Source organism: Canis aureus, chromosome 9 (genome assembly GCF_053574225.1).
Source record: "Canis aureus isolate CA01 chromosome 9, VMU_Caureus_v.1.0, whole genome shotgun sequence".
NCBI lineage: Eukaryota > Metazoa > Chordata > Mammalia > Carnivora > Canidae > Canis > Canis aureus.
In genome coordinates this window covers 5,855,362-5,927,450 of record NC_135619.1, presented here as the reverse complement: position 1 = coordinate 5,927,450, position 72,089 = coordinate 5,855,362, and the positions used below count along the sequence as shown (strand labels likewise).

Here is a 72,089-nt window from a genome sequence, read left to right as displayed (position 1 = left end):
TTATTTTTTAATTTTTATTTTATTAAGAATACCTGACTTAGGGGGGCCCTGAGTGGTTACTTGGTTGAGTGGCTGACTCTTGGTTTCGGCTCAGGTCATGATCTCAGGGTCCTGGGATTGAGCCCCACATTGGGCTCCATGCTCAGAGGGGAATCTGCTTGGGATTCTCTCTTTCCCTCTCCCTCTGTCCCTTCCTGCCCTCCTCACCCCCCATGCACGTGTGGGCTCTCTCTTTCTCTCTCTGTAAAATAAATAAATAAATCTTAAAAAAAAAAAAAAGAATACCTGGGCTTAGGTGGTGTTAAGGAGCTGTACAACTCTACAATACCGGTGGCAAATGTTCCCAAAGGATTTTTGTATACATGGCTTGTGTGAATGAAGAATCAGAACAGTTGGTATACAACTTATTTGGGAACACTCTGTGTTACACACTTGACAGTCATGTCATTTTTCCTCATGCATGCATTCTTCTCTGAGGAGGCAACTGACCAAAAATGAAAAGTCATGATGCAAGGAGCCACTCATTAGCATTAGTTTTTACTTCCTTTTGAGTTTTTTTCAACCAATCTTAGAAAAGGCCATCTCCATGGTCCAGCTTTATGTAAACTTTTCCTCTGCATAAAAGGAGAGGAGAAAAATATAAGGTAAAAGCTATCTTGCTGTATAGGGAATGGTGGCCTTAACTCCCTCAATCTATTTATTATTTCCACCTGGGAAATGTGGTGAACATTAGGCATTTGGCCACAGACACCACTCTTAACTTCAGAAAAACCTCTTTTTTTTTTTTAAGATTTTATTTATTTATTTGAGAGGGAGATAAAGTGAGCATGAGCAGGGAGGAGAGGCAGAGGGAGAAAAAAAGGGAGAAGCAGACTCTCTCTGCTGAGCAGAGAGCCTGATGTGGGGGTCAGACTGCAGGCCCCTGGGATCATGACCTAAGTTGAAGGCAGATGCTTAACTGACTGAGCCACCCAAGGGCCCCCAGAAAACTTCTTAAAGTACAGTCTGGTGAATTGCTGTAGATGCCCAGTTCTTCCCCCTGGTGATTAAATTTCTGGCATGGGGCAGCCCGGGTGGCTCAGCGGTTTAGTGCCACATTCGGCCCAGGGTGTGGTCCTGGAGACCCAGGATCGAGTCCCACATCGGGCTCCCTGCATAGAATGGAGCCTGCTTCTCCCTCTGCCTGTGTCTCTGGCTCTCTCTCTCTCTCTGTCTGTCTCTCATGAATAAATAAAATCTGAAAAAAAAAATAAATTTCTGGCATGCCCACCATTTTCTAGGATCACACAACATTGGAAAAAATGTGAATATATTACAGTTTCTCCCTTCTTCTCTTCAGTCTTTTTAGAAAAGTCTAGATGGTAGACTGTTTTATCTCTCCATGTCAGTCCCATTGAAGCTATGAATTCACAAATGAGGCTCTCAGGAAGGAATGTTTTCTACCTCTTGCCTGCATTCACTGTGCACATACGATGTTTGGCGATCCCAAACCAGAGGGCCTATCTTGCTGTGTTTTGATATTTTCCTGCTCCTCTGGTCTTGCCAATCAGAATTTTAGTATCTTCTATCCATCATCTGGTGAGTCCCTAGCTGCCACAACTGATCTGGTTGTTGAATTCTGAGGATTCAATAAGATAATGTATAAGCAAGAATTTTCAAGTGGGCAAATATGAGCTTGGGCAGAAAGCCACTTTTCTTTCTTTCTTTCTTTCTTTCTTTCTTTCTTTCTTTCTTTCTTTCTTTCTTTCTTTTTTCTTTCTTTCTTTCTTTTCTTTTGATATTATGTTCAGATGATCCTTGTTTTTGTTTTGGGGATTTTTGTTTGTTTTAGGTAAGAACAATTATTTGGCTGGGTCATTTAAGAAACCTAAAGAAGGTGGTGAGCAAAGCCAGATTATAGAATATTAAACAGAAAGGAAGGGTGAAGAGAACAGAAGAAGAGGTTAAAAAATAAGAAGCAGTGCCCCATCCAGGCAGTCTGAGAAGGTCTACTGTGCTTCCTCAGGATACCAACAGTATTTGGAAATTACTGTCACGGATATCTCACAAGAGTCAGCTAATTAGACAATAAAAAGTAAGAACTAGGAGGAAAAACATGTGGACAACACATGCCTACTCCCATGTTGTCATAGGGTAACTTCTGGAGGCAGAAACTAAGGCATATCAACAATTAATGGCCCAAGTGGGAGAAGCTGCTCCAGACATCAAGACACTCCCTCTTGGTTGGGTGGCTCTTGGCTGAAGAACACTGAGGGTCTCAGCCCCAGTCACCTCCGACATCTCATGTTTAGTGTTCTCATGACCTCTCTTCCTTATTTGAAAATACTGTGAGCAAAAAACTTCTAAAAATTTTTTAAAAAGTTTTATATCTATTTATTATATTCATTTATAATTTTCTCTTGTCAGAGATGATAATGGGACTATTTACTAGGTCCTGAGTTGTGGTCCCAACGCAAGGATAAGGCCCAGTGCACTTGAGTGCTCTCTGGGGACCGTGGGCTTCCTTTGGTACAGAGGAGGGTGACTGAGCCTCTCGAGTGGACCGTCTGGATATGCAGGGAGCAGTGGAGCTGGGACTAGCATAGGAGGAGGCTGCTACTCATCCTCTGTGCACCCAAGTCCTATTTAACCAGAACAAAAACCAAGGCACCAGATTATTATAGATGCTTTCCATACTTACATCTGTGGTTCTGAGATACTGTGCAAATAATTATGGTAAATAATAAAATTCTTTTCTCCTTTGATGGTCCCTTTTAGGAAGAACTTTTTTCTTTTTTTCATTTGACGGTTAATTTTCTTAAAAGTAAACATTCAAGAGTGGATTTAAACATTCATTTGTTCTTTGAGTCCCTTCTAAAAAGATAGAGACTAGTTCTTGGAAACCTCTGGATCCTTTGGGTTCCTGATAAATTCTCGCAGCTCAGGTCCCATCTGAAGCCATCAGATCATGACAGTGGCTTCTAGAAGCTTTTTTATGCTTTGGCCTTCATAAAACCATGGAGGACTTGATTGCAGAATGTGGAAATCTGACCTAGACTCTTCAGATAAAAAAGGTTTGAAAAAAAAAAAAAGAAAGGTTTGTTCTCAGTTTTGTTTTTGTTTTTCTTTTGTATGCGTGAGGAACTTAGATGCTGGAACATGACACAGGTTTTTGCAAATAACTGCTGTCAACGAATGCAAGTAGTGCCCTCTCCAGGCCAAAGAAATAATAACAGAGGCAATGCCTACGATTTATTCCTCTACACAGAAAGAATTTGGTTTAGTCAAGAAATCTGCTCTGGACCTAATCTGTTTATATAAATTTCAGAATTCTGTTTACACTCAGTGAACAGAACTTTATATTTAGAATGTACTTTATTTTTCCTTTATCACTGCCTTTAAAAATCATACCTTTTATCTTGTCTTGCCTTTTCAAATAAGCCTTCTGTGACTAGGTTAGAACGTACTGGTTTTTCCCTTTAATATTTTGTCATGATTATATGATAATTATGAAATACATTCTAAGAATGATACTTGGCTTTACTTAACTCTTACCATGTGCCTGGCATTGTGCCAAGAGCACCGAGGAATGCTGAAGTATACAGGGCAAAATTCTGTCCTCATAGAGACTATGACATATTTGGGAGAAGAAAGATTGGTACCTTGAAACAATAGCAAACACTTTAAGAAGGTGAGTCACTAAGAGTCAAATTGTTTGCTTCAGATTCAAGGTCGAATTGTATGATATTAGAAAGAATTCGAGGATTCTCTGTTAGAGATGACCCTTGGAGGAGATAGAGTCCTAATGTGTGCTTATATAGGAATACTATGATTTGGCCAGCTTGAGATATACATAAAAGGGAAATTAGGATGGGTGAAACAAGCAGAAAAGAAATTCAAGAGCTTTTAAGTGTTTATGGTTCAGTAAGGAGGATAGACAGACTGGAATAAAGCTACATTTGGGGAAGAAGTAAGAATGAGGTTTAAATAGTATAGGGTAAGCAGACACAGGGAAGGTGATAATAATATGAGAATTTAGATTTGGTGCATAAAGGTTTTGTGCAACGAAAAGTCATGATAACACATCTGCAGTGATTGTAGTTTCATGAATGTGATCTGTTTCACCATTTTTTGAAAAAATAAGGTTGACATCTTCTGTGTTTCCAATTAATCACTCAAGTACCCACCTGCTGTTATTAGCAATCAGCCCAGTAAAATTTACTTTGAACTCTCTTCTGTTCTTTCTCTATTAAATTTTCAAAGTGTATGTTAATTTTGTCTTTCCCCAAAATAGAGCCTGAAGCAAGGACTTGGGTGAAGGAAGGTAATTTATTTAGAAAGAGATCTGAGGCAGCAGGAGTGAGAAGATTGGTAGCATAAGATTGGGGCTTGATTCTGCCAAGTTCTTCTGGGAAGCATACAGGATGCCTCTTGGGGACCTGGAAAGCAAGAAGCTAGAGCATGCCTAGGGCTTCTCTCCATACTGGTTGGGCCTTGCCAGCAGGGGCGGTAGTTCTCCTATACTTTCAGGCTGTGCTTGTGGATAGCCCAAGTGAGCTCCTGAGGAGTCAGAGAAGGCTCTGGGGTAGGAAGTAAAAAAAGAAATACACAGTGCATGTGTGATGTTGGGTGCTATCAACTTAAGATGAGTCCAAGTGTCCAGAGAATTATCTACATACCTACTGATAAAATCAGAGCTGGGCATTTGAACATGACCACAAAGCACATGAGATCTTTGTTACAATGCTTTCTTTGCACTACTCAGATGGGTGCTTGCCCTGTATTATTTTCACTATGTCACTGAGTCTTCAAGGTTGTGGCTGGCTGAAATCTATATAAAACACTTGCATGACATGACTTTCAGGCCCTACTTCTTTAACTGATACCAAGGCTATAATTGAAAGTCTTCTCCCTTCTCCACTAATTTCTCTAGATTTCCCTGCCATTGGACAGTACTTTAGTGGACTTAGATTTCTGCCTGATAGGGTGACCCAGACCTTCATTGTTGAGGGATCTCAGTTCTTGATCACTTTGTCCTTTTCAGGCCACAACCACCACCTGCTGTTATTGAATATGAAATACCCCCTGAGAAACCCTGATTCCAGACATATCCCTCCTTGCCCTCATTGGGTAATAACAACCAGATGCTTCATGATAATCAGGGTCAATTGGCCCTCCTTTCTTTGCCTGCTGTCCCATTGACCAAGGAATTAAAAATGGCCTAGCCAGTAGTCACAGCTACAGGTTTAGTGCAACACTTACTGAATCCTCTGGTGGAAGCATTCTTTCCCGGAGTCCTGGGACTTCTAATCCAGCAGGGCCTAGGGCTGTGGGAAAGGGACTCAAAAATTCTGGAAATGAGTTACAGGGAATGATAGCAGAAGAGTCTAGTCTACTTCCATCTCTTCATTTCTAAATTTGTATATTTTAGCTAGGGTGTCACAGCACCATATATCAGCCATTGGTTTAATGAATATTATCACTTCCGGAATATACATTCCAACCATTAAGGGTGATGCCATTGAACTGGCTTCTTAACTGACCCTTTAATAGACCATTCTATCATGGCTCTAAGGTCATCTGATCTAGGTACCATGAGTCTAGGTCATCTTTTTGGTCTGTGGTAAGACCAGTGGATCCCTTTCCTGGTTATGCCTTCAACTGTCACACCCTTTGTGTTCTAAAATGGGTACCTTGCATGCCTAGGTGGCTCAGTCGGTTAAGCATCTGCCTTTGGCTCAGGTCATGATCCCAGGAGTCTGGGACTGAGTCCAAGATTAGGCTCCCTACTCATCGGGGAGTTTGCTTCTCTCTCTATCCGTCTCCTCTTGCTTGCAGTCTCTCTCTCAAATGAATAAATAAAATCTTTAAAAAAATGGATACCTTATTCAGAGAGATTCGGTTTTGGACATGGATGGACAATTAAAAGAACAAGCAACAACCAGCAAAATGGAAAAGGTTAAGAATTTTAGAGGTATGTGCTCCTAGGCAAATTATAAATGTTTACTGGACAAAGAACTTGTCTGATCTGTAATGTATACTATACAAAGTGATGAGGGTTACATGTGACAGAATGCATGAAGATACTTCATAAAACTGGAAAGCACTGTACATATTATTTTTACTCTTATCTTAAGGATTATAGTTTGCAGACATCCATATCTGTGTGTTTCTTTTATTCAGATATAAGGAGGTTTTATTCCAAGAGAAGTAAATGATTTCTATGTTTCTGGTATCCTAGTCGCCCCCCAACCAACCTCTGCACGGACACTGAGGTCTGAGGTTTCTGTAAGTCTCTCCCTGCTGCTCTTGTCATTGTGCTCCTGCAAGAACACAGAAATACGTTGCAGCATCCTCCAGCCGAGAGTCTGAGATCCTGAGACTGAAGGATTTATTTCCTTTTTGGAAGTTCACAGAGAAGCGATTATTTGTTGCATTCTCTTGTCTATAAGCTTCTTGGCGAATAATGAGAATCATCTCCCTGCTGGGAGGCTGTTTGTACCAGAACAAATAATTACTGTCACTAGTGTCATACATGCAGTTCAGGGTCACAGTCTCTGTGTCCCGCACAGATATGTCTGGTTGAGTCTGAGTGACTTTCTGGGCCATGCTGGATCCTGTGGGAAAGAGGAGAGGGCATGACACCCGACAGATAAGACAGGCAGACTCACAAGCTGATCGCATCCCCAACTATCCTTCACCTTATCCAAACCCCAGGCACCACATATCAGCCTCTCCATAGCTGGGGTCTGTGGTGATGCAGTTCCTGCACTACGACTCTCTCCTTCTCAGCCCCTTTAGATAACAATACATGAGAAGACCTATGCCTCCCTTACCATGACAGGTGGACACGACGACTGCCCACAGCAGGCTGACAAGCGGCATGCTGACAGCTCTGCCCTGTAGGGTGAAGAAGAATCTCTTGCTCTGATCTGGGCTCTCTTCTGTGCTCCGCAGACTTCAGAGCAGGAAGTGATATGACAGGTGGGTGGTTGATTTTATCTCACTGCGGAAAGTTTTCCATACTTTTTGGTTTCCTTTTCAGAAAATAGGCCTTTGGTTCTATCGTTCCAAAGGAAAATGTAAAACATTTCCTGAGTTCTTGTATTCTGGGAGAGGGGAGCTGTCAAATTTATTTCTGATATGTTCCAAAATTGGAGAGGAGAGTGGGACCTGGAGTGGTGGGCAGATGTGGCAGGGTTTCCTTTGCAACCATGGCAAACTCTGTAATTTTTCTTTCTTTTCTTAAAAAACAAAAATGACAGAACAAGTATGATAAATATGAACAATTAGTTATGAGTGATAAGAAGATACCTGTTATAGTAATGTATTCATTACATTCAGAATGTAATATTCAGAAATATTACATATTTCTACAACTTCTTCACCTAAAGAATGAGAAAAAGATTGATGTTTGTAACAGAAAAAAAGCACTGACTAGACGTGGAAGTGGAACATGTTGTGTCTAGCTGTGCTCATATTTTCTATGGATTCTTAAAAAAATAAGCCCTTGTTTGTGGTGCACCAGGAAACTCTACAACAACGACTGTAGGAGTTCTTATGGCACTGAGTTGCCTCACACAACTCATATGAAGAATTGTTCTCCTCACTCTTATTCCATTCTCATTAAAAAGCTATACTGTGATTCCTTAGAATTTTGCTTTTACAGAGGGAGTGACAGAGATTCTCATGTAATGCCAGTGTTGGAGTCCTCAAGGTGGGAATGTGGATGGGATCCTGTCACAGGATCCTGTCACAGAGGAGGCAGTGTCCGAGGAGCACAGGTTCTTTATGACACAGAGGTAGGTGGCTGAGTCTCTTCACTTAAATGTGTAGGGGTTGTGACAATTGGAATCAGCCCTGAATGAGGCTGCGAAAATCTCTTGTGCCCCCAAACCCAGTTTGATAACAGTAGAAGTATTTCTACTATATCATCTCTATCCTTGTACCCTGATTTGAATTCCTGTATTTTGGTTTTTGGATCCCCAAAAGTCAGCTCCAATACAAGGATTTGTGTATAAGCAGATTATTTGCTGGTCATTCCAGGAAATGTTGGTAGGAAGCAAATCAGGGAAGGGAAGGAAGCCAATACAGGATGTTGTCAACAAGCCAATTATTGCTATCGGCAGTTGGAGCTTAATCTAGCTGGAAACTCTGGAAGACGGCATAGCACACCCTTTGGAGTTATTCCAAGTGAGGCATGAAGGAACTGGAGAATTCATCCATAAACTCATTGTCCATCACTGAGTGAGGGATGCTTTGGGGGCATTAACTGTCCAGCACATCTGGCTAGCCCTGCACACTGGCCACATGTATTCCCATGGCCAGAAAATAGCTCCTGAGAGTTGCTGGGTTTTTCAGTGTGTAGAGGTGACAGTCAAGGGGATATGAGTAGAACACCAACAGATCTGTACAGCCCATCCCTTGCACTGTTGAGATCCACTTATGCTCTATGTCAAATCCACTCAGATCACCAGTTCTTTAAAAACAGATTAACAAAAGGATTAGTGAGGCAAATTGTAATTGCAATGGTTGATTTCATGATTGTAATTCATATTTATTATCTATCTGCCTTTTATACCATTCTTGATCCTCCCAACCTTTGGCTAATACATCGATTGGTCTAAGTTTCTATCTCAGATAGATAATCAAGATATTTATCCCCAAGGGGTCCAAGTCCCTTATTATTCTTCCCTTGTCAGATAATAGTTGCTACAATTGCATTTTTATAGTAATCACTGCCACAAAAGCACTAAAAGTCATCCCAGGGAGTCCCCTGAGATTTAGCCATATTTCTCCAGCTCCCACTAGATAGCAACCATCCTATATCTTCGTGATAATCAAAATTGATTACCATTGCCAGTGTAGTAACTCCTTTCTTGTCCTTCTGGTCTTCTGGTGTGAGGACCTCCAAATGATCAAGTGGTATATATAACTTTAGATTAGGTGAAAACTTCTGTGTTTCCCTGATAGTAGTATCCTCCTTTCCTTTTCATTCAAAGGGAAACAGGACCTCTCGTCCAGAACAGTGTGAGAACAGGAAGCATCAACATCCAAATGAGTTGATGGGGAGATAGTCCCACTTCTACTTCTTGGCTCCCAGGTCCATGTATGTTTATCTAATAGAAATATAGCATCATAAAGAATAGCTCTCCAAGCTCTCAGAGCACTATCCCTAACTGGGGCTTTACCTGACCTTTAAGTGATCATTCCAATGTGGTTTGTGGATCAGTGGCATCAGTATACCCAATGGTCACATGTCCATTGTCATACCTCTTTGCTATTAAGTAGATTTGTTGATGCAAAGGGATGTGAAATCTGATAATCATCCTGATAATCAATCAACCAGCCACTCTGAGCTCTCAGTTCATGCTGCTGTGCATGGCAGTTTGGAGGGAAGGCAGGTCATGCCCAGAGTATGTATTAACCCAATAAGAAAAGATTTCTGCTACCTCCAGAGTGGAAGTGATCCAGTGCAATCAACATGGCAACCAGTGGCTACTTGGTCTGCTTGAGAGGTGATTGCATATTGCAAGCTCAGTGTTGTGTCTGCTGCTGACAGGTTGGATATTTGGCCGGAAAATAGCTAAATCCAATGTAGTGAGAGAATACCCACGCTTCTGGGTTCATGGAGAACTTCTGTCACCTTTGCTAATTTGTTCACAAGCTTACAGGCTGGTGTGGATGGATCATCTTGCCTATGTGCTCATTGAGCACTTTCTTGTAGTGGATGCTCTGTGGTGGATATTGATGTGAGGCATAATGATGCCAATGCTGCCTACACTCATTGCCCCTCAGTTCGCAGTCATACCAAATGTGACTTACCCTCCTCCCATTCACCTGCTCAGGGTTCTGACCCTAGAGAAGAGCAGATGCTGGACCCTTTTCAAAGACCTCCAGCTTACAACTTCTGGTTATTCCCTCTTTGACTCTTCCCTAGCCAGCCAGTTGAAATTTACCCTCTTTTTGGGAGGAACCAGATTTTCAGTCATGCTGTATGTTATGTTTACTCTCTGTCCTCTATAAACTTTATACCATTTCCCCTCAGCTTTTGGTACTTGATCTTCTAAGTCAGTCTTTTCAGAGTGTCAAAATATATTTTCTTTTATTACTGGAATTTGATGGTCACGGCTTTTAAGATTTTGTATTTTCATTATATTTGTAAAAGTGTACAAAGGAGCTCAAGGGTAAAAATTTTATTCTGTTCTTTTGTTCTTTAGTGTTTTCTCCTTTCTTACATTGAGCCTCAGGAGTTTGGACTAGTTTTAACAGAGTAAAGGCTTCACATTGAGAAACAAAATACATTAGATGGTATTTGAAAACATTATCCCTCTGCCCATGGTCTTCAAGTGAAATATTTGACATCAGATCATAAAAAGTCCCTCACACCTCCCTTTGCTCAAAGTTAAAGTCAGTGCCCTGAGCCCTTGTAGAAAAAGATGCAGGGCTGAGGAGGGTTTGGGTGCTGGGCCTGGGTGCCTGAGCAGCACTGTGCTGTTCGCTGCACACAGGAATGTGGTTGAGTCATGGAGGTGAGAATCTTCCATGTGCAGGGAAAAGTACTGATCCTCCCTGTTAAGACTGGCTGTGAATCTTCCACTGATCTTCTCTTTCTTGTTTGATTGCATTTGTATCAGAACGTGGAGGCTTTCCCCAGGACCCTGCCTAAACCATTGGAAGAAAGCTGAAGTGTTGCCTCTGTAACTGCAGTTCATTGTGAAGCTCTTGCCTTCTTGGACTTTCAGGTAGGGCTCTATTCCATTAGTGGTTGTCCATTTGACCCTGTTCAGGAGGAATGAGAAGACTTTCATGTATGAGAAAATGTTTATGTTTTCTTTTAATTATTTTCCATTCCTTAGAATAAACCACAGAGGGACCCCTGGGATCCTTGTTGACTTCATTTCCAGAGTTGTACCATATCCTTTGCTTGGCCCTTCCCCTCCCCTTCACTCACAGTTTAGCTCACAGGAGCATCAGTAATGCCCTCTGAAAATCGCAATTCCTGCTTTTTCCTGGAGGCTCTGAGGATTCAGTTGGAAGCCTGGAACTGACCATGTCCAGTGGGAGTGGTTCACTGTTTTAGATTCTTCCACTTCTTTTGGTTTGCAAGCTTGAGTGATCTTCATTCTGTTTTCACAACTAATCAAAATCTGAATTGTCACGTCAGACTCATCACTGAATATCCTCTTTCCTGCTTCTCCCATCACACAGTTCTAGTTGCCAGTCAATCACTTCTGCCGATGGAAGCACTGCACCAATGTGGTCTGAACTTCCTTATCAAAACAATTTTTTTTTCATTTTTTCCTCAATACAATGTGACTCATTATGGTAGATCAAAGGAAAACAACATACAAAGAGGCAAAAGCAAACAAAAAAGAAAGAAAACAAAACATAGTGTTAAAATATTCTCCAGTGACTGTCTGAATATTCTTAGCACCTGGAACTTTTCCTCCCGCTCCTTATCTTTAACGGAAATCTACAAAATTCTTTGCCTGGATGACTCCTGACAACATTCTGAGGGATTTAAATCAAGGGTGGAGAAAAGGCCTGATCCTTTTCCCTCAGTTGGTTAGGGTCTGCCATGGCTTCATTATATCTTTCAATCTGAACAGGTTTAAATCAGCTGAAACAGTTAGACCTTTTCCAAATTCTTGGAAATATATTCTGAATATATTATGAAAATATAAAGGAGGGAAATATAATATCTTTTCTTTTAATATATTCTCAGATGTGAGAAAGCAACCTGGTATTTGGCTAACACTGAAAATGCTCCTGTGTGTCCTGCTAACCTGTCAGTGAGAGGGAGGGGAAGGGCCAAGGCAGGTATATGTGCAGCTTTGGAAATGAAATCTACAGGGATTCTAGGGGTCCCTCAGGGTTTTATTGCAAGGAATATAAAGTATATATGGAAAATTCTTTTTTTCCCCCAAAGATTTTATGCATTCATTTGAGAGAGAGAAAGAGCATAAGCAGGAGGGAGGGGCAGAGGCAGAGGGAGAAGTAGACTCCTTGCTGAGCAGGAGTCTTGGCTCCTTGGTCTAAGGCTCCCAGAATCATGACCTGAGCCAAAGGCAGACACTTAACCAACTGAACCACCCAAGTGCCCAATAAGGAAATCTTTTAAAAAAAATGTGCTTTTGCAAAAATCTGAGTGTTTCTTATATCTCAATTTGGGCACCCATGCAAATTCCAGTAATTTCTTATATTAGTTTTTGCATATTAGTTATGAAACCCTGTTTTATGGTTTCCCATATTTGCAGAAAGGATTAGGGACTAGAAGAAAAGAGATTAAGGAAGAAAGTTTTCTTCTATTCTTTGCATCCAATCCTCATTCTGGTGATTCTAGGTACCTCCTCAGCTACATTCCCTGGACAAAGCCCTGGCCCTAGTACATCAACCTCCATCCTTCCCAACTTCCTTCTTTCACTTCTTACTCTGGCCTGAGGTAAGTGGCTGGGAGTTGGTAATGAGTACAGAGCTGTGATCTTCTTTGATGTTAATTGTGGATATTAGTTTTCTATTCTTCATATACGAAATTACATACCCCTTCTTCCAGTATTTTTCCTGAAATGTAGTGTAATTGTAACTCAGGTTGAAGTTAGCTCCTTCTCAGAGATGCAGTCAGAGCTAAGCTGTGCTCTACCTTCCCCTGTCCTCTGGTTTCTGCTTATGAAACAAAAAACAGACACGTGGGGGTGGTCACTGGATGATCTGGTTATTTGTAAGTTGGTACAACTTCCTGAGTACATGGTGGTTCTTTTTCCCAATCAGAACACTGTCAAATCTCATTCAACCTGGAACCACAGAAATGCTAGCAAAATTTCTAGGTGTCTTCCTTAAGATTTTCTCTCTACTGATAAGGATACTTACCAGGAACATTCTCAAAGGTGGGAATTTAGTCTGGGAAGAATAGAAGGAATCATTTCAGTTGTTTGGAAGAAGTAACAATGATATGAGAGTTTCTCTTGGAATTTTTTTTTCTTTCCTGTCTCAAGTATGATGATTTCAACATTGCAGGTAGGTACTAATGGGAATGTGTCTAGTTAAAGGTGGATTGACAATTTTCCCAAGCAATGATAGGCATAGATTGTAGTAGGTCAACTGTTGAGCGCCTGCTACCAGAAGTTCATTTGACTTAACCTGGTGGGGATGTTTAATAAAATGTTATAAAATAGAATATTTGAATTACACAGTTAAGGAGACTGGAAAAACACATATAAAGTTAACTAACTCTAGAGGGCAGTGTGATATAGGCATCAGCACTTAACACTATAAGCAAAGTACAGGAGCAAAGTATTTGCAGTTACTAATGAGTAGCTTAGTAACTGGCATAAGATCTAGGAAGAAAAATCATATGAATATCTTCATTGATGCAGAAAAGGCATGTGACAAAATACAACACACATTCATGTTAAAAACACTGAAAAAGGAATTACTAACGAGTCTCTTAATATAAAAAAATATATACGTATGCCCAAACCAGCACTTACTTATGGGGAAATGCTAGAAACTTCTTATGAAAGTTAGGAGAAGGACAAAATCTGCTATCTTAACCACTATTTAACATTGTGTTGGAGCTACTAGATAATATGGCCATCTCAGAGAAAAAGTATTAGAAGCATAAGAATTGGAAAGAAAGAGGTAAAATGTAATCTGAATATCTGCAGATGAAATGAGTGTATGCCAGAACACTTAGAAGAAAAAAACCACTACCAAAAGACAGGTTATAATATAAACAACAACTTAAATACAGCCTTCACACACAAAACTAAAAAAAAAAACAGTTAAAGGAACATGTGGAAGAAAAAGAGCACGTATTCTATTGCATAAAAGTAAAAAGAAAGAGAAAGGAAGGAAAATTCTTAAGTGCAAACTAAGAGGAAATAGATGGATCAATTAAATGGAATGGCAGGTAAATAAATAGGCCCCATTGTATATGGATACTTAGTGTATGATAGCATCTCAAATCAGTGTGTGTGGTTGTGGGAGGGGGGAATGACTCCTCCATATGTTGTAATAACTTGTATCTCTTCTAGATACTTCTATTAGATTGTGACAGTGTCCTATTTTAGGCCAGTAGTCTTCAAACTGGGGTTTGTGTACTTTCAGAGTTGTGTGAAGACTTCCCATGGGTTATACAGACATAGATAATTCTAAAGGAATCCAACTGTATATATGACTTTCTTAAAACTGGTCTGCCGTAGAACATGCTTGAGATCCAGATGTCATGCTGTTGTGTGTATTCCCATTTCCCTTTCTACTCTACCCTTCAGTTAAAAAAAACAAACGTATATATCTCAACCATCCTGAACTTTACTATGGTGTATTATTCCTCTAGAGTGCCAAAATCTCTAAGGTACCACACAAGGAGATAATTCATTGGCTTTTCAGAGAAAGAGTTCTTAACAGCTAAGTAAGAACAATAACAAGACATGGATATATTTCAAATAGGCAGCAACCTCGACAAGATTCCTTGTATCTATCTGTTTATCTGTCTATCTATCTATCTATCTATCTATCATCTATTTATCTATCTATTGTCTCTCAGTCGTCTTAGAATTAGCATTTAGAAATGAAATGGTCATGGCAGGGGAAAGGGAAACCTTTCCTTTCTTCCCTTCTAGGTTTTTTCACTTGTCTAATAATTAAATTGACATAAGACAGATTAACAGAAGAAAAGCATTTATTTGTACACATAGGAGCTCAAAGATATATGGGTTTCAAAGAAGTGAACAAAGTAAGTGGCTTTTCCATCTTTTATCCAAAGAAACAATACATTTGTCAAGAATTGACAAAACAAAGGGGTTTGGGATGGAAGTAGTACATTAATAAAGAAGTAGTAAGTTTTGTTTAGAAAGCCTTCCAGGCCTTAAATTCCCTCTCTCCAGCAGTCAGGATAGTTTTTACTGTCCAGGTGCAGGAAGGATACCCCTTCACATGGAGAGTTTATTTCCTGCTTTCAGGGGGACAGAGAGGGTCAGAGTATCCTCCTTGCCCTGGCTGTCTCTTAAGTCTCTTTAATTCAAAATAATCAATATGCCATGGTGGCATAATTTGGGGTGGCCTGCCCTGAGCCCATTATTGCCACAGGAATGCCAGCATGTTACATCATTATTTGAACTGAAAAATGAAATCGGACTTTTTCTAACAGGAAATAAATCTTGTGTGGCTGGTTTGTGTGATAGTGTGGGGTATGAAGAGAATTATAGAAGACTCCAAGGTATGTATTTGGCTCTAAATAAGTAGGTATATTATACTGCCTTTTTTTTTTTTTTTTTTTTAGATGGAGAAGAGCAAAGGAAGAGCCCTTGGGAGGGAATGAGGTATATTGTTTCGGATATGTTAAATATTAGATGCCAGTTAGACATTCAGTATAGATGTTATAAATATTACAGTATGTATGAACCTGGCTTTCAATGGAGAGGGCTGGGTTGGACATGTAAATTTGTGAGTCATCAACAGCTAAGTCTGTGGTAATTAAAGCCATATTCCTAAATGAGATGGTAGGGGAGGTAGAGCTCTACTCTTAGGGTCTCCAGCTGGACCTGAAAATTAAGTTGACATAAACAGATTAATAGGGGGAAAAGCAGGTTTAATAATGTGTACGTGTACAGGGAAGCCTTCATGGAAAAATAGGGACTCCACGAAATAGACAGGCCTGAATGCTTATATGCTGAGTTGAACAGAATGGCAACTATGGATGAGGAGCTAGAGCACATGGGTAGAGTAAAGGGGAAGAGAAGAGTGATTTCAACAAGGTCTGCTTGCACAGATTTCCCATCTCTTGTGTTATGAATACTTCTTTTCTGGGATAGGAAGGATGTCTTTCATACAGGAGTTTCACCTCCTGCTATCGGGAAGAAAAAGAGGTGTCAAGGGGTTGCCGGAGAGCTCTTCCTGCTCCTGCTGTTTTCCAAGTGCCTTCAGTTCAAAATAACCAATATGTCAAAGTGGCATATTGGAGGGGCATGTCCTGAACCCCTTAAAATTATTTAAAAAGAGGATAAGCGTAGATAGAGAATATGTTTGAGAACTGAACCCTGAGACAATGCAACATGTAGAGGCCAGTCCAAGAGGAGATGTCTAGAAAAGGAGACTGGGCAGGATTGGTTTGGGAGGTGGAAAATGAACCAGGAGAACATGGAGTCCCAGAATTTGGGCAAGATAGGTTTCGAAGAGAGAAAGAGAGTAGCTGTAATGTCCCATTCTTCTGAGATTCAGTAACATAAGGAATTGTAATGGATCATTGGAGTTATTGATCAGAAACTCATTTGGGACCTTAGCAAGAATAATTTCAGTGGAATGGTAGGAATGAAAATCTGACTGGAAGGGGTTCAAGTATAAAGGGGGTAGGGTGTAGAGATCATAAATTTAGAAAACTTTTTTTTTTTTTAATGATAGTCACACAGAGAGAGAGAGAGAGGCAGAGACATAGGCAGAGGGAGAAGCAGGTTCCATGCACCAGGAGCCCGACGTGGGATTCGATCCCGGCTCTCCAGGATCACGTCCTGGGCCAAAGGCAGGCGCCAAACCGCTGCGCCACCCAGGGATCCCTAGAAAACTTTTTATTTTATTTTTTTTAAATTTTTTATTTATTTATGATAGTCACAGAGAGAGAGAGAGAGAGAGAGAGGCAGAGACACAGGCAGAGGGAGAAGCAGGCTCCATGCACCGGGAGCCTGACGTGGGATTCGATCCCGGGTCTCCAGGATCGCGCCCTGGGCCAAAGGCAGGCGCCAAACCGCTGCGCCACCCAGGGATTCCCCTAGAAAACTTTTTAAAGTAATTTTGTTATTAAGAAAGACAAGGAACAGGGAATCCCTGGGTGGCTCAGGGGTTTAGCACCTGCCTTTGGCCCAAGGCGCGATCCTGGAGTCCTGGGATCGAGTCCCGGGTCGGGCTCCTGGCATGGAGCCTGCTTCTCCCTCCTCTTGTGTCTCTGCCTCTCTCTCTCTCTATGTCTATCATAAATAATAAATAAATAAATATTTTAAAAAAAGAAAGACAAGGAACAAAAAGGGTGTAAACTATTTTTACCCATGGAGCCACTAATTCCAGTTCTAGGATGCTGTCCTAATGAAATGATGAAAAATGTAAATTAATATTTAGATTTAAGGGGCACCTAGCTGTCTTGGTTGGTGAAGCATGTGACTCTTGATCTCCGGGTTGTGAGTTGATCCCCACATTGAGTGTAGAGATTGCTTAATAAGTAAATGAATGAATGAATAAGTAAATAAGGAAGTAAATAAATAAATAAATAAATAAATAAATAAATAAATAAAATTTAGGTTTAAGATGGTTACCATAATGCTATTTAAAATTATTTAAAATTGGAAATAAAGAATAAAAATATCCTCAAACAGGAAAATTATAAAGTTAAGTGTGGTATACCTATGACGTAGAGTAGGAGATCATCCATCAGCTTCCTCTATGAATGTGAGGTTTTAAATGGCAAAAGTGTGTGACTGTTAAAAAAAAATCATGAAATTGTTCCTATAAATATGATGTAATGATGTGCAAAAGAGTGAAAGAGAAACAAGTAAAAATGGGTGCTTATCTGTGTGGCAGAGCTGTGAATGCTTTTAGTATTTTTCCAAATTTTTCCAATCAGAAATTTGTAAACATAGTCAGGATTAACATGACTCGTATTCACTATAATGAAGGTAATCTAGTAGTTATCTGCCTTTATATAATTCTAATTATTTTGACTAGAAAATGCTTCTATGCACCATAAATTCAGTTCATAAAATAGTGCAAAGTTTCTCCCCACCTTTGGCTGTATTAATTATGGATCTTTTGGTTGTAAATGGTAGGCTCTCGACCCTTGCTGGCTTATTCTCCAGAGGCCCATTCTCCCCTAGTAGCTCTAGGCGGAGCTGGATCTATGGGCTCAGATGCTGCTCTCAGAAATCTTTGTCCATATCTCAGCACTGTCATTCTCTGTCTCTTAGACTAAGATGTGAATGATGCTCCCAAATGTACTTTGAATAACTTGTACAACTCACAAAAATATGGAGACTCTACTGGAAAGAAAAAACATGAAAGCCACAGATGTCCACTTCAAGAAATCTGTCTGCAAAGCAGTTATACTAATTTATTTCTTGCATCTTTGTGTTTACTCTCTTTTCCATTCTGGTTTCCAGTTTTGAGATGCTGTAAGCCTATTCTAATAATGAATCTTGAGTGTGCCCTTTTGGACAAATGTCTTTCCATGGCCCATCCTGTTTCTCCTCTCTTTCTTCTGAATTGTTCTTGGTCTTTTCCAGTGTTCAAGATCCTACATGAGTCTATTTTAGCATCGCCTGACAATCTGCACCAAGAAAATCTTCCCTTGACAGGAACAGAGGTTCCCAAGTGAGAGGGATTTTTCTGATACTATTGATTGCTTTCCCAGGATGGATTGTAGATATTTGTTGAAGATAAATGATTTGTGCAAACTTTGACTGAAGTGTATATATAGAAAGCCTTCTATTTGATAACATAGATTTCTCTTTCTCACTGTTGACAGTTTCTAATTTTAAAGAATGCCCTTCTTCTCTGAATGATGTGGAAATAAGATGGAATAACCAAAAGGCAGAACCACCATTTCACTATAGTGTTGATGTCTACTTTTTAAAGTGTTTGCTTGTTTCTCAAAATCTGCACAAGTAGTGGAAAAACAGAGCTACAACATCCCTAAAAATGTAGCATATTGCTGCCTGAAGAACCATTATGTTTTATGTACACCAAAACATATTTTTCTAAGAGTAAACCAAATTAGACACCAAACATGTTTGTGATGATAAAAGAAAGACACAGGGGGGTGAAATTAGAGTTTAGCCTTAACGTCTGAGGACTTTCTGCCTGGTTTATCTTTATGGCAATTCAATCCCCTGAACAGCAAGAAAGTAGACAGGAACATTAGCTGAACCACGTCGGCACAGGTAAAATCTCATGTGAATTCAGGAGTTACTTTCAACGAAAATCACACAAGGATTTTTGCAGCCAGACAAGGAAGAAAGCAAAATATAAAGAGAAGCAGAATGTAGCTATGGTTTCTGTGTTTGGTCTGTATTATTTGATTTAAAAGTTTGTTCTTTATGAGGTTAATGATAGAGAGAAGGGTTAATCTCCTCCCTTCCCATAAATAAAACTCAGGTTGGAAAGTGATTATAAAACTCATAAAACTGAAACACATTTGGGAAGCATTTAGGTTTTTCCTTTTCTCCAATATAGGCTATTAGTTGGTGGTTAATTGCCCAGGGAAAAGGAAGTTTATCTGTTCCTTGAATTGATTATTATGGAAGTCTAGTATTTCCACACACTTAGAAATGTGCCAAAAAGATAAATCTTTGATGCTATTTAACAATTTAAATGTAGATGAGCTGCTCATTCTGAAAAACAATTTCAAGTTATTCTTTATTTTGTTTATCATAAAGACAGATAATCTCATGATTTCTCTTTGTCTGAAAGGAACCCCAGTTCTGGGTGGCATGTGGTCTCTTGGATTTACAGCTGCCTCAAGCTAACATTTCATATTATCTCACAGTATTAGCCAATAAAAATGATCCCTTTTAGTAATATTAAAACTAAACTCTTCTTGCTTATTATTTCTTGACCTCTGTCCTGAATAAGTTTACCCTACCTAGAATGCCCCTCAGAATTTAAAAATTCCTATAAATTCCTTATAAATTCCTATATATACTTCAAGTACAAATTCCAAATTCGGTTTCCATGAATCTGGAAGTGATTTTTTTTTTTGGTGGTGAATTTTATAAGCATTTTAGTTGTTCTGTTCTCCTATGGTATTTTCTCCATTCAGAACTTAAAATTCTTAATTTTGCACAAACTCATATCATATTATAGTTCTTTCTGTAACATCACTGGAAAATGAGCATTCCATTTCTCTTTGAATATTTTCAGTAACGAGGAATATTTTGTATATCCAATGTTTTTGTTTTGTTTTGAAAAAACGATGGTTGAAATTTGTCACCATATAAATTCTAACCATGTATAAAGGCTATAAATATGCCTTTACACATGGGTCATTCATTCAATCAACTGTCATCAAGTGAATGCTTATGGGTAAGAAAAAAAATTGATGTCTTCACAAAGCTTAAATCTAGTGAGATAGTTTCATGTCTATTAGATGGTAAGCTCTTTGTGTATAGGTATTATGCCTAAAATATTTTATATTGTCTAACAAAGTGTATAGAAAGGAGGAAACAGAAAAGCCTTAGATATGAATTATGAGAAACATCATTTTGTGCTGATTGGTAGTGGAAGTCAGTGGCCTTCTTTTTTTTTTTTAAGATTTTATTTATTCATGAGAGACACAGAGAGAGAGGCAGAGACATAGGCAGAGGGAAATGCAGGCTTCCTGCCAGGAGCCTGATGTGGGACTCGATCCCGGGACTCCAGGATCACACCCTGAGCTGAAGGCAGATGCTCAACCACTGAGCCACCCAGACGTCCCAATCAGTGGCCTTCTTGTGGGGTTGTGTGCACACTGAAGGTGCTGGGCTCCTCATGATCATAGGGCAGAACTACGTGGCTGTGTCTATGACTTGCAGAGAGCCATGTGCTTCTTACTGGTTGGGGCTCTTACCCTTGCTTTCTGCTCGAACTCTTTTTTTTTTTTTTTTTAAATTTTTATTTATTTATGATAGTCACAGAGAGAGAGAGAGAGGCAGAGACATAGGCAGAGGGAGAAGCAGGCTCCATGCACCGGGAGCCTGACGTGGGATTCGATCCCGGGTCTCCAGGATCGCGCCCTGGGCCAAAGGCAGGCGCCAAACCGCTGCGCCACCCAGGGATCCCTCGAACTCTTGAAATAATGAAAGCTGTAAGGACAAAATCTTTCCTAGTATTGTTTCTGGAACATAAAGACCAATAGTCTTGTATAACTGCCATTAAAAAAGGGATCCTCTCTCTCCAAGGTACTTGTGGGCTGGACATTCTGCTCCACTTTCTGTTGGCTGTCTGCCCTCCTCAGAGAAAGAAACAGACACAGAAACCTAGACATCAGCTCTCCACTTTTTTAGTGATTTATTTCATTTTCCCAACTTTGCCAGAAACAAACAAGCAGAATTTGTTTGACTTTTAAAGGGAGGGCTAAAATAAGATCTAAATAAATAGGCATATAACATTTCTGTATGGGAAGACGTAATGTCCTAAAATGTCATAGTTTCCAATGAGATTCCAATCAGAATCCCATTGTTAGAACAAACAAAATGAATAGAATAGAACAAATATCCTGGGATTGTGAACTACACTTGAAAAGGAATATTAAAACTGAATTTTCTTATTTATTACATCAAAACTTACTCTAAACGATATGATATGATATAGCACAGGATTAAGCCAGTAAGCAGAATATGGTAAAATCCAGAAGAGATTCAAATATTGCTGGTTTGATGAGAGCTTTTCAAGTCATGGGATTAAAACAGGAAATGGTTTTAATTTTTCTTGGCATTTGCTAATACTTTGCTTTATCAATCTTTTTTTTTCCACTAGGAAACTGGTTATCCTCCCTTTTTCTCTCTCTTAGCATGCTAGTTTTACTCCAACTATTCATGTGTTCATTTTGAACCTTAATTACCATTTTAGAGTCAAAACTGTGCCTTCCTCTCCACCCAGGAAGCTCTTCCAGCACCAAATTCTGCTGTGATTCTTAGACTTTTCTGTAATGTTTGGAAGTGAGTAAAGTTTTCAATGAGGACATATACCATTTGGTTACACATGCATATGTATATAGTAAAGTAAGATATGACAAAGACATTGCAATTGTGGAAAATAAGACTGTATAAATAAGGATAGCTTCCATATGGCTGAAAGATTTTATTATATAAATCAAAATAAGACTATTGGCTAACAATCTAAGCATATTTGTACATATGGATTATGGGAGGTATTGTAAGTTAGGGTGATGTTGGCTCAAAACCTTGGAGTTTCCCAAGTGAAATCTAAAACTGGCCCTGATACATAGGGGTGAGGAAAGACGGAAGAAAGAGGCAGAACCCTCCAGATTAGTAGGTGGTAGTTTTAATAAGCAAAGGGACTTACATCCAGGGTTTGTCTTGAGTGGCCTCAGGGTGAGTAGATCTCTGCCTTGCTCCCCTGAGTCATAAGGTTTTTTTAGTCTTAAGTTTAATAGAGGACTTAGCTGGGTTCAGTCATGTATTCAGTACAGATGATCTCAACAACACACTGCTATCTTTTTGTTTTTTTGTTTTTGTTTTTTTTTATCTTTTTGTTTTTTAAGATTTTATTTATTTATTCATGACAGACACACACACAGAGAGAGAGAGAGAGAGAGAGGCAGAGACACAGGCAGAGGGAGAAGCTGGCTCCATGCAGGGATCCCGACGTGGGACTCGATTCCGGGTCTCCAGGATCATACCCCGGGGCTGAAGGTGGCGCCAACAACACACTGGGGCTGCCCAAGAACACACTGCTATCTTAGGCTGCATCCTTATGTGGCTGCTAGTGTGGGAATGGTGCATAGGATGTACATTCCAAGGATAAGGAAGGGAGTGAAAAGCCTACAATTGGAGTCCAACTTGAAGGTCAATCAGCATTCATATTGCTTGATGACCTCCTCCAACAGCTGGAAATCAGAAGCTATAAAGAAAACAAACATTTCGTGGATGGAACTGGAGGGTATTATGCTGAGTGAAGTAAGTCAATCAGAGAAGGACAAACAGTGTATGTTCTCATTCATTTGGGGAATATAAATAATAGTGAAAGGGAATAGAAGGGAAGGGAGAAGAAATGTGTGGGAAATATCAGAAAGGGAGACAGAACATAAAGACTCCTAACTCTGGGAAACGAACTAGGGGTGGTGGAAGGGGAGGAGGGCGGGGGGTGGGGGTGAATGGGTGACGGGCACTGAGGGGGGCACTTGACGGGATGAGCACTGGGTGTTATTCTGTATGTTGGTAAATTGAACACCAATAAAAATTTAACTTATTAAAAAAAGAAAACAAACATTTGACCATATGAAATTTAGAGTATATTCAAAGGCAAATATACATGCCATGTACTGTAAACAAAGTTAGAAAACAAATACACTGAGGAAATGACAGAAAATTTTGATATTCCTAGCATATATTTTATTAATGAGAAGTAAATAACCTAAAAGAAGAATGGACAAAGACACAAAAGGCTATTCACAGAAGAGAAAACCAATTGGCTGTAAACTTTTGATTTCACTGGTAATCAGAGAATTGCAAATTAGAACAACAATGCGTTAAGTTTTGGCCTATAATATTCGTAAAATTGAAGCACTTCATATTCTCTAAAACTAGCAAGAACAAAGGGAAAATTGACACAAATTGCTAGAGTGTGACATGCTTCAACTTTATTTGAAAGTAGTCCAAAAAGCCTGTTAAAAATAAAGATATTCTTTGATTCAGTATTCTAATTTTTAGACATCTATCTCAAAGATATAAACTGAAAATATAGATATAGTTATTTATCATGGCAGGAGCCCTAAACAGACAAAATTGGACATCTATCAATAAAGAAATGCTTGAGAAGACTATGGCACATCTATGCTGTGGACAATTAGACATTTGTTAAAATGATGAGCGCTGAATAATGTGAGGAATTGTCAAATCATATTGTACACCTGAAACTAATACTGCACGTTAAAAAATACTTCAGTAAAAAATAAAAGTAAATTTTAAAAAATGAATGAGTTAGAATAATATCTACTGACCTGTAAGGATGCCTATGATTATACTATGTGAAGACTAAAACAAGTTTATTATACATAATGTATGTAACATATAGGATATTATATATATAATACACACATACGCACTTATCAATAAAAACAAATCAACAAGGCAATAAGCATAAAAACCAAACAACCGTTATATACATATATATGCATATATTTATATAAACAGGGAGATACGTGTTTTTATGTATTTATATTTACATAAACATGGAGAATGGTGGGGAGGATACTCACCAGGTTGTTAAAATTATTTACCTCATAGGAATGAGAGAGAAGGAGTAAGTGAGGATTAACTTTTTCTTTATATTTGCCTTTTTTCATTTATTACAATAAGCGGTACTGCTTTTATAATTTGAAATATATCAAAAGCTTACAGAAAAAAGAAAATGATTACATTAAAGGAAAATATTGTTTGTTTTTTTAATCTGCTAGGATTTGAAGATCAGAGTCCATTCTAGGCCTGCAGAATTAAGACTTGTGGACTGAACATAGTGACAGTTTTTCCTTTAACCCGGCTACCTGTTTCCTTTCCATGCCTCAGTTATGCTGCCCAGTTTCTGATCTTTTCAGCTTAGGGTCTGTGGGTGTCCAGGTCTCGGGAGCAGGTGAGTGCAGGCTACAAGCTCTGAGGTTTTGGCCTTACAGTTTTTATTGTTCTTCCTGCCCCGGGCATCCTAAGTACACAGAAATACTCCCCAAGTCTCCTGGCCTCACAGCCAGGATGGTGAGAATGCTGGTCTTTGCTGCTTTCAGCCAGCTCACAGAAAATCATCCATTCCTGGAGGTACCTGAACTTTGAAAAAAAAAAAAATCACTTGAAATATCTCCCCACAGAGATGGTGTCCAAACTAAGAAAGAACCTAAGTGGGATTTCTTGCAACATATTTGCAGTTCAGAGCCACAAACTCCCCTTCTTGTGTAAATATCTGGGGTTGAGACTTGATAACTCTCTGGGTGCTACTGCGTTTTGTAGAGGAAGTGACAATGACCAAGAACAGGGCAGGTTGGATCTGTGAGCCACAGTGAGATGGTCCTGAACAGAACATTTAGAACACCCTCCTCTGAAGAAGATTGCCGTGACAGTAGCAGAAAGCACAGGCTGGCTTTGGTCACTCCTTTCTCTCCCTGGCCCTAAGGCATCTTGCACTGTTCCCGGGTGTCCATCCTCTGACCTGAAGCCCTGAGGGTGGCTCAGTCCTGGCCGAAGAGGGAGGATGGAGCCACAAGTGCTTATGGCAGGCTGGGCAGCACAGGTGTGCAGGTCTGCCCTTGGCCATGAGCTCAGGAATGAATGTCTCTGGGTCCTTTTGTCGTCTAACGGTTGCATTTGCTGAGCGTGCCACAATGACCAGGGATGGGATGGGTCCTGGATGTGTGCTTTTAGGGTTAGTATTGTCAGTGCAGCATAAGAGAGATTGTCAGATATTGAAAGGCCTTGGAGGCCAAAGTCATTATTGAGAAAGAGAAAAAAGGTATCTATCATTTGTTGTGCATCCAAGACATGCCAGGCACTTGACCCACGTTGTTAAGGCCACATCTTATAGCAGCTTATAAAATAATTATTTCTGATTTCAGGAAACAGAAATTCCAAAGGCTTAAGCTATTTGCCTACAATTAAATAGCTATTATATAGTTAGAACAGACTTTTCCCGAGCTGGTATCTCCTAATTCCCATCTTATAAAAACTATTGGTATGCTTAGGTGTGCTATGACCTCCCTCCTCCTGTGCACCGATGTTCTTGTACAGCTGCCCTATGTGATGTTCTTTTTGTGCGATTCTCTCAGAGCATGGTAAGACAGGGCAGTGTCTGCAGGCACCAGATTTCTGATGTACAAATGTGTTGCACTTGCTGTATTCTTTGAATAAAACCTTCTTATAGCAAAACTGGTGTCTCCTTTTCCAGAATACCCCCACCCTCTGTAGAGAAGATATTTTGGTGCTTGATTTGGATACTGTCGAAGTCAGTAGAGATCAACAAGGTGTGAAGATGAAGCACCCTAAATACAAAAGAAGTCTATAGTCTTCCCCCTCTGTTACAGCCACTTCTGCCTCTTGGGATCTGAGCCAGCCTGTTATCTCAGGCCCTGCAACATAAAACACACATCAGCCAAGGGCCATTCTAGCTGTCTTATCCATGAGTGAGGCTCAGGTGGGGGATGGGACTCAGTTACCTAGGAAGGCCAGTGCTGGCAGTGAGGTGAAAGTAAACTTGGTATCTGCTCTTCCTCCTGGATTGGCCATTCATGAAGCTCCATTTTCCAGGGGATGCTTCAAACTGATGATGTCTCATAATCAATGCACTGGGAAGGGATTTCTGGAGCATTCTCACCATGACTCAGGTCAGAAATGGGAGACGCTCAACTTAACTATATCAAGACTTTTTTTTTTTGTTTGTTTGCTAAGAAGCAGAAACTCCTTGCAGTGACTTTGAGAAACACCTGTTCTTTGAAAAAATGTGAATTCCCCACAACTCTCTAGATTAATTTTTTTGTGTCGGAGAACACAGGTGAGAAGGAAAGTATCAATGCTAAATAGTTAACAGTGGTAATTTCTGTAGGTTGGAGTTATAAATGTTCCCTTAATTTGTTGGCTTTTCTTTTGCAAGGAATACATTTTTGTCTTGAACTTAGAGTGTTATTTTGTGGAAGTTTACTCATTTGACATGTAAATTCTGTTTGGTTCTTGTTATAGCAGGCAACAGGAAAGAGTGAAAAAGAAACTGCCCCCCCTTCCAGCTGCATTGGCCCCCTCCAGGACAGCTAAGTCTCTGGTCTGACTTGTAAATGCTTCACATACCTGAGCCAGATTGGACCAGCTGCAGGAGGACTAACAGCTTCTCTGTATCTCAGGGGTCCTCTTATAAAAAAACAGACAAACAAGCTAGCAAACAGAAAAGTCTGCCACCAGTGTTTTTTTCTTTTTTTTGAAAGTAAAAACAGACACATCAAAGTGGAAAAAGAAAAAAAGAAAAAGAAAAAAAGGACAGGAGATCATAATTTGGATCACAGCTTCCTCGAGTCCAGAAGGGGGAGCGGGCCACTTTTTTGGTTTGACTTGGTCTGACTTAGTCTGACTGGCTTTAAGTGGATCTGTTGCTCACGGAGACTTGTTTAAATGATGTCAATGCCTGGAATAGCATTTCTGGAAAGATCCCATTAGGTACAACATAGTTACTGTAATAAAATAAAGTGATCCTAAGTAGACTCATTGAACACCTACTATGTGCAGGATGGCTAGGAATGGGTCTCAGAAGGCTTTCCTTTCAGTGTCATCACTTGGGAGTCTTGACCCAGATCCCACTCTGGCATCTCAGGAATTGGCTTCTCATCTTCCTGAATTAGGCAATATCCGGATTTGTAAGTGCCCCCCTCGTGCAGCTCTGAACCAGTGCAGGGCAGAGTGTTCACATCCTCCAAAGGAGGTTTTGGTCGTGAGTGATGCCGTTCTATCAAGGTGCCAGACACATAGGTTTTTTTTGTTTTTGGTTTTGTTTTGTTTTGTTTTGAGACAGAGAGAGAGAAAGAGTGAGCATGAGTCTGGGGGAGGGGCAGAAGGAGAAGTAGACTCACTGCTGAGCAGGGAGCTCGATCCCAAGAACCAATCCCAAAATCATGACCTGAGCTGAAGGCAGACGCTTCACTGGGTCACCCAGGCACCCCCAGACACATGGGTTTTGAGGTATAAGTTCAAGGTCTTGGAAGCTTATAAAAATATGCACTTTTATTTATTTTTTGAGTATATCTCCTAAAGGACTTTCAGGTGATATTATGAAGACATACGGGTGTCCTAAGCAAGTACAAAAAGAAGAAGGTGGTGAAAAGAACCTTAAAAACCTTGTTGAATAAGAAACAATTATTAAGGCAGAAGCTTAAAGAAACAACAAGTGGATTTAGTGGGTGTGAGAGTGAGAACGCTTGAGGAATGGGGTAATGGAATTGTTAGTATTGTTCTATAAACACTTCCTATTTCACTTTATGATTTTTATATTTTACAAGTTTTCTTTTTTTAAAATACACTCCAACAAGTTGATGGCTCAGTCTTATGGCTGAATATTTACGTCATTGTAAAATTTGGGAGACAATATCTTGAATTTTATGTTTCTTGTTGTGGTGGTGGTTGTTATCTTAGCAGATTTCCTCGTTAGGAAAAATGCAGTGGGATTCATGGGTCAACACTCATGGGCCATTTACACAGCCATCTGCTAAGGGAGAAAACGACCCACTTTTACCCTTGGGAGTTGTAGCCAAGAATGCTAGTGAACTTAGCTGGGTAAAAAGCTCACTCACAGTGTGTCATGCATTCAACCTTACGTGAGAAGTCTCGTAAGACCCGTACCATACATGAAACAAACATTATGAAACATTATGAAATATTTTAAATAGAATGAAAATCGGATAAAATAATTTAATAGACTTCCTTTACATGCTATATGAATTTATTAAATGTTAAAATTTTGTTATAATTTATAACAAGCCATAAGGGATACACTTATATCTGTCTTAAACACACTGGACACTGAATCTCTAACAGTACCATGTACAGGAGAACTTGAGGGCAGTCACACTATTAACTGCTAAGGGAAGGTTGATTTTTGCAGTGAGTAATTAGAGTTGATACTGTGATCCTTTTTATTTTTCAATTCTGGCTCTGTACAAATCTCAGGGTAAAGGAGGATGATAAGATAAAAAATCCAGTTTATTTTTATTTTTATTTTTTTAAAAAATCCAGTTTATACACCCCTTTTTTTTTTTTAATTAAAAAACTTTCACTTTATTAGACCCCATTTAACCCATTCAGCCATGTATACACAAACAGATATTTCCAGTAATTTTCATTATCAAGAGCAAGGTAATGGATACGTACAAGACTGAACAATGTAAGTTACTGTAATTCTTTTTTTTTTTTTAATTACCTGTGGATTTTATTTTATTTTATTTTTTTTTTATTTATTTTTTATTGGTGTTCAATTTACTAACATACAGAATAACACCCAGTGCCCGTCACCCATTCACTCCCACCCCCCGCCCCCCTCCCCTTCTACCACCCCTAGTTCGTTTCCCAGAGTTAGCAGTCTTTACGTTCTGTCTCCCTTTCTGATATTTCCCACACATTTCTTCTCCCTTCCCTTATTTTCCCTTTCACTATTATTTATATTCCCCAAATGAATGAGAACATATAATGTTTGTCCTTCTCCGACTGACTTACTTCACTCAGCATAATACCCTCCAGTTCCATCCACGTTGAAGCAAATTATACACCCCTTTTGAAGAACACACCTAGTGCATTAAGGATGGCCTCCTATGTAGTGATTATTAATGACTGGTAAATCTGGGATCCCTGGGTGGCGCAGCGGTTGGGCGCCTGCCTTTGGCCCAGGGCGCGATCCTGGAGACCCGGAATCGAATCCCACGTCGGGCTCCCGGTGCATGGAGCCTGCTTCTCCCTCTGCCTGTGTCTCTGCCTCTCTCTCTTTCTCTCTCTGTGACTATCATAAATAAATAAAAATTTAAAAAAAAATTAAAAAAAATTACTGGTAAATCTAAATCTTTTCTTCTAAATCTTTTCTTTCTGGGTCTTCAAATGAAGAAAAAAACCAACAAAATATTCTTCTTGTTGTTGTGTTTCACTCTCTGATATTTGCCTCAGAAAAGCTGGGGAGACTTACACAGGATTTCCACTTTTATCCTGTAACCTCACATAAAGGAAAGCTGGATTCTGCCCCCATCTCTACTTCCTGATTTCTGGCTCTTGGTGTAGACCGAAAAGGAGGGAAGGAAAGAAAATGAGCAGAGGCAGTTTCAGACTGAAAATTGACAGGTACGTTGTAGGAATCTGTACCCGATTTCTTCTTCTCCTCCCTGAATAACTATCTGCCCTTTCCCTGTACTATCTCCTCATTTCCTGGACAGTGAACCCTAATCTGCTCTCAACTGCAATGCATTTCTTAACAAACTTGTGAATCCCAGATGCCTTTACTGCCTTCCCTCACCTACGGTGATAGGGTCAGTCAGAGAAAAACACATACCAAGTGATTTTACTCATATGTAGAATTTAAGCAACTGTAAAACAGATTAACATAGGGAAGGGAGGAAAAAAAAAGAGAGGGAAACAAACCATAAGAGACTCTTAACAATAGAGAACAAGCTGAGGGTTGACTGGGGGGGGGGACTGATGAGCTAGACAAGTGATGGGTATTAAGGAGGGCACCTGTTGTGGTGAGCACTGGGTGTTGTATGTCAGTGATAAATTACTAAATTCTACTCCTGAAACCAATATTACTTTCTATATTAACTAGAATTTAAAACTTTAAAAAGAAAAAAGATTATTCAAGTGCAAAATAAAACAGAAAATTATAAATTAATTTATTTAACAAATATAATATTGACCCAAAATCTGAAAAACCTACAACAAAAAAAGAAAATCAGGGAGCTATCTTATTAAAATAATCAATGCAAAACATTTACTAAAATATTAGCAAAAATAATTACAAGAGAATATTGAGAAATACTGTTATAATCACTTGAATTGTATTCCAGAAATTCAAGAGAGTTAAATTTTAGAAATCATAATATATCACGTAATAGTAATAGAGCTAAGAAGAAAAATTATTGATCATTTACACAGATGCAGAAAAGACAAAAGCTGTTTAGATTTGATATTTTACTTTGCACTTCAAATCATTCACTTTTATTTATTAATCTGATCCTGCTTAATTTTGATTTGTTGTATTTTTCTTTCACTAGCATTTATTATTTGATAATTATATATATGAATTTTTTTTGAGATTTTATTTATTTATTTGAGAGAGAGGAAGAGAGAGAGAGAAAAAGAGGGTGTGAGCTAGAGGAGGAGCAGAGATAGAGGGACAAGCAGACTCCGAGCCAAGCACAGAGCCCTATTAACACAGGGCTTGATCCCAGGACCCTGAGATCCTGACCTGAGCTGAAACTGAGAGTCAGATGCTTAAACAACTAAGCCACCCAGGTACACTGATAAGTATGTTGATACAAATGTCTTATGCTATAAATATTCCTCTGGTACTGATTTCTCTGAATTACTTAGCATGTCCCTTGTTACTTTTATATTACCATTATATTTAAGAAATTTAAAAATTTTACCTAATTTTTTCTTTGTTTTTTTTTTTTTGTTAATTTTTTCTTTGAAGCAAGGTTTACCTTAAGAACATTTTTATTGTTATTCGTTTTTTAATGTTTTGCATAAAGTAGCTTTTTGGTTAATCCGTCCTACTATTTCCTTTTAATCCCCAGATTTATTTAGGTGTTATGGACAAATAAAAACAGTATAGAGGTGCCTGGTGGCTCAGTTGGTTAAAGTGTCCTACTCTTGATTTCAGCTTAAGTCACGATCTCGGGGTCACCAGCCCCAAGTTGGGGACTCTCTTTCTCCCCCCTTCTCTTGTGCACTCTATCTCTATCTCTCTAAAAAAACAAAACCAAAACAAACACTTTATATATTTACTATGTACAAAAAATTAAAATAAAATAAAGCATATTGGATTTTTTTTTCTGTTTGTGAAATAAAGTATCGAGCTCTTACTAGGCAGTTTGAAAAATAAAGAATATTATAAATGGGAAATAAAAAGCATTAAGCCCAGTACTCAAAAAGCACTGACACGGTTTCAGACATTTTGGTGTTATTGTAAACATGTTATTTTATTCACATGGCAAACACATCTTATTCCAGTGTTTCATATACGTTTTTGGTATCTGACTGTGGTCATACCGTGGGTAATTTTTTTTTCTCCTGTAATATTTAACATAGGGCATGTAATGGAGAAAGCATAGCCTTTGGAGTCATATTTGATTTCAAATTCTATCAGTTATAGAAAGGGAGAAGGCAACTTTTTAATCTTTCTGAATTTGCATTTCCTAATCTATTAATGGAGGAATAAGAACAATGACCCATCAGAGTTGTTTTGAAAGTTTAATGATGTGATGTTTGCAAAGTTCAAGGCCCATAGTATTTACTCTCAAAAAACAGTAGTTTCCATTGCAAACTCTGTAAATACACTATGTATGAGTACATAGCATTTCATTGAAAAATTATCCCGTAACAGAACTAGGCTAAGTTTATGTTAGCTATGCATAGTTTAGCAAGTCCCTTTCTTTTGGGAGACTGCTTCAAGTTCCAACTGTTCAAATTAACATGTAACATCTTGAGAAAGCCCGACCACTACTTTCATGAAGCACCCAGGAAAGCAGCAAAGCTGAGAGGAGTAAGTAAGAATACTGCAAGTGGCGCAGAAACGCTTTTGTTTGAATAAAGTAACGCTTTTTATTTTCCACTTTATAATATTCTTTATTTTTCAAACTGCTTTCTGGTTCCTGCTCTTTGTTCTTTGTTAATAGGTCCAGCAAGAAAAGTCACAGGCAGAACTCTACCTATAAATGTGTCTCTTAAAAAAAAAAATAAATAAAAAATAAATAAATAAGTCTCTTCCAGGTGGGAAGAGGAGAAGAAAAATAAACTGGACTTTCTATCCATCATGCTGTCAGACAGAGTCCATGATGGCTGGTTACCCATCACATACCAGTTGTTGGTGCAATCCGGTAAAAAGGTTCTCTTTCTCCCCACAGGGCATAACGGTATGGTCATGGAGTTGGTATCATATGAGTGACCCTCTAAAAATAAGCTGTGCTGACGCCCACAGAAAAGCACAGAGAAGGGGGTGAATGCAGTGACAGGACTCAGTGAAAACCATACCAGGAATTGTCAAAACGGGCATGAGGATCTTGGCTAATAGTTGCTTTTACTTATGGCTTATTTTCAAGGTCGTGCCTGAGTTAGCAAGTTCCCCATCTAACTGTGGCGGGAGCCTCAGCTGGAGCATTTGGGTACAGGCTGCAGCTGACAAGATGACACTGTGCCCCCACTGTACACAAGTAGGTGGCTGAGTCTCCAGACTGGGTGGCTGTGATGTTCAGGGTGCCAAGAGGTTCTTTCTTATCTAATGTGGCTTTTAACCTTCCTGACTTCTCAGTCCCACTTGCAATTAGTCTAAGCAGAAAGGCAGGGTTATTGTCTTCTTGCTCAAACCAAAGTAGGGCTTGAAAGTTGGTTACTTTGTCGCTGCAGTAGAGAGCTGTACTGTCTCCCTCGTGGACAACTAGAGATGGGGTCTCTGTATCACCTTGTCTTCGCTACTCACCCCTGTTCAGAAAACAGTAACAAGCAAATCAGTCAGAGAAAGAGTGATCTCAGATCAAGTCTTCTCAGAGATCATAATTATCATAATTATTCTCCATTGGAACCATAGGTGCTCCCAGATAAGTCAGAATCCATTCCACTCCCTCCCCACCTTAGTTTTCTGAGAAAAGGGTCCCCAACCCTTCGTAATAATGCTACTCAGAGCTCAGTTGAAGCCAGAAGATGGCTAGTGAAGCTGGTGGCCACTTCTCCATCCTTTAACTCTTGGGTTTGTTTTCTTGGGCAAGATATGATTTAGTGCCCTGAGGGTTTCTTTTTCGATTTTTTTGAACCAACACCCTTTTCCCTCAGGACAGACGCACACAAACGGACACACACAACATGAAAGGGAAATAGCAATTTGGCTCTTCAGCCAACCAGAAAACTATCATTTGGCCCTAATTAAAATTCAAATCCTTCCCACTCAGACACTCAGGGAGTCATTCAAACAGAGCACTTCTTAGCTGGCACAGAATAGCTGAAAACTTGTATCCACGTGTTTTACCAATGATAATAGATTCTTTTTTTTAATTTTTTTATTTTTTTTTATTTTTATTTTTTATTTATTTATTTTTTTGTTTTTTTTTTTTTTTTATTGGTGTTCCAAAATTGTCTCACAGATGAAGGACAGACTATCCGAAGCTACCCACAGCTCTGATAGTCTGGGGTTCTACAGCTCAGTAAAGGCAGAGAGGAACGGTACCCCGGGAAGAAGGAAAGTGCAGAACTAACATTCAGGTGGGGACCTACCCTGTGAGGTGAAGGACATGGCACTCTGGGAGGTGGTGGAGAGCGTGGAGAAAGAGGCAAAGATCCTTCCAAAATCTCTTTCAAGGTTCACTATTGATCTCACCCTGGAACACATATTTAGAAAGCAGTATTTCTGATAAACAGCGGAATCTCAGATAATTCATAGGTATATTTGGGTGAAATGCAGATGTCAAAGTGCTCTTTCCTGTTTCATCATGATTTGGTCTAAACAACTACCAAGACATCACCCCGATAATCTCACTTCTAAATCCACTGAAACTCTTACCTCCTACAAATACGTTTTCCACCCAGAAATCCATTGTTCATTCCATTCACCCATTCAATAGACTTCTATTTATTTTCTCTAAATTCCTACACTAAATACACTTTCTTTCCAGACCATGACAACACAACACTGGGAACACATTTTGTACCGGGTGTATCGTCCATGTATTTTTGGCTAAGTCTTCCTACCTAAAATTGTGATGTGAGTCTCTCCTCATTTTTTTGGGGGGGAGGGAGGGGTGCAGAGGGAGAGAATCTTAAGCAGGCTCATGCCTAGAGCAGGCTTGATCTCTCATAACCCTGAGATCATGACCTGAGCCAAAATCAAGAGTCAGACATTTAAGCAACTGAGGCACCTGGGGGCCACTATCTCCTCTTTTTAAGCTTAAAAAAAAAAGATCAATTTCTACTTATTCTTTGCAAATATATTATTTATGATTATTGAAGAAACATGATAGAACATTTGGGAGCTACAGGGAAATGCCAAGAAGAAAGATCCCTGTCATTCTAACCCCTTCCTTCAGCATGTCACCATCCAGAACCATTTTCTTTTTTGTTTATAAAATATGTTAATAAAAAATCAACAATTTTGAAAAATTGTTCAAAATAAAGTTTCTTTTCTCATTTTCTAGAATTTTCTAAAGCATCGTAGACTTTGGGCAGTGGTGAGGGGGTTAGCAAGACAGAATGTGTGCTGGACATTTAGAAATACAGTGGCCCCTCCCCTCACTGTCCCAGCTCAGGAAGATCTAATGTTCTCCCTGCCTTCCCACCCAGGTGCATGGTTGCTAGAGAACCTCCTAACCATCCTGCTAAGTGTCTACGACACGATTTGGCCTTGAGTTGTTCTAAAGGCACTGCAAGGTGATGTATTCAAGCTTGGCTGAGGGCCAAAAGGGTTCTTGCTGCAGAGAGAGACAAGTGGTCACTTGCATGAAGTCTGGAAATTTACCTGGAATGGGCTTTCTAGGCCACCAGCCTTCTGGAGACTCCTGGAAATAGGGCTAAAGGGCAGTGAAGGCCATGAACTAGTGTGGCTCTTGGGCAGTCCTTAGCAGCTGCTGCTTCTTGCCTCTTGCCCATTCTTCATTCCTTTCTTGCATCAAGGGCCTTGATGTTGCCTGCGCCCCTCCTCCCAACTCTCCAGCACCTCCTGACTTTCCTTAAAAATCCTCCTTATCCTTTCACATCAATAGTCTAATTACCTTCTTTTTTATTGATTTGTTTCTCCTTAGAAGAGTCTCTGCACTTCATTCAACCAGAACTTTATGCTGTAAGAACAGAAAATATGGAGTCTGTTTTCTTTAGTTCTGAGGAAGATGAGATACTTACAATCATTATCAGGCAAGGTGACTTGTCATGATGCAACCCATAATGGGCTAAATGAGAGTAAAAGAAGATAAAATGGCTAATTTTTTAGATCAAGGGAACATGCATTTTAAAGAAAATAAATTTATATTATTTGATAACTTATTTTTCATTTGAACAGTTTATCTTAAATGTATTTCCATTTTATTAAATGAAGGTCTACTTCATTTTTTTTTCTTTAATGACTGGATAGTGTTCTGTAGTATAGAGATATAATTATTTAGTCATTTACTGAGTGCTAAACACATAACCCCTAGTTTCTCTGCTATTATGTTTGTTGTATGTTTTCAGCTGATAATTTTATTAGATTTAGGGCTCTTCTAATTTTTTTTTTTTTTTGTAATGCATTGTGACTGTGAGGGCAGGATTCTTAGCACAACATTACAATTTAGTTTGAGATCCCTTCAATTCTCACATCTCTCTGGATACTTAGCTAGATGGGCTGCGTGACTAATTTCCATTCTTCAGCCAGTTGCATCTATAAATTCTTAAATTTTGGGCTTTGTTAAAAAAAAAAGACCACAACCAATTCTAACATAACATGGCAGAGTAAGTTCATAGTAGCTCCTAAAAGACTCTCATTTATATTCTAGTAAATTGCATTGGGATGTTTACCAGGAGTATGTTTGCAATCAACACTAGTTTAAATATCACAAAAAAAGAGAGAAGGAATGAACTGTATTCACCTGTTCTTAATCTTTTATTTCTGAATGGATGACTACACAGGTTATTTGTATAAACAGCCAAGTTTTAGAAATACTGCCAAGTTAAAGAGAAGATTTTCAAAGCAGTCAGAAAATAAAACAGGTTAATGACAAAGGAATGGCAATAACTCCAAGAGCAGATCTCTCAAAATCAGAAGCATGATACACTGGAAAATACCTTCAAAAGGCTGACAGAAGATGGCTATTAAACTAGAATTGTAAGGAAACTACCTTTCAAGGATGAAGTTGAAACTAATGCTATAGAAGTTTATCCCCAACAGACCTTCAATTCTAAAGGATGTACCCCAGGAAGGAGCAAAACAATCTCAGAAGGAAGGTCAAGAGGCAAGAAGAGATAGTAAGCAAAGGGATTGGTAACACATGGGCAATCCAGGGGTGCCCTGGGTGGCTAAGTTGGTTAAGTGTCTGCCTTTGGCTGAGGTCATGATCCCAGGGTCCTAGGATCAAGCCTTGCATGGGGCTCTCTGCTCAGTGGGGATCCTGCTTTTCCCTCTCCCTATGCCTGCCACTCTGCCTACTTGTGCTCTCTCTCTGTCAAATAAATTAAAAAATATATTTTTAAAAAATATAAATAAATAAATATAAAAAAATATAAATAAATCTTGGCAGTAAGCAGCCAATAATAGCAAGAGTATTAATAATGTCCTTTCCTTTTAAAGTCAGTATCTAAAACTTTGGCTAATGATAGCATGTAAGCCAGTAAAGTTTGATCTAAGTTACAATATTGTAATGTTTTTAAATTTTTCAGAAAGATGGTTAAGCCATAGATTAACCTCAGATTTAAAGTATGCATGGTAAAATTTCAAAGGTAAATACTACAGAATTATTTTTAAAAGGAGCATGTAACTTCCAAACCAATGGAAGGGAATATAGAATAAGAAAAAAACAAAACAACAAAAAAGAAGACACAAATTGAATCACCTTTCCCCACATACGAAAGTGGGGAAAAAGGAGAAAACAAATATAAAGTACACATTGAGATGGCAGAGTCAAGTCCTAATTCTAAAATATTATAAAAAATGTAAATGAAACTAACTCACTGATTAAAAAGCAGAGACTGTAAGATTGATACAAAGCCAGAATCCAGTCACATGTTTTTTTTGAAGAGACCAATTTAAACATGAGAGTCAAAGAAGTTTGAAAGTTAAGGATGGAAAAATATGTGGAGGAAAATCCTAACCAAAGATACTGTATGAATCTATGTTAAAACTGAAAAAAAGAGACTTTAAGGCAAGAAGCTTTTAGGGATAAAGAAGGGACACCTTAGGGACACCTGGGTGACTCAGTCAATTAAATTTTTGCCTTCAGCTCAGATCATGACCCTGGGGTCCTGGGATTGAGCCCTGTATCAGGCTTCCTGCTCAACTTCCTTCTCCCTCTGCTGCTCCCTTTACTTATGCTCTCTTGCTCTGTCAAATAAATAAATAAAATCTTTAAAAAATAATCAAAAAGGCTTTAAACCATAATAAAAGTTTTAATTAATTCCAGTATGATAAAATGATTCTGAACTTCCATGCATTTAACATTAAACGCATAAAGCAAGGATTGATAAAATGATAGAAATTGAACAATTCACTCCTGTAGTGATATTTCAATATATCTTTATCAATTATTGACAGGTCAAGGAGACAAAATATTACTTAATATATAGAAGATGCAAACAAAGTTGATTTAATTGACATATATAGAAATCTGTACCAAAAAACAAGAGAATATTTCTTTGCAAGCCCACATAGATAATAAAAAGTTAATCAAATATTGAGGTGCCTGGGTGGCTCAGTTGGTTAGAGTATCTGCCTTTGGCTCAGGCCATGATCTGGGGATCCTGGGATTGAGCAGGGAGCCTGTTTCTTCCTCTCCCTTTGCCCCTCCTCACTGCTTGTTTGTCTCTCAGATACATAAATAAAGTCTTTAAAAAAATTAACCAAATATTAGGCCTAACGCATATTTGCACAAATCCCAAGGAATTAGTATAATCAAGGTGTTATTCTTGGAGAAACAAACAAATAGTACTCTTACATATTTTAGCTATGATCATGTACTTCTGGCTATGTTAAAAATATACCTATCCTAGAGATGTATTTTGAATTATTTATGGATGGAATGACTAATGTTTAGAATTTGCTTTAAGTGTGAGAGAGGAGGAATATGGATGAAAAACTTTGGTTACATAGTGGTAATTTGTCATTGTTTGAATTCAGGTGATGAGTACATATTTTTGATATTATTCCTTCTTTTGTGCACACTTGAAAATATCCATTATAAAACATTAATTTATTTTTTAAATTTTTAAAAAAGATTTTATTTATTTATTCATGAGAGACTCACAGAGACAGGCAGAGACATAGGCGGAGGGAGCCTGATGTGAGACTCGATCCCAGACCCCAGGATCATGCCCTGAGCTGAAGGCAGACACTCAACTACTGAGCCACCCAGGTGTGCCTAAAACATTAATTTAAAAATACTATCTACTGAGATAGTCTTGCCATTTTTCACCTTTAATCTGCTAATGTTGGAATTACAGGAATAGATTTTTCTAATATTAAGCTTTCCACACATTTCTAAGATAAATTCTAATGACTCATATTATCATACGTTACATATTTATTATCTGTTTATATTTGTCAATACTTTTAATTTGTATTTTTTCCAGTTATTTTCATGAATGAAATTTCTCTTTAATTTCCCTTTCTTAACTGGTTAATTATTATTTTTAATTTTATTTTATGTTTTTAAAATTTTAATTCCATTGTAATTAACACACAATGTTATATTAGTTTCGGGTGTACAATATAGTGATTCAATAAGTCTATGTATTACTCAGTGCTCATCATGATAAGTGTACTCTTAATCTTCACTTATTTCACCCATCCACCTCCTCTCAGGTGACCATCAGTTTGTTCTCTAAGGTAAGAGTTTGCTTTTTGGTTTGTCTCTTGTTTTTTGTTTGTTTTGTTTCTCTTAAATTCCACATATGAGAGAAATCATAGGGTATTTGTCTTTCTCTGACTTATTTCACTTAGCATTATACCCTCTAGCTCCATCCATGTTGTTGCAAATGGCAATATTTTATTCTTTTTTATGGCTGAAAAATGCTCCGTTATGTGCAAATCCCTTGACCATTTTTAAATTAGTATTACTCTTTTTATTGTTGAATTGTAACTTATTTTTAATATATTCTCAATGCTATCTCTTTTTTGGATAAATTATATATTTATGGTATATATATCATAATATAATAAGATAATATTATACATAATATTACATAATATATGATATTATATTATAATATCATAATATATCATAATATGATAATATACATAATATATATCACATATATATATTCCATTCTGTGGTTGTCTTTTCCATTTCATTTGTGGAAAACTTTGTGGTCTTTGAAAAAGGTTTTGGTATTGATAAAGTCCAATTTATTTTTTTCTTTGATTGCTGTGCTTTTGGTATGATCTCGAAGAAACAGTTGCATAGTCCAAGATCACCAAAATTTTGCTCATATTTTCTAAGAGTTTATAGTTTTAGCTTTTACACTTAGGTCTTTGATCCATTTGAGTTAGTATTTTAATATGTGCATATTCTTTTGCATGTGGCTATCCAGTGGTCCTAGCACTATGCTGCCATTGGATGGTCTTAGTATTATTGTTGAAAATCAATTGCCCATGGATGTCTGGGTTTTTTTGCCTGAACTCTCAGTTCTATTTCATTGATATCCATCCATTTTTAAAGAAATCTGTGTTAAATCTTCTAATGTGATTTTGTACTGATCATTTCTCTTTATATACTGACAAAATAATATATATTAAAATGGGATTGTGTTCATTAATCAAAGAGTACAACCTGTGGCTGATAAAGCCTTGAATGCATGAGAATTTGCAGCAGTGGGAAAGAGGGGACATAGGTGGTGTGCATGATCATATTTATTGCCAAGAGGAGCAGCAGCTGGAGGCAGCATAGTGACTGGGGTCCCAGCTGTAAGTTGAGTGCAGGCTGCAGGTGCTCAGGGAACACTGTGTTGCCACTGCAGAAGTAGGTGCCTGAATGTTCAGTCTCAGAGGCTGAAATGGTCAAGAAGCTGTCCGTTCTTGTTCCACTGAACTGAGCAGTCAGTTTTCCATCTCGGGTCAATTCCCCAGCCTTATATAAGGCTATCACGAGGACAAGGCCCTCCACAGGATCCTGCTTGAACCATTGAAAAGTGTTGAGTATACTCGAGGAATTGCAGCTCATGGAGACATCCTCTCCTTCCTGAATGGACACAGACCTAGGATTCTGATTCAGCTGCTGGCCACTCACCCCTGTTTAGAAAGACAAAAGAAGGTATTCAAAATCATTTTTAGATCACCTTTGTCAGAACCATGATAGACACTAACTCCCCAGACCTACTGCTGTGCTTTTTCTTTTCCTCTCTCTCTCTCAGTAGCTTTTCTCCTTCTGTTTCTTTCTTTTCATGGACCTAGATAAGACCTCACATCTTGCCCTCACAGAATTTCCACCCCTTTAGAATTCTCTGAGACTCAGAAACCCCTAAGACTCACATGTCAGCTGCATGCACAGGAATATTAATAAACCTTCAAGGAGCATGGTCATCACAAGTCCTTCAGCAAAAAATTATTTCCTAAAAGGATTTTTGCTTCAAGAAACTCCTCTTAGCTTAGAGTAACACTATAAATACCACCGTGATGTGAAAATATCTGTTCTGTGTATCAGCCAATCTGATCTCTAACTGGAGGTTTCTCTGAGTTTTGAGCCAATCTTGAAGGTTAACTTTGAATGGAGACACTGCTCCCTTATGACTAGTCACTAGATTGCTGTTCCTTCATGCCACTCTTGGAGAGTTGTAAAAATAATCCAATTTCTCCCATTCATTTGATGAACCCTTATTGAGTACCCATTGTCTGCTAGGGAAATATAAAGACATGAACAAGACAGACAGGAACTCTTCACCTGGGCACCTTATAATATCTCCCTGGAAAATCAGTGAGAGCCAGACAGGATTAAGCATGGTGAATTGAAGACATATTTTTTCTCTGTGCCTTTTTCAGAATCCACTGAAATAAAAGTAAATTTTTAAAGAAAATTATGAACCCCCAAAGAATATAAAGATGTTATGTTTATGTTTATTATCCCATAAGATGTTTTGGGAACTGAAAGTGAATGGACAACTGGTAACTGGTTTAGCAGCCTGAAGAAAAGTAAGTCCTAAGGACTTGCAGAGGAAAATGCCAACAAAAATCCAGGTGCTCTGAAAGTCTCAAGAACTTGTACCACAGCAGATCAGGGTAAGGGGTTCAGGGTAAGGGGATTTCAAACAGAATATATCAGGTCTAAAGGAAAATAGTATAAAGTACAGTTATACTCTCAGATTTCACATCCTGACCTGAAAAAATCAGGTGTCCATGCCTTTCCATTAGATTTTGTGGGGGGGAGGGGCGAAAGCCCTTTTTTTCTGAAGATATGGAATAAAGACACATATAAGAGTCTGGGATACCAGGCTCAGCTGAGAGTGAGTACTTAAAAACTAGAGCTGTCCTCCTTTGCTCAGATCCCAGATTTATATCCCACTAAGTATGAATGAGCATCTGGGATCACTAGGCATTTGAGAAGATTACCTTAACATGACAGGCAGAGACAGGAAAAAAAAAAAAAGAAAAGGACCCTGATGGAGACAAAAATACTAATAACCCGACATTCTCTCTCTCTCTTCTTTCTTTCTTTCTTTCTTTCTTTCTTTCTTTCTTTCTTTCTTTCTTTCTTTCTTTCTTTCTTTCTTTCTTTCTTTCCTTCTAGCAAGCTCTATATCTAACATGCAGCTTGAACTCAGAACCCTGAGATCAGAAGTCATACGGTCTACCAACTGAGCCAGCCAGGTGCCTTCTTTCTTTTTTAATGACTCTGCAATATTTTATTGAAGTAATACATTTTTAAAAAGCAAACAATAAACAAAAAGCCAAGACATTCTGTTTGGATAAAAACAAATTTGCATTAATTTGGTGCTCTCTTCGTGGAATGTGGGAGGCACAGAAATGACGTATCATTGGATCTACTCCCCCCTTGTGATCATCATGGTTGCTGCTGCAGTCTCCCTGATGATGAGCAGCTGTTCCAGTCTCCATGAGGTCCTGCTGTCTCAGCCTTGAGAGTGTCCCCATTTTCTTGAGAATTCTGGCAGTCTATTTCTGTCCCATAACAGAGTATAGGCCAGGCAGTAGTGTATAAAGGATGCCACTACGCATTGGGATAAACATGGCATACATTTCTGGATCATGAATTAAAAGCTTTTCTTTCTTCTTTCTTTCTTTCTTTCTTTCTTTCTTTCTTTCTTTCTTTCTTTCTTCTTTCTTTCTTTCTTTCTTTCTTTCTTTCTTTCTTTCTTTCTTTCTTTCTTTCTTCTTTCTTCTTTCTTTCTTTCTTTCTTTCTTTCTTTCTTTCTTTCTTTCTTTCTTTCTTTCTTTGTATATTGAAACAAATGAGGGCATACAGAATAGAATGTAACACATGAATTTTAAAGATAGAACATGAAACTTCAAAGAGATATCATATATATGGGAGACCACATCTCACAGACCTGCAAGAATACAGCCTCACTCTCCTGGCAGTTAGCAGGAATTTGTAGGGAAATTTTTTAAAACACTGAGTTTAATGAGAAGACTCATATCTGTCTTAAGTGTGCAAACTACAACAACCTAAGAAATACAGTTGCTATGTATTCTAACTTAATTGTTTGGATGATCTTCTAAGTAGAATTACTATGCCAGAAAACCAAGGGTAGCAAATGGCTTTAGTGAGCTTGTATGGAAAGAAAGCTCTGCCATAAAAGGATGGATTATTACTATTTAGAGTTAGGGAAGAAGGAAGATGCCAATCAGGAACCCCAACAAAACAAAATGAGGTAAATATGAGGGGCCACCACTTTTAAGTGCAGGAAACTGGCACAGCTCTAGGGCTGCATCCATTGTTCCAGGGAAGAGATTTTCAACTCAGTCACAAAGGTCTAGTTCAGTTCCCCGGTAGTCAGGGGTGTAGTTACCTTTTTTCCATCATTTTCTTTTAGGCATTTTGCAGAAATGAGTGCAAAGCACAGCCTGCCTCCTGACTTCAGGTTGGTGGGCAGTGACCATGAGAAACTGTGTTCAGAGTCACCTACTGAAAGGAAGCAGGCAAGGTGTAGATGCACCATGTGATAGGCAAGTGGCCTCTATGTCTCTGGGATGGCTGTGGCCTCCAATGTGCTGTCCCAGGATTCAAATTCTTAAAAGCATTCCTTGATGGGAATTTCTTCTCACTCTCAGTTTTTTTCATAAGTAAAATGCAGATAATCATATAATTCTATGGCCATTCTATACCTTCTATTGTATTAACTCTAAGTGGATATGATGCCCTTAATTCTATGCATCCCAAACACCCATCACAATGATTGTATGGAGATGGTGTCTGGGATAACAGACGCTACAACTTATTGTGTGCAGTGTCAAGCAATAGAATCTCTGTCCTTGTTCTTTTCTGGATCGCATTATCCTTGTAAACAAATTGAGTAATGATTTATTTTTAAATAAATGCTTGCAGTATGGTGCCAGCACCCTGCCCACGGGAACTGCCTTACACCCTTGCAGATGGCCTACATTATGGTTTAGTGGTATTGGAAGCAGCATTTGCCTTCAAACATCCTTCCTCTCCAACTGTCACTGTAAGTGAAAGCACACTAGTTGAGATGATTTCCATTGAATGTCCTCCAACATTCCTTTTTCAAATATAAGCAATCCAGGGGGAGCCAATCAAGAATGTCGCATCGAGATGTGAGTTAGGGTAGGAACCACTCCATTTTGGAGATTGAGCTGGGAAATGGATATGGAATCAATGAAGTGGGAGAAGATTTTGGAAAGCAATTTGGTGACCAGAAACATTAGGCTTTGGGTGGGCAAAAGGGTATTAAAAGGTCACGGAGTACCACTAGGAGTGGGGGAAAAAAGCAGGGGCGGCCGACAGGATTGGGAATCAAATAAAGATGCCAGGATGGGGAAGAATTAAGGACAAAATCCTTGTATGCTCCACGTGGCTCTAAGAGCATATCTCTTATCAAGGATAGTGGACAAGACAAATGAAAAAAAAGTCTGCAAGACGAGCTCTGCCACAGGACTGTATAGAATTTGTTTCTTTCTGAAGCAACATGAGAGGTGAGGGGGCCAACTGGGTGTGGCTGCAGCCAATGGGCAGTGTGAACCGATGAGGCCATGTTGCAAAAGTAACAGGCAGTCTGAGATGGGCTTGTCCCTCTCTCACTTTCTCTCTCTCTCTCTTCCACCTATCCATCCATTTGTCTATCTCTATGTTTATGATATAAACTTAGGAAAAAGCATTGCCCCGACTCTTCCTAGTGTGACAATACTGCTGTCCCAGTACTTATGGTTCAATCCTAAAATGCCACAAGGAATCTACTATGTGACTCAGATTTTCTTTCTATTAACAAGCTGAGTGAGTAGCAGAAGGGAAAGAGTTCTCTTGGAACAATAAAGGCACAAGATCTGTGCACAGTGAATGCAAAAATCATTGAAATTCATGATATTCTTGTCCTGGCTTGAGGTTCCACCTACTAGAAAGTAGTAATTACCCAGACAAAAAGTCAAATGAAATTTGGAAATAAACGTAAGGGCTTTCCTTACTCTCACTCCAGACCCTCCTTCTTTGTGTTCTGTTTTTTTTTTTTTTTGGTTTGTTGGTTTTGTTTGTTTGTTTGTTTTTTTGTATATATATTTTTATTGGAGCTCGATTTGCCAACATATAGCATAACAGCCAGTGCTCATCCCGTCAAGTGCCCCCCTAAGTGCCTGTCACCTAGTCACCCCAAACCCGCCCACCTCCCCTTCCACTACCCCTTGTTCGTTTACCAGACTTAGGAGTCTCTCATGTTCTGTCACCCTCACTGATATTTCCCACTTATTTTCTCTCCTTTCCCCTTTTTTCCCTTTCACTATTTTTTATATTCCCCAAATGAGTAAGACCATATAATGTTTGTCCTTCTCTGATTGACTTACTTCACTCAGCGTAATACCCTCCAGTTCCATCCACATCAAAGCAAATGGTGGGTATTTGTCATTTCTAATGGCTGAGGAATATTCCATTGTATACAATGACCACAGCTTCTTTATCCATTCATCTGTCGATGGACACGGAGGCTCCTTCCACAGTTTGGCTATCGTGGCCATTGCTGCTATAAACATCGGGGTGCAGGTGTCCCGGCGTTTCACTGCATCTGTATCTTTGGGGTAAATCCCCAGCAGTGCAATTGCTGGGTTGTAGGGCAGGGCTATTTTTAACACTTTGAGGAACCTCCAGACAGTTTTCCAGAGTGGCTGCACCAGTTCACATTCCCACCAACAGTGCAAGAGGGTTTCCCTTTCTCCGAATCCTTTCCAACATTAGTTGTTTCCTGTCTTGTTAATTTTCATCATTCTCTCTGGTGTGAGGTGGTATTACATTGTGGTTTTTTAAAAAATATTTTTATTTATTTATTCATGAGAGACAGAGAGGGAGAGGGAGAGACACAAGCAGAGGGAGAGGCAGGCTCCATGCAAGGAGCCTGACATGGGACTCGATCCCGGGACTCCAGGATCACACCCTGGGCTGAAGGTAGGCGCTAAACCACTGAGCCACACAGGGATCCCCTCATTGTGGTTTTTATTTGTATTTCCCTGATGGCCAGTGATGCGGAGCATTTTCTCGTGTGCTTGTTGGCCATGTCTATGTCTTCCTCTGTGAAATTTCTGTTTATGTCTTTTGCCCATTTCAGGATTTGATTGTTTGTTTCTTTGCTGCTGAGTTTAATAAGTTCTTTATAGATCTGAATACTAGCCCTTTATCTGATAGGTCATTTGCAATATCTTCTCCCATTCTGTAGGTTGTCTTTTAGTTATGTTGACTGTTTCTTTTGCTGTGCAGACACTTTTTGTCTTGATGAAGTCCCAATAATTCATTTTTTCTTTTGTCTCCCTTGCCTTCATATATGTATCTTGCAAGAAGTTGCTGTGGCCAAGTTCAAAAAGGGTGTTGCCTGTGTTCTCCTCTAGGATTTTGATGGATTCTTGTCTCATATTTAGATCTTTCATCCATTTTGAGTTTATCTTTGTGTATGGTGTAAGAGAGTGGTCTAGTTTCATTCTTCTGCTCGTGGCTGTCCAATTTCCCAGCACCATTTATTGAAGAGACTGTCTATTCCAGTGGAGAGTCTTTCCTGCTTTGTCCAATATTAGTTGACCATAGAGTTGAGGGCCAATTTCTGGGTTCTCCATTCTATTCCATTGATCTATGTGTCTGTTTTTGGGCCAGTACCACACTGTCTTGATGACCACAGGTTTGTAGTACAACCTGAAATCTGGCATTGTGATGCCCCCAGCTCTGGTTTTCTTTTTTAATATTCCCCTGGCTATTCAGGGTCTTTTCTGATCCCACACAAATCTTTTTTTTTTTAATTCTTTTTATTTTTATTTATTTATGATAGTCACACACACACACACACACACACACACAGAGAGAGAGAGAGAGAGAGGCAGAGACACAGGGAGAGGGAGAAGCAGGCTCCATGCACCGGGAGCCCGATGTGGGATTCGATCCCGGGTCTCCAGAATCACGCCCTGGGCCAAAGGCAGGAGCCAAACCGCTGCGCCACCCAGGGATCCCCCACACAAATCTTTTTTTTTTTTTTTAATTTTTATTTATTTATTTATGATAGTCACAGAGAGAGAGAGAGAGAGAGAGAGAGGCAGAGACATAGTCAGAGGGAGAAGCAGGCTCCATGCACCGGCAGCCCGATGTGGGATTCGATCCCGGGTCTCCAGGATCGCGTCCTGGGCCAAAGGCAGGCGCCAAACCGCTGCGCCACCCAGGGATCCCTCCCCACACAAATCTTAAGATGATTTGTTCCAACTCTCTGAAGAAAGTCCATGGTATTTTGATAGGGATTGCATTGAATGTGTAAATTGCCCTGGGTAACATTGACATTTTCACAACATTAATTCTTCCAATCCAGGAGTATGGAATATTTTTCCATCTCTTTGTGTCTTCCTCAATTGTTTTCAGAAGTGTTCTGTAGTTTTTAGGGTATAGATCCTTTACCTCTTTGGTTAGGTTTATTCCTAGGTATCTTCCGCTTTTGGGTGCAATTGTAAATGGGATTGACTCCTTGATTTCTCTTTTTTCAGTCTCATTGTTAGTGTATAGAAATGCCACTGACTTCTGGGCATTGATTTTGTATCCTGCCACACTGCCAAATTGCTGTATGAGTTCTAGCAATCTTGGGGTGGAGGCTTTTGGGTTTTCTATGTACAGTATCATGTCATCTGCGAAGAGGGAGAGTTTGACTTCTTTGCCAATTCGAATGCTTTTTATTTCTTTTTGTTGTCTGATTGCTGAGGCTAGGACTTCTAGTACTATGTTGAATAGCAGTGGTGAGAGTGGACATCCCTGTTTTGTTCCTGATCTTAGGAGAAAGCCTCTCACTGTTTCCCCATTGAGAATGATATTTGCTGTGGGCTTTTCGTAGATGGCTTTTAAGGTGTCGAGGAATGTTCCCTCTATCTCTACACTCTGAAGAGTTTGGATCAGGAATGGATGCTGTATTTTGTCAAATGCTTTCTCTGCATCTATTGAGAGGATCCTATGGTTCTTGTTTTTTCTCTTGTTGATATGATCTATCACATTGATTGTTTTACGAGTGTTGAACCAGCCTTGCATCCTGGGAATAAATCCCACTTGGTCCTGGTGAATAATCTTCTTAATCTACTGTTGGATCCTATTGGCTAGTATCTTGTTGAGAATTTTTGCATTTGTGTTCATCAGGAATATTGCTCTACAATTCTCCTTTTTGGTGGGGTCTTTGTCTGGTTTTGGAATTAAGGTGATGCTGGCCTCATAGAACGAGTTTGGAAGTACTCCATCCCTTTCTATCTTTCTGATCAGCTTTAGTAGAATAGGTATTGCTTCTTCTTTAAACATTTGATAGAATTCCCCTGGGAAGCCATCTGGCCCTGGACATTTGTGTCTTGGGAGGTTTTTGTTGCCTGCTTCAATTTCCTCCCTGGTTATTGGCTGGTTCAGGTTTTCTATTTTTTCCTGTTCCATTTTTGGTAGTTTGTGGTTTTCCAGAAATGCGTCCATTTCTTGTAATTGCCTAATTTATTGGCGTATAGCTGCTCATAATATGTTTTTAAAATGGTTTGTATTTCCTTGGTATTGGTTGTGATTTCTCCTTTTTCATTTGTGATTTTATTAATTAGAGTCTTTTTTGTTTTTAATAAGGCTGGCTAATGGTTTATCTATCTTATTAATTCTTTCAAAGAACCAGCTCCTGATTTTGTTGATCTGTTCTACAGTTCTTCTGGTCTCTATTTCATTGAGTTCTGCTTGAATCTTTATTAACTCTCTTCTTCTGCTTCATGTAGGTTTCATTTGCTTCTTTCTCCAGTTCCTTCAGGTGCAAGGTTAGCTTGTGAATTTGAGTTTTTCCAATTTTTTGAGGGATGCTTGTATTGCAATGTATTTCTCTCTTAGGACTGCTTTTGCTGTATCCCAAAGATTTTGAAAGGTTGTATCTTCATTTTCATTAGTTTCCATGAATCTTTTTAGTTCTTGTCTAATTTCCTGGTTGACCCTTTCATCTTTTAGCAGAATTGTCTTTAATGTCCACGTGTTTGAATTTCTTCCAAATTTCTTCTTGTGATTGAGTTCAAGTTTCAAAGCATTATGGTCTGAAAATATTCAGGGGACAATCCCAATGTTTTGGTTTGGTTAAGACCTGATTTGTGACCCAGTATGTGGTCTATTCTGGAAAAAGTTCCATGTTCACTTGAAAAGAATGTGCATTCAGTTCATTTGGATGTAAAGTTCTGTAAACATGTGTGAAATCCATCTGGTCCAGTGTGTCATTTAAAGCTCTTGTTTCTTTGGAGATGTGCTTAGAAAATCTGTCACTTGCAGAAAGCATTGTGTTGAAGTCTCCCAGTATTAGTATTATTATCTAAGTATGTCTTTACTTTGGTTATTAATTTATTGATATACTTGGCAGCTCCCACTTTAGGGGCATAAATATACATGATTGGTAGGTCCTCTTGTTGGATAGACACTTTATGATATAGTGTCCCTCTTCATCTCTTCTAAAGTCTTTGAGGTAAACTTTAATTTATCCTATATGAGGATTGCTACCCCAGTTTTCTTTTGAGGACCATTTGAATGGTAAATGGTCCTCCAACCTTTCATTTTCAGGCTATAGGTGTCTTAGGTCTAAATTGAGTCTCTTGTAGACAGCAAATAGATGGATCTTGTTTTTTTATCCGTTCTGAAACCCTGCATCTTTTGATGGGATTATTTAGCCCATTCACGTTCAGAGTAGCTTTTTTTTTTTCATTTAAGACAGGGAATACTTTATTCAAACCCATCAGAGAAATGGACAGCTTGGGTCTGTAACAAAGCATTGTGTTTTAAAGCATAGGTCAGTAATTGTATATGAGAGTATAAACTGCTACTACAAATTAACTGATCAGAGCACAACTTTTCAATGTTCAAAACAGAATAAGCTTCCCTGCAAAAGCAGCACCTTTGTGACATTTTTAACTTTAGTATTCTTTTCCTTCATCTTCACCCTCTCCTTCAACAGAATCCACACCAACCTCCTCATAATCCTTCTCCAGGGCAGCCATGTCCTCACGGGCCTCAAAAAACTCTCCTTCCTCCATGCCTTCACCCACATACCAGTGAACAAAGGCATGCTTGGCATACATCAGGTCAAACTTGTGGTCCAGGTGAGTCCAGGCCTCAGCAATGGCTGTGGTGTTGCTCAGCATGCACACAGCTTGCTGTAGTTTGGCCAGGTCTCCACCAGGTACCACAGTGTGAGGCTGGTAATTAATGCCTACTTTGAAGCCAGTGGGGCACCAGTCCACAAACTGGATGGTATGCTTGGTCTTGATGGTGGCAATGGAAGCATTGACATCTTTGGGAACCACATCACCATGGTACAACAGGCAGCAAGCCATGTATTTACCATGGCGAGGGTCACGTTTCACCATCTGGTTGGCTGGCTCAAAGCATGCATTGGTGATCTCTGCTACAGAAAGCTATTCATGGTAGGCTTTCTCAGCAGAGATGACAGGGGCATATGTGGCCAGAGGGAAGTGGATGCAGGGATAGGGCACCAGGTTGGTCTGGAACTCCCTCAGATCCACATTCAGGGCTCCATCAAATCTGAGGGAAGCAGTGATGGAGGACACAATCTGACCTATCAGCCTGTTTAGATTAGTGTAGGTTGGGTGCTCAATATCGAGGTTTCTATGACAGATGTCATAGATGGCCTCGTTGTCTACCATGAAGGCACAATCAGAGTGCTCCAGGGTGGTGTGGGTGGTGAGGATGGAGTTGTAGGGCTCTAAACAGCTGTGGACACCTGGGGGGGAGGGTAGATGGAGAGCTCTAGCTTGGACTTCTTGCCATAATCGACAGAGAGATGTTCCATCAGCAGGGATATTAACCCAGAACCGGTTCCCCCTCCAAAGCTGTGGAAAACCAAGAAGCCCTGAAGACCCGTGCACTGGCCAGCCAGTTCCTGAATTTGGTCCAAGACAAGGTCAATGATCTCCTTGACAATGGTGTTGTGCCCTTGGGCATAGTTATTGGCAGCATCTTGCCTGTGATGAGCTGCTCAGGGTGGAGGAGCTGGCGGTAGGTGTCATTGCAAACTTCATCAATGACTGTGGGCTCCAGGTCTACAAACATGCCCTGGGCACATGCTTGCCAGTGCCCATCTCACTGAAGAAGGTGTTGAAGGAGTCATCTCCTCCCCTAATGGTCTTGTCACTTGGCATCTGGCCATCGGGCTGAATGCCGTGTTCCAGGCAATAGAGCTCCCAGCAGGCATTGCCGATCTGTACACCTGCCTGGCCAATGTGGGTCGAGATACACTCACGCATGGTTGCTGCTTGGCGGCTGCTGGGCGGATGGCGAAGAAGAGGAGAGGTTGTTGCTTCTTACAGCGTGACTCTTAGGCAGTCGATGTAAGAGAATCTCCAGAGTAATTATTGAAATATATGAGTTTAGTGTCATCATAGTACCTATTCAGTCCCTGTTTTGTGGATTATTTCTTTGGGCTTCCTCTCTTTTACAGAGCCCCCCTTAATATTTCTTGCAGAGCTGGTTTGGTGGTCACATATTCTTTCAGTTTCTGCCTGTCTTGGAAACTCTTTATCTCTCCTTCCATTTTGAATGAGAGCCTTGCTGGATAGAGTATTCTTGGCTGCATGTTCTTCTCATTTAGGACCCTGAATATATCCTGCCAGCCCTTACTGGCCTGCCAGGTCTCTGTGGTGAGGTCTGCTATTAACCTAATACTTCTCCCCATATAGGTTAGGGATCTCATCTCTTGCTGCTTTAAGGATCTTCTTTATCTTTGGAATTTGCAAGTTTCACTATTAAATGTTGGGGTGTTGAATGGTTTTTATTGATTTTAGGGGGGGCGGGAATCTTTCTATCTTCTGGATCTGAATACCTATTTCCCTCTCCATATTAGGGAAATTCTCAGCTATGATTTGTTCAAATATGCTTTCTGGTCCTCTGTCCCTTTCGGCACCCTCTGGAACCCCAATTAAACGTTAATTAAAAGGAAAGATTTTTCCTTCTGAAGCTGTCATTTATTTCCCTTAGCCTTTCCTAACGGTCTTTTAGATGTTTTTCTCTTTTTCCCTCAGCTTCCTTCCTTGCCATCAACTTGTCTTCCATGTCACTCACTCGTTCTTCTAGTTCATTAACCCTTTTCGTTAGGACCTCCAGTTTGGATTGCATCTCATTTAATTGATTTTTAACTTCAGCCTGATTAGATCTAAATTCTGCAGTCATGAAATCTCTTGAATCCATTATATTTTTTTCCAGAGCCACAGTAGCTTTATAATTGTGCTTCTGAATTGGCTTTCTGACATCGAATTGTAATCCAAATTTTTTAAGTCTGTGGGAGAGAGTACTGTTTCTGATTCTTTCTTTTTTTAAATTTTTAAAAATTTATTTATGATAATAACACACACATTGAGAGAGAGAGAGAGAGAGAGGCAGAGACATAGGCAGAGGGAGAAGCAGGCTCCATGCACTGGGAGCCCGACGTGGGATTCGATCCCGGTCTCCAGGATCGCGCCCTGGGCCAAAGGCAGGCGCTAAACTGCTGCGCCACCCAGGGATCCCTGATTCTTTTGTGGTGAGTTCTTCTTTCTAGTCATTTTGCTCAGTGTACAGTGGCTAAAAACGAGTTGTACTTGTTAGAAGCGCAAACTCTTCTCACTGTAGCATTCCAGCTGTTCTCTCTTTAAATATCAGGTTGAATTCATAGATTTTCAGGATGATTTGAAAGTTATCTAGGTAAGTTGGTGGGGACAGGTGACTTGGGGACCCTACTCCTCCGCCATCTTGCCCTGCCCCCCACCACCAATCTTTTTTTTTTTTTTTCAGTGAGAATACTGTATCTTCCTCAAGCTTCTCTTGAAAGAAAAGAAACTCTTCTGCATCTTCTGGCAAGTGGCCCATCCACTGCTCAGGAGCCCTGTGTCAGCAGAGCATCTGCAGCTGCATGTTTGAGGACAGCCTGCCTAGGCCTGGAGATCACAGTGTGTCTGCTGCACAGAAGTAGATGCCTGAGTCGCTGGACTGGGAGGCTGTGATATGCAGGGAACTTTGCTGCTTCTTCTCATTTAACGTGGCAGTGGTTTTTTCATGACTCTTTTCCCCATTCTCCCATAATATCATCAAGGATATTAGACCTTCACTATTTTTTTGCCTGTACCAGTGTAGGGCATACACAGGCTTTGATGAATGGCAGTTTATGGTGAAATTTTCTCCTTCTTGGATGATCAGAGACTGTGGACTCTGCTCCAGTTCTTGGCTACTGACCCCTGTTCAAAAAGACAATGTAAAGAAAACGCCAAGCCTAAGATCTTCATGCTCATGGTAGGTATGGTTTTTCTCACCTGCCTCTTCACTTCCCCCTGAGGCAGCAACATTATCCCTTCAACACAGAATATTGTATTGTCTATCTTTTCAACATGTATCTGGCTCTCAAATGGGCCTCCATGGGACAGAAGAAGACTGAATCCCTGCCCTCAGGAAGCTGTCATCATCCCCTGACTCTCTACACTAACCCCATACTTACAGGCTGCCTGCAACTCTAATATCCCTATGAGAACTTGCAGGAGAGTCTCCATCTTCTGGTTCCTCAGAAGGCAGCTGGATCAGGAGTTCTCGAATGAGCTTCCCCAGCACAGGTTACTTGAGCTCAGCGGGGTCTCACTGGTGCAGGGCACTGCACCAATCTGAGAGATCACACCTGGTTTCCTGTTCCTCCAGTGCTGCAGACCTAAACTCAAATACTTTTTGAACACTGCCACCTTTTGGCTAGACTGAGAAATACTGAATAATGGAAGGCTTCTAGAATTAGTTTATATAAATGAGGTACATTTATTTATTGCAACAAGTATGGTATTTATTATCGGATATTGAAAATACCCTACTATTGCATGCTTGAAACAGTTTCCTTTTTGTAATTAAAATAAAGTGAAAAATTCTGCTCTCTAAAATACTGGGTAATTGTTTTTCAACATTTAGTTCTGCCTACTTTTGATTTGAGTCTTATAAAACACTGCTTTATTGAGGCATACTCAATATGATGTATAATAAACTGCATATATTTATGATGAACTATTTGATAATTTTTGACATGGACATACAAATGTGAAATCATGATCAAAATCTAGATAATGAGCATATGCACTATCTTAGGCTCCTTTGTGGCCTACTCAGTTTTAGAATTATGTCCTCACATCTAGATCTATGATCTATCTGGAATCAATTTTTTTATCGGTGCGAGCTAAGGGTTAAGGTTTATATTTTTGAATATGGCTATCAACTATTCAAGCATGATTTGTTGAGAAGGTTATTTTTTCCTCATTGAATTGTTATGGTACTTTTATTGAAAATCAACTAATCAAAAAAAAAAAAGAAAATCAACTAATCATATATAAGAGTCTATTTCTGGACATTTTATTGTGTTCCAAGGTTATATTTGTCTATCTTTATATCAATCCCATTGTTTCTCAAATATTATATTTTCATAAAAACAACATCAGTACTGTTGGTTCCTCCAATTTGTTATTCCTTTCAAAATGTTTTCACTAACATAGTCCCCTTTAATTTTCATGCATATTTGATGATGCTTCTGTCAGTTTCTACAAAACTTTCTGCTGGGATTTTTATTGGCTTTATACTGAATCTGTAAATCAATTTGGAGAGAATTAAAATTTTATTTTTTAAAAGATTTATTTATTTATTTGAGAGAGAGAGAGAGAGAGAGAGAGAGAGAGAGAGAGAAAGAGTCGGAGGGACCAAAGGAGAGGGAAAGAGAACCCCAAACTGACTCTGCACTGTGTATAGGCCTAAAGTGGGACTTGATCTCACAACCCTGAGATCATGACCTGAACTGAAGCCAAGGGTCAGCTGCCCAACTGACTGCATCAGCCAGGCACCCTAGAATTAACATTTTGACACGAGTCTTCTAATCCACGAGCATAATAATTCTATACTAATTTAGCTCTGAATTTTCTCTTGGAAATTTTTTATATCTTTTATTATTTAGATTTTTTTAAATAAATCTAATTTTTATTGGTGTTCAATTTACCAAAATACAGAATAACACGCAGTGCTCATCCCGTCAGGTGCCCCACTCGGTGCCCGTCACCCAGTCACCCCCACCCCCCGCCCTCCTCCACTAGATCATTTCCCAGAGTTAGGGGTCTTTATGTACTGTCTCCCTTTCTGATATTTCCCACACATTTCTTCTCCCTTCCCTTCTATTCCTTTTCACTATTATTTATATTCCCCAAATGAATGAGAACATACACTGTTTGTCCTTCTCCGATTGACTTACTTCTTTCAGCATAATACCCTCCAGTTCCATCCACGTTGAAGCAAATGGTGGGTATTTGTCGTTTCTAATGGCTGAGTAATATTCCATTGTATACATAAACCACATGTTCTTGATCCATTCATCTTTCGATGGACACCGAGGCTCCTTTCACAGTTTGGCTATTGTGGACACTGCTGCTATAAGCATCGGGGTGCAGGTGTCCCGGCGTTTCATTGCATCTGTATCTTTGGGGTAAATCCCCAACAGTGCAATTGCTGGGTCGTAGGGCAGGTCTATTTTTAACTCTTTGAGGAATCTCCACGCAGTTTTCCAGAGTGGCTGCACCGGTTCACATTCCCACCAACAGTGTAAGAGGGTTCCCTTTTCTCTGCATCCTCTCCAACATTTGTGGTTTCCTGCCTTGTTAATTTGCCCCATTCTCACTGGTGTGAGGTGGTATCTCATTGTGGTTTCGATTTGTATTTCCCTGATGGCCAGTGATGCAGAGCATTTTCTCATGTGCTTGTTGGCCATGTCTATGTCTTCCTCTGTGAGATTTCTCTTCATGTCTTTTGCCCATTTCATGATTGGATTGTTTGTTTCTTTGGTGTTGAGTTTAATAAGTCCTTTATAGATCTTGGAAACTAGCCATTTATCTGATATGTCATTTGCAAATATCTTCTCCCATTCTGTAGGTTGTCTATTAGTTTTGTTGACTGTATCCTTTGCTGTGCAAAAGCTTCCTATCTTGATGAAGTCTCAATAGTTCATTTTTGCTTTTGTTTCTTTTGCCTTTGTGGATGTATCTTGCAAGAAGTTACTGTGGCCAATTTCAAAAAGGGTTTTGCCTGTGTTGTCCTCTAGGATTTTGATGGAATCTTGTCTCACATTTAGATCTTTCATCCATTTTGAGTTTATCTTTGTGTATGGTGCAAGAGAGTGGTCTAGTTCCATTCTTCTGCATGTGGATGTCCAGTTTTCTCAACACCATTGATTGAAGAGACTGTCTTTTGTCCAGTGGATAGTCTTTTTTCTTTTGTCGAATATTAGTTGACCATAAAGTTGAGGGTCCAATTCTGGATTCTCTATTCTGTTCCATTGATCTATGTGTCTGTTTTTGTGCCAGTACCACACTGTCTTGATGACCACAGCTTTGTAGTACAACCTGAAATCTGGCATTGTGATGCTCCCAGCTATGGTTTTCTTTTTTAAAATTCCCCTGGCTATTCGGGGTCTTTTCTGATTCCACACAAATCTTAAAATAATTTGTTCTAACTCTCTGAAGAAAGTCCATGGTATTTTGATAGGGATTTCATTAAACGTGTACATTGCCCTGGGTAACATTGACATTTTCACAATATTAATTCAGCCAATCCATGAGCATGGAATATTTTTCCATCTCTTTGTGTCTTCCTCAATTTCTTTCAGAAGGGTTCTATAGTTTTTAGGGTATAGATCATTGGTTATATATATAACCAATATAACCTCTTTGGTTAGGTTTATTCCTAGGTATCTTCTGCTTTTGGGTGAAATTGTAAATGGGATTGACTCCTTAATTTCTCTTTCTTCAGTCTCATTGTTACTGTATAGAAATGCCATTGATTTCTGGGTATTGATTTTGTATCCTGCCACGCTGCCAAATTGCTGTATGAGTTCTAGCAATCTTGGGGTGGAGGCTTTTGGGTTTTCTATGTACAGTATCATGTCATCGGAGAAAAGGGAGAGTTTGACTTCTTCTTTGCCAATTCGAATGCCTTTAATGTCTTTTTGTTGTCTGATTGCTGAGGCTAGGGCTTCCAGTACTATGTTGAATAGCAGTGGTGAGAGTGGACATCCCTGTCTTGTTCCTGATCTTAGGGGAAAGGCTCCCAGTCCTTCACCATTGAGAATGATATTTGCTGTGGACTTTTCGTAGATGGCTTTTAAGATGTTGAGGAATGTTTCCTCTATCCCTACACTCTGAAGAGTTTTGATCAGGAATGGATGCTGTATTTTGTCAAATGCTTTCTCTGCATCTAATGTGAGGATCATACGGCTCTTGGTTTTTCTCTTGCTGATATGATGAATCACATTGATTTTTTTTACAAGTGTTGAACCAGCCTTGTGTCCCGGGGATAAATCCTACTTGGTCATGGTGAATAATTTTCTTAATGTACTGTTGGATCCTATTGGCTAGTATCTTGTTGAGAATTTTTGCATCCATGTTCATCAGGGATATTGGTCTGTAATTCTCCTTTTTGGTGGGGTCTTTGTCTGGTTTTGGAATTAAGGTGATGCTGGCCTCATAGAACGAATTTGGAAGTACTCCATCTCTTTGTATCTTTCCAAACAGCTTTAGGAGAATAAGTATGGTTTCTTCTTTAAACATTTGATAGAATTCCCCTGGGAAGCCATCTGGCCCTGGACTTTGATGTCTTGGGAGGTTTTTTATGACTGCTTCAATTTCCTTCCTGGTTATTGGCCTGTTCAGGTTTTCTATTTCTTCCTGTTCCAGTTTTGGTAGTTTGTGGCTTTCCAGGAATGCACCCATTTCTTCTAGATTGCCTAATTTATGGGCGTATAGCTGTTCATAATATTTTTTTAAAATCGTTTGTATTTCCTTGGTGTTGGTAGTGATCTCTCCTTTCTCATTCATGATTTTATTCATTTGAGTCTTCTCTCTCTTCTTTTTAATAAGGCTGGCTAATGGCTTATCTATTTTATTAATTCTTTCAAAGAACCAACTCCTGGTTTTGTTGATCTCTTCCACAGTTCTTCTGGTCTCGATTTCGTTGAGTTCTGCTCGAATCTTTATTAACTCTCTTCTTCTGCTGGGTATAGGATCTATTTGCTGTTTTTTCTCTAGCTCCTTTATGTGTAAGGTTAGATTTTGTATTTGAGTTCTTTCCAGTTTTTGAATGGATGCTTGTATTGCGATGTATTTCCCCCTTAGGACTGCTTTTGCTGCATCCCAAAGATTTTGAACGGTTGTATCTTCATTCTCATTAGTTTCCATGAATCTTTTTAATTCTTCCTTAATTTCCTGGTTGACCCTTTCATCTTTTAGCAGGATGGTCCTTAACCTCCACGTGTTTGAGGTCCTTCCAAACTTCTTGTTGTGATTTAGTTCTAATTTCAAGGCATTATGGTCTGAGAATAGGCAGGGGACGATCCCAATCTTTTAGTATCAGTTCAGACCCGATTTGTGACCCAGTATGTCATCTATTCTGGAGAAAGTTCCATGTGCACTTTGAGAGAAGTTCCATGTGAGAAGAATGTGTATTCAGTTGAGTTTGGATGTAAAGTTCTGTAGATATCTGTGAAATCCATGTGGTCCAGTGTATCATTTAAAGCTCTCGTTTCTTTGGAGATGTTGTGCTTAGAAGACCTATCGAGGGTGGAAAGAGCTAGGTTGAAGTCACCAAGTATAAGTGTATTATTATCTAAGTATTTCTTCATTTTGGTTATTAATTGAAATAAATATTTGGCAGCTCCCACATTCGGGGCATATATATTGAGGATTGTTAAGTCCTCTTGTTGGATAGATCCTTTAAGTATGATATAGTGTCCCTCTTCATCTCTCACTACAGTCTTCGGGGTAAATTTTAGTTTATCTGATATAAGGATGGCTACCCCTGCTTTCTTTTGAGGACCATTTGAATGGTAAATGGTTCTCCAACCTTTTATTTTCAGGTTGTAGGTGTCCTTCTGTCTAATATGAGTCTCTTGTAGACAGCTAATAGATGGGTCCTGCTTTTTTATCCAGTCTGAAACCGTGGGCCTTTTGATGGGTCATTAAGCCTGTTCACGTTCAGAGTTACTATTTAAAGATATGAGTTTAGTGTCATCATGATATCTATTCAGTCCTTGTTTTTGTGGATTGTTCCCCTGAACTTCTTCTTAAAGGAGAATTTTAAGAGTCCCCCTTAAAATTTCTTGCAGAGCTGGTTTGGAGGTCACATATTCTTTCAATTCCTGCCTGTCTTGAAGCTCTTTATCTCTCCTTCCATTTTGAATGAGAGCCTTGCTGGATTAAGTATTCTTGGTTGCATGTTCTTCTCATTGAGGACCCTGAATATATCCTGCCAGCCCTTTCTGGCCTGCCAGGTCTCTGTGGAGAGGTCTGCTGTTACCCTAATGCTCCTCCCCATAAAAGTCAGGGATTTCTTGTGTCTTGCTGCTTTAAGGATCTTCTCTTTATGTTTGGAATTTGCAGGCTTCACTATTAAATGTCGAGGTGTTGAATGGTTTTTATTGATTTTAGGGGGGGGAATCTCTCTATTTCCTGGATCTGAATGTCTGTTTCACTTCCCAGATTAGGAAAGTTTTCAGCTAGGATTTGTTCAAATACATATTCTGGCCCTTTGTCCCTTTCGGCGCCCTCGGGAACCCCAATTAAAAGTAGGTTTTTCTTCCTCAGGCTGTCGTTTATTTCCCTTAATCTATCCTCAAGGTCTTTTAATTGTCTGTCTCTTTTTTCCTCAGTTTCCCTCTTTGCCATCAACTTGTCTTCTATGTCACTCACTCGTTCTTCCACCTCGTTAACCCTCGTCGTTAGGTCTTCTAGTTTGGATTGCATCTCATTCAATTGATTTTTAATTTCTGCCTGATTAGCTCTAAATTCTGTAGTCATGAAGTCTCTTGAATCTTTTATGCTTTTTTCTAGAGCCACCAGTAGCTGTATAATAGTGCTTCTGAATTGGCTTTCTGACATTGAATTGTAATCCAGATTTTGTAACTCTGTGGGAGAGAGGACTGTTTCTGATTCTTTTGAGGTGAGGTTTTCCTTCTAGTCATTTTGCTCAGTGCAGAGTGGCCAAAAACAAGTTGTATTGGGAAAAGGAGAAAAAGAGAGGACAGAAAGAAGGAAAGAAAAGAGAGAAAGAAAAAAGAAAAAAGGAAGAAAAAAAGAAAGAAGAAAAAGAGAAAGAAAAAGAAAGGAAAAAAAGGGTGGGGGAAGCAAACAGAAATCAAAAAGCAAACAAAACAAAACAAAACACGGGGGAGTATCTTCTGATTCTGTATACTTTAAGTCCCTTGACTTCCTCTGGAACTTGTCCGTCTAGCTGGTCTTCTGGGGGAGGGGCCTGTTGTGCTGATTTTCAGGTGTTAGCATTTGGGGGAGCTGCTCAGCCCCCTGCCTGGTGCAGGGCTCAGTGGGGTTGTTTACCCCGTGAGGCCCCAGGAGCAACAGCCCTAGTGGCGAGGCAAGCTCTGCAGCCCTGGAGTCAGCTCCCGCAGTAGCTTCGGAGCTCTCCGTCTGCAGGGCCTGGAGGCTCCGGGGCGGGGCCGCTGATCTGCTCAGCTCGGGGCAGAAGCGTCCTTGCTGTCCTGGGCCCTCCCAGCCTCTGCTTGTCTCGGGGGAGGCTGGATCCTGGGCTGTGTCCCGGCGCCCTGTGCATTGGGGCCTGCGCTGTTGGATTCGCGCTCCCACCCTGCAGCCCCCTCCGCGGAGCCGCCCCCGAGCCCCCCCGAGCTGCTCCCGCCCCGCAGCCCCCTCCGCGGAGCCGCCCCCGAGCCCCCGAGGTGCTCCGGGTCCCGCCGTGCGCGCTGCAGCCCTTAGGGAGCTCGGCGCACTCTCCCAGGGCGCAGGTGCCTGTTAGTGTCCCCGGGAGCCGAGGGCATCCCCGCCCTCCCGGGTCCTGCTCCAACTCCCTGCGGGCCCCTTTCCGCCCGGGAAGGTTGGTGCAGCTCCTGCTTCTCCGGGACGGGGCTCTCCTGTGCTGGGGACACTCGCCCCGGCCTCAGCCCAGCTCCTCGCGGGCCCCTCCCCCTTGGAGGCCTTTTGTTTCTTTATTTCTTTTTCCCGGTCTTCCTACCCTGATAGAAGCGTGAACTCTTCTCACTGTAGCATTCCAGCTGCTCTCTCTTTAAATCTCAGGTCGAATTCGTAGATTTTCAGGATGATTTGAAGGTTATCTAGGTAATTTGGTGGGGACAGGTGACTTGGGGACCCTACTCTTCTGCCATCTTGCCGCTCCCTTTTTTTTTTTTAGATTTTTATTTATTTATTCATGAGAGACACACTGAGAAAGAGAGAAGAGAGAGGCAGAGACACAGGCAGAGGGAGAAGCAGGCTCCATGCAGGGAGCCTGACGTGGGACTCGATCTTGGATCCCCCGGATCAGGCCCTGGTCTGACGGCAGCACTAAACCGCTGAGCCTCCTGGGCTGCCCAATTTTTTATAACTTTTAGTGTACAGGTCTTGCACATTTTGTCAGATTTACCCCTAAATATCATATTTGGTGATATCATTATAAACAGTATGATATATTATTTTTAATTTCAATTTTGATTGTTTACTAATATATGGAAACAGTACAATTTTATTTTGGTTTTTAAAGATTTTATTTATTCATGAGAGACACAGAAAGAGAGAGGCAGTGACACAGGCAGAGGGAGAAGCAGGCTCCTTGCAGGGAGGCGGATGTGGGACTCCATCCCAGGACTCCGGGATCATGCCCTGTGCCAAAGGCAGATGCTCAACCACTGAGCCATCCAGGAATCCCAGGAAACAGTACAATTTTGTATTTTGAGACTCTATCTTGAAACTTTAACAAACTCACTGATTGCTGTAGTAGCTTTTTAAAATATAGACTCTGTAAGATTCACTATATAGACAATTGTGTTGCTTGCAAACTAGGAGTTTCTTTTTCTTTGCAATTTGGTTGCTTTTTCTTTTTGCCTCACTCATTGCATAGCTCTTTCTTTTCCTGTCTTTCTTCTACTTCTGGTATTCCCACTATGTGTATTTTACACTTTTGTAGGTGCCACACAGTTATTAGATATTCTGTTTCTCTTTTTTGGTCTTTTTCTCTTTGTTTTACAATTTTCAAGGATTCTATTAATATGCCATCTAGTTCAGAGATTGTTTCCTCAGCTGCATCCAAACTACTAATGAGCCCATCAAAGGCATTTTTCATTTCTGATACAGTGTTTTTCTTCTCTGGCAATCTTTTTCTGTTCTATCTGAGGATTTCCATCTCTCTACTTACATCACCTATCTCTTTTTCCATGCTATTAGTTTATCCATTAAAGATATTTGTTTTAAATTCTTGGCCTGTTACTTCCAACATACCTGCCACATCTGATTTGATGCTTGCTTTGTTTCTTCAAATTATATTTTTTGTCTTTTGGTATCCCTTGCAATTTTTTATTGATGGCTGGACCTGATGCACTTGGTAAAGAGAACTCCTGTGAACAAAAGTGTCTATGGTTCTGCGATCACATTTTAGTCTTTTAGTGAACCTGTGCCCCTGGACCATGACCTTCCCAAGTGTTTAAAAATTTTTTTCTTCTCCTTTAGGCAGGAGAAGATGGCTAGAGTGGGCTTGAGTTGGTTATTTTCCTTTCTCAGGTCATCAGTCTCTGATAATACCCCAGGAAGTTAGGCCTTGGTTAACTAGTGTACTCTGGGGACAGGCCTTGTTAAGAAGGAGTGCTCTTGCTGGTTTCTTTTTCCCTCTCCCTGCCAGAAGCAGAAAGGGATTTTCCTCTGAAATTTACTTTGGGAAACCAGTTGAGCTCCTAGAGATGTATTTCACAAAATTGTGGGGCTACTCTATTACTAGGACCCTTGCAGTTTTTAATCCTCAGACTTATCCACACTGAGCCTCCAGCAATTCATCAATTACAGTTCAGGTTTTCCTCTCTGGTTTTGGCTCCTGAGGCAGTTTCTGATTCTGAATATCTGCTCCAGTAAACAGTGAATCCCTGTAGTCTTTCCAGTCTTGGGTGTAGCAGTTTGACCTGTATCCTCCTGTCTCTTTCTTATGGATCCAAGAAGAGTTGCTGGTTTTTCAGTTTGTTCAGCTTTTTACTTGTTTACTAGAATGGGGTGATGACTTCCAAGCTCCTTACATGTAGAACCTGAAACTAGAAGTCTCTACAATGTACATCTTAATTTATCACAATCTCTTTCAGATTAATGCTGACTTAATTTCAATAAAGCACAGAAACCTTGCCCTAATACAGCTCTATTTCTTCCCTCTTCCTTTGGGCTGTTAGTGTCATATATATCATGTCTATATATGTTATAATTTTTACTTTATACTATCTTCTTTTTTAAAAAATTAAGACAAGAAAGGAGAAAATATATTTATAGAGTCTTTTTGTATTAATCCAAGTCTACCACTTCTAGTGCTGTTCCTGTGGATTTGTTATTGTCTGATGTCATTTCCTTTCTCCCAAATGGTTCCATTTTCTGCCCCTTCTTTTGTTCTTACTATTACATAAAAATTTATCAACTATAAGCCTTACTATACAATTTGAAACTTACTGTTTTATGTAATTTTCTTTCAAATCAATTAAGAAAATGAAAGAAAAAATATATATACTTCCTTTTATAAATATTTACCTCTAAAAGTACTTTTACTTGTGCTTTTTATTTCTTTATATGCATTCAAGTTACCATATGAGGGACATCTGGCTGGCTCAGTCTATAGCACATGTGACTCTTGATCTCAGAGTTGTGAGTTTGAGCCCAATATTGGGCATAGAGATTTTTTTTTTTAATTGCCATCTGACATAATTTCTTTTCTTTTTTTTAACTGAAGTATAATTAACATACAGTATTATATTAGTTTCAAATGTACTGATATCATTTCCTTTAATTTAGAAAAAGTTCCTTTAGTATTTCTTGTTAGGCAGATCCATGTTAGCAATGGATTTTGCTATGAAATTGTTATTTGAAATTTTAATTTTTTTTGAAAATTTGAAATTTTATTTTTATTTGAAATTTTTAATTTTCTCACTCTGTGTTTATATGGGAATGATTTTATTTTACCTTCTTAGGGGAACATTTTCCTAAGCATCTTCTAGTTTAGGCAAAAGAACAAAATAGATGCGTCACTTTGGGCAAATAACATCACAGGCATGGGCACCATGGCTGAGTGATGGGGAGTCCAGAGTATCCCAGCCTAGATATCACCCAGTTAGGAAATACTTTGAACAGAGGGAAGGAGTGTGGATAAATAAATTGTCTCCCAATCCTGGAGCCAAGAAGTCCAAAGTCAAGATGTCAGCAGATTATTTCCTTCGGAGCCCTGTGGAGGAGGGATCTGTTACGAGTCTCTCTCCCAGGCTTCTTGACTCATTAACTCTGATCTCTACCTTCATGTTAACAAGGTCTTCTAGGGTGAGGAAGTCTCCAAATGTTTCTCTCTTATACTCATAGAAATCATATGGATTGGGGCCCACCATAATGATTTGATTTTAACTTGATTATCTCTGTCAAGACCCTATTTCCAAATAAGGTCATATTCTGAAGCACTGGAGATTATGACTGCAATTGCAAAGTACCTGCAGCGTGTGTGTGTGTGTGTGTGTGTGTGTGTGTGTGTGTGTGTTGCATGTGTTGGGGGGTACAATTCAACCCATAACAAACAGTAAGCTTTTTTAAATCAGTAAGTCTGTTACTCTATTTTTTTTTAATTCAACTTGTATAGCGCCCCTTCTACAGGTAAAGTGAAGAATTATGAAGTCTATCATTTTGATCAAGAGTCCTGTTTCCTTTGTCAAATATATAAACCTAGCAGAGTTCCCATGTCTCTCCATCAGGCTAATTAAAAGAATGTCCTTGATTAGGAGAAAATGTAAGAATTTCAATTTATCGACTTGGAATAGGTAAAGTCTTCCTAGAACGCTTAGATTTGACAATATAAAAATAAAAATATCCCTGATAATCATTGAATAAACAAACTTAAAAGACATAGTATATTTGGAGAAAGTATGTGCAATATATATAACAAAGTAATGTTCATATTATTAAAAGAATTTTTACAAATAAACAAGAAAAAAGTAATCTATAAAGTGAGAACACACAGGGGTAAGTTGTTCAACTGCTCTAGTAATCAGGAAAATGCAAATTAAGCCAGCAAAAATACTTTCAAGTTGTCTAAAATCTAAAATAGATTGATAATAGTATTAACCAAGACACAAAATAGGTTTCCCATACACTGTGTTTTGCATTGTAGATTGTTAGAGCCATTTTGGAAGGTAACTTTTCAACACTTGTAAAAATATAAGATTAGGCATATCTTTTTGCCCAGCAATTTCACCTCTAAGAATTCATCCATATATAAATATATGTATATAAATCATATGTATGTATATATTTGACTTATGATCCTGATTATGAGAACTAAGAGAAGTAAAAAATTTAAATATTAGGAAGCGTACAAGTTAATTAAATTTTTATACAAGCATACTATAAAGTCCATATGTATGTGGATGCGTGTGTATGTGTGTATGAATACCTCTCAAAGATACATTTTCAGGGGTGCTAGGGTGGCTCAATTGGTTGAGCACCTGACTTTTGATTTTGGCTCAGTTCATAATCTCAGGGTTGTCAGATCGAGCCCCATGTCGGGTTCCTTGCTCAGTGGGGAGCCTGCTTGAGATGCTCTCTTTCCCTCTTCTTCTGCTCTTCTCTCCACTTGTATGCTCTCTCTCTTTCTAAATAAATAAAATATCTTAAAAAGAAAATTTTTTAAATAAAAAATAAAAACAAGCTTCAGAAAAATACACATGATATGATATGATCCATTTCATATAAGAAAATTGGGTCACTCTTATAAATGAAAAAGATTGTGATTGTCAAGACACAGTCCAAACTGTCAAAATGGGTTATCATAGGAATTGAAAAGGAAATGGAGAGGAGGTGGGGAGAGGCTTTCCTTTATATCCTTACGTCATATCTCGAGTCTTTTACAATGAGAAAGATTTGTGTTTTTTAGTGTAATAATAATATTTCAGCATAAATCCTAAAAACAAAATTAACATCTACATATTTGTCCCTATTTACCCCTTACCCTCAAATTGTCTGTATCCCAATGGTGTGTGTGTGCTCCAGGTAAGCAACAAAGAAAATATCAAATCTTTTTCAGGGCAAAGTAAAATTAGTTCCTGAAATTCATACCCATAATTTTTAAGGAGTTGGAAAGACTAATATGATACAATATCCACAGCCTGGGAACCTCCTTGGGTCTGAATGAAGAAAGTCTTTGGGACAACCCATGGTTGATCTCACCTACTTTAGGGAGACCTTTATAGAAAGCAACATTTGATAAAGACAAAGAGCTATGGCAAATTCTCATTTCCTTTTCCCTCTGTTGCAGGTTGACAATTGTGTCTCTCAGTTTTCCTTGCAAGCTTTTTAGTGATCCTTTAATAACATAAGCTCTTCTTCCTTATCATCTTTGTTCTTTTTATCCTTTCCTCTTTGACTCTCTCACTGTTTTCTCGTTACTTCTTTCCCTTTTTCTCCTTTACTTCTCTTCTGTTGGGTTTCACTCATTCTTGTGCAGGGCCTGACTCCCTTCCCTCACCAGGCAGATAGTGTACAGGTGCAGCCCCATGTGTCCCAGTGTGCCTCTCTCACGATGCAATAGTACACAGCAGCATCTCTGAGGGTAATCCAGGGCAGAATCAAGGTACTGGACTTTCTATCTACTGCGATGATCAGAGTGGCCATTCCATTAGTCACATTGTCCTTTAGACCATGAATCATGTACTCTGGACTCTGTTGGGGAATCTGTCGATACCAATGTATGTACTCATTTCCACTGATTGTGGAGTGGTTACAGGGCAGGTGTACAGGTTCTTCTTCAGTACTCTCCATTACATTTGGCTGTGTGGTCTTAGTTTCACTCATAATACCTAGGAGGTTGAAAAACCAATAGATTAGCTCTGCTTTTTCAAATGTGGGTACCTCTAAGCTCACGTTCACTAGCACCCCCAAAACTCTCCTCTCTGGTCTTACTTCAAAACTTGAGCATTTTTTTGTGTGTTATCCAGGGCAGAAGAAATATTACTGGTATTTATTATTAAGCCATCTGGAGCCACAAGGCCAAAGATAAGTTTCTGTGTTCCATGACCATTGAGCTCAGTGAACTCAAACCTCCTCACAAGCCTGAGAGCTGTGAGACTCAGGAGATATTCTGTGAATAGTGGATATGATCAGCCCCTCACAATGATACTCAGACTTTCTAGAGAAACACATTGACACACAGTAAAGTATAGATGCAAAATTTTCCCCAGCAGTTTGATAAGTACAATGGGAGAAGGAAAAGTAGCAGATACCTGCTTTTTGTCTTTAGCTACAAAAGTCATCCTTATTAGACCCAGAACACTTACCTAAAGTTAGGAGAACAGTTATTCCTGATAGTGATCTCATAGTTCCAGGGCAAACTGGGGTCCCAACTGTCAGAGCTCAGGATCTGTATCTTAACCTAGGTTGGAGGAGGTCCCAACAGCAGTATAGCAGCCACTAGCACAGTCCTATGTCAGGCAGCTTTCAATTTGGGTGTTCCCCACCCATGAATCAGCTAAAGACAGAGCAGTCTTTTGGTTAGGTCTACTCCCACCCTTAGGATTAAACAAAAAATTTTAAAAAGAGCAAGAATGTTTTCCCAATGTCTAGCCCTAATTCAGAGGAATTACAGTGAGATCCTTTTCAAGGTTCAAACTCAAATAGACTATGTTAGAGTGAATCTAAATGAGCAAAATCATCCCCAAGGAGATTATCCCTCTCATTTGTGGTACAAGGCAAAACCCACCACTAATTGGTGGTGTGATGTTTCACTGAGTTGGTATGAAATGTCCTTTAATCCAAAAAACCTATTTGAACCCTGGACTATAAAGGGAAGAAGAGAATTCCTATCTATAAAAGGGAACCCTCTTACACTGTTGGTGGGAATGTGAACTGGTGCAGCCACTCTGGAAAACTGTGTGGAGGTTCCTCAAAGAGTTAAAAATAGACCTGCCCTACGACCCAGCAATTACACTGTTGGGGATTTACCCCAAAGATACAGATGCAATGAAATGCTGGGACACCTGCACCCGATGTTTCTAGCAGCAATGTCCACAATAGCCACACTGTGGAAGGAGCCTCCGTGTCCATCGAAAGATGAATGGATAAAGAAGATGTGGTCTATGTATACAATGGAATATTACTCTGCCATTAGAAAGGACCAATACCCCCCATTTGCTTCAATGTGGATGGAACTGGAGGGTATTATGCTGAGTGAAATAAGTCAATCGGAGAAGGACAAATATTATATGGTCTCATTCATTTGGGGAATATAAAAAATAGTGAAAGTGAATAAAGGGGAAAGGAGAGAAAATGAGTGGGGAATATTAGAGAGGGAGATAGAACATGAGAGACTCCTAACTCTGGGAAACGAACAAGGGGTGGTGGAAGGTGAGGTGGGCGGGGGGTAGGGGTGACTGGGTGATGGGCACTGAGGAGGGCACTTGATGTGATGAGCACTGGGCGTTATGCTATATGTTGGCAAATTGAACTCCAATAAAAAAATAAGTTAATTAATTAATAAAAGCCAAGGTACCTGGTATTCAGGTCTCCCATGCTGGCTCTTTGAACAATGTGTTAAGCATTTCCAGATGCGCTTTGATGTATGCCTTTGATCTTGATACAGGAACCAATGATTTGAAAGGTTCTTATTCCTATGCCACTTGAGACCCTCTTTAACACATACTTTGTCATCTCCATGCCCATGCCTGGTGATGGCATGCACTGAGGCCACTAAAAAGAAAGAAGGAATGAGAAGACATGATTCAGAATGAAGACATTTTCCAAGAGAGGTGAAAATAAACATTAAAGAATTTCTCGCTTCCTTTCTAACTAGGGGCTTCCTTTCTAACTAGGGCCTGGCAGAATGGCTCCCGCAAAGAAGGGTGGTGAGAAGAAGAAGGGCCGTTCTGCCATCAGTGAGGTAGTGACCAGAGAATATACCATCAACATTCACAAAAGTATCCATGAAGTGGGTTTCTTTTTTTTTTGTTTTTTTTTTTCATGAAGTGGGTTTCAAGAAGCGTGCCACTCGGGCACTCAAAGAGATCCGGAAATTTGCCATGAAGGAGATGGGAACTCCAGATGTGCGCATTGACACCAGGCTCAACAAAGCTGTCTGGGCCAAAGGAATAAGGAATGTTCCATACCGTATCGGTGTGCGGTTGTCCAAAAAACGTAAAAAGGATGAAGATTCACCACACAAGCTCTACACGCTGGTTACCTACGTACCGTCACCACTTTCAAAAATCTACAGACTGTTAATGTGGATGAGAGCTAATCGCTGATTGTCAAACAAAGGTATAAACCTGCAAAAAAAAAAATTCTCCGTTTATTCTAAAAAATGGTTGTTATTAAAGGAATGGAGTAGAACAAAATTAAAGTTACTCATCCTTCTCTGCTCTAATAGCTAAGCTTCTCACTCTACTATAGGAATGAATGTTTGGACATTAAAAATTAAACTATTAATCATCTCTTTTCTTCCCACCAGTGGTGAGCTCTTTGCATTGGGGAAGAAGTTTACCTACGTCCTTGAAGCTGTGCACACACTCCATGCGAGATTATGAAGTACAAGGTGACAAAGGAGAGGAAAAGAAAACTTGCAGAACTCAGTGATAACTCCCCCTCACTCTGGAAGGAGCATTGGTTTGCAGGTGTAACACTTCCCTCTTGTGACTGTACATGTGAACTCCTTTACTTAGAACTAGGAACCAAGCCAGTCCACAGTCTTCACAGTCTTTCTCCCTTCCTTCCTTCTTTCCTTCCTTCTTTCCTTCCTTCTTTCCTTCCTTCCTTCCTTCCTTCCTTCCTTCCTTCCTTCCTTCCTTCCTTCCTTCCTTCCTTTCTTTTCCCTTTCTTTTTCTCTTTTCCTTTCCTTTCTTTCTTTTTCTCTTCTCTTCTCTTCTCTTCTCTTCTCTTCTCTTCTCTTCTCTTCTCCTTTTCTTTTCTTTCTTTTTTTCCCACAAGGCTTGTGTTTTAGGTCTAAACCTAAACTTTAGGTCTAAAGTGTTTTGTATGTGCTACTCCTAATGGCAAGGCTCAGTGAAGAGCTTCCTACAGCCATGCTCTGAGAGTAAAGACTGAATTATTTTTAGTCATTTGGGGATTTTAGAACTATTGCTGTGATATTTTTTCTCCCTGTAGTTCTAACAATCTCTCTCAACTGGATTCCTTTTACTTTCCTTAGTACTTTATTTTTCCTGTGTTTCAAGGCAATTGCCAAAGCCCACATTGTTTGTTGTTTAGCGTAGGATTTGGTGAGAAGGGGTCAGAAGAAGGAAATGATCAGCAAAGAATGCATCGTTTTAGGCAAAGTCACCTTTTTCCTAAGATGAACAGAAGGGATCTATCTGACAGGTTATCTCACTTGTGCTGGCCAGGTAACTCTGTGTTGACGGGTTACGTTCCTAGGAGGTTAGAACTAGAGTTAGGTTAGGGATTAAGTCTTGGTTTACTGATATGGGATTTAGCACAAAGGACTCCAATTTATTTATTTATTTTGTGATTCTTGTATTTTTTAACATATTTTTTATTGGAGTTCGATTTGCCAACATGTAGTATGACACCCAGTGCTCATCCTGCCAAGTGCCCCCCTCTGTGCCTGTCATCCAGTTACTCCATTCCCCTGCCTCTTGTTTGTTTACCAGAGTTAGGAGTCTCTCATGGTTTGTCACCCTCTCTGATATTTCCCACTCATTTTCTCTCCTTTCCCCTATGATACCTTTCACTATTTTTTTATATTCCCCAAATGAATGAGACCATATAATATTTGTCCTCCGATTGACTTATTTCACTCAGCATAATACCCTCCAGTTCCATCCACGTCGAAGCAAATGGTGGGTATTCGTCCTTTCTGAGGGCTGAGTAATATTCCATTGTATACATAAACCACAACTTCTTTATCCATTCATCTTTCGATGGACTCCGAGGCTCCTTCCTCAGTTTGGCTATTGTGGCCATTGCTGCTAGAAACATCGGGGTGCAGGTGTCTCGGTGTTTCACTGCATCTGTATCTTTGGGGTAAATCTCCAGCAGTGCAATTGCTGGGTCATAGGGCAGCTCTATTATTAACTCTTTGAGGAACCTCCAGACAGTTCTCCAGAGTGGCTGCACCAGTTCACATTCCCACCAACAGTGCAAGAGGGTTCCCCTTTCTCCACATCCTCTCCAACATTTGTGGTTTCCTGCCTTGTTGATTTTCCCCGTTCTCACTGGTGTGAGGTGGTATCTCATTGTGGTTTCGATTTGTATTTCCCTGATGGCCAGTGATGCAGAGCATTTTCTCATGTGCGTGTTGGCCATGTCTATGTCTTCCTCTGTGAGATTTCTCTTCATGTCTTTTGCCCATTTCATGATTGGATTGTTTGTTTCTTTGGTGTTGAGTTTAATAAGTCCTTTATAGGACTTTATTTCACTCCAGTGATGCGGAGCATTTTCTCATGTGCTGGTGAAATTTCTGTTCATGTCTTTTGCTCATTTCATGGTTGGATTCCTTGTTTCTTTGCTGTTGAGTTTAAGAAGTTCTTTATAGAACTTGGAAACTAGCCCTTTATCTGATATGTCATTTGCAAATATCTTCTCCCATTCTGTAGGTTGTCTTTGAGTTTTGTTGACTGTTTCTTTTGCTGTGCAGAAGTTTTTTGTCTTGATGAAGTCCCAATAATTCATTTTCGCTTTTGTTTCCCTTCCCTTCGTGGATGTATCTTGCAAGAGGTTGCTGTGGCCAAGTTCAAAAAGGGTGTTGCCTGTGTTCTCCAGAGGACTCCATTTTGAGGCTCCTGTTTCCTTGTTAACAAATCTAATGGTTTAGGGACCATTTGAGAAACCACTTTGTGGTTTGTTTTAACCCAAGAGACAAAGATAATATCTGGGAATCTCAGGACGCAGTGTTATTTTATACACTGAGCTAAATTATGAGAACATTTTTTTTTTTTTTTTTTTTTTTTAGAGAAGGGAAATTTGTATTAGGAGGTCTCAACGGGGCTACCGCAGTGCCTGCCTTCTTCCTGTCAGTGGTTCTGTGTTTTTTCCTAAGTCTCTGAGCAGGTGGCTGCCTTTATGGAACTAAGGTTTTTGTTCATCTCCCACTATTATTTTTATTACTGTGGGGTTATCAAGAGCACAGAAATACGTTGCAGAGTCTGTCAGTTGTAAGGAAGAGATGGTGAGGCTGATGGATTTTGCTGCCTTTTGAAAACTTGTAGAGAGGCGACCCTGTTTTTCATTTGGCTTGTTTTCATCCTGGTATATGAGGAAAATCATCTCTCCGCCGGGAGGCTGTTTATACCAATACAAAGTATAGTAATCACTCCAGGTGGTTTCATAAT

The 72,089-nt window shown here is 39.6% G+C and overlaps 2 long non-coding RNA genes, 1 pseudogene and 1 gene segment (V, D, J or C); 2 read left to right on the top strand and 2 right to left on the bottom strand.

The window, feature by feature from the left end:
* Positions 1–6,291: 6,291 nt before the first annotated feature.
* On the bottom strand, positions 6,292–6,929 carry LOC144321283 (T cell receptor alpha variable 38-1-like). The segment is given in 2 exon segments: positions 6,292–6,596; positions 6,816–6,929. Coding segments are annotated over 2 exon segments (354 nt in total).
* A 3,666-nt stretch (positions 6,930–10,595) lies between these two features.
* Positions 10,596–15,302, top strand: LOC144320274 (uncharacterized). The gene is made up of 3 exons (XR_013385823.1): positions 10,596–10,724; positions 12,326–12,424; positions 15,263–15,302. It is a non-coding gene; the product is annotated as an uncharacterized LOC144320274 (long non-coding RNA).
* Positions 15,303–39,453: 24,151 nt separating this feature from the next.
* LOC144320273 (uncharacterized) lies at positions 39,454–54,010 on the top strand. 2 transcript variants are annotated; one of them, XR_013385821.1, is made up of 4 exons: positions 39,454–41,334; positions 41,843–41,922; positions 43,619–43,739; positions 52,529–54,010. It is a non-coding gene; the product is annotated as an uncharacterized LOC144320273 (long non-coding RNA). The 2 variants fall into 2 exon arrangements; XR_013385822.1 differs by lacking the exon at positions 41,843–41,922 and having other exon boundaries at positions 39,463–41,334.
* On the bottom strand, positions 49,573–51,093 carry LOC144320265 (tubulin alpha-1A chain-like; annotated as a pseudogene).
* Positions 54,011–72,089: the final 18,079 nt, after the last annotated feature.